This window comes from Chenopodium quinoa, unplaced genomic scaffold (genome assembly GCF_001683475.1).
Source record: "Chenopodium quinoa cultivar QQ74 unplaced genomic scaffold, ASM168347v1, whole genome shotgun sequence".
Classification (NCBI taxonomy): domain Eukaryota; kingdom Viridiplantae; phylum Streptophyta; class Magnoliopsida; order Caryophyllales; family Amaranthaceae; genus Chenopodium; species Chenopodium quinoa.
Window position 1 is genome coordinate 2,281,348 of NW_018743144.1, and position 72,089 is coordinate 2,353,436.

The 72,089-nt window shown below is 37.3% G+C and overlaps 2 protein-coding genes and 1 long non-coding RNA gene across 3 annotated transcripts; 1 reads left to right on the top strand and 2 right to left on the bottom strand.

Moving 5' to 3' along the window:
• Positions 1-13,751: 13,751 nt before the first annotated feature.
• LOC110732158 lies at positions 13,752-17,130 on the bottom strand. The gene is made up of 3 exons (XR_002513451.1): positions 16,778-17,130; positions 16,476-16,634; positions 13,752-14,096 (listed from the first exon to the last, which is right to left on the bottom strand). It is a non-coding gene; the product is annotated as an uncharacterized LOC110732158 (long non-coding RNA).
• A 7,053-nt stretch (positions 17,131-24,183) lies between these two features.
• LOC110732129 lies at positions 24,184-24,492 on the top strand. The gene has a single exon (XM_021912047.1). It carries the CDS (start codon positions 24,184-24,186, stop codon positions 24,490-24,492), a length of 309 nt encoding a protein of 102 aa, XP_021767739.1.
• A 12,620-nt stretch (positions 24,493-37,112) lies between these two features.
• Positions 37,113-37,541, bottom strand: LOC110732130. The gene has a single exon (XM_021912048.1). The coding sequence runs from the start codon at positions 37,539-37,541 to the stop codon at positions 37,113-37,115; it is 429 nt and encodes a 142-aa protein (XP_021767740.1).
• Positions 37,542-72,089: the final 34,548 nt, after the last annotated feature.

The following is a 72,089-nucleotide window of genomic DNA, read 5'->3' on the forward strand; positions in this document are numbered from 1 at the left end:
CCATTGGATCTTTCGAGTAATTCACGTGGGGAACCTCTTTGAACAACGTTTTAAAAATTTCCCCTACTTTGATTACTCCAATTACCCCTACCATGATTTTAGCCGACATTTTGATTATAACATTGGTTATGATCCCCATATCCTTGGCTGTGACTTTAATCATTATAATCATAGTTGTTATGGTTACCACAAAACCCTTGGGTTACTTGGTTCCTATAACCACTATATTGGTTATAACTATCATAGCTCCATGGTTTTGATAATTCCTATTCCCAACATTCTTTTCAACATTAAATCTAGGTCAAAAATCATTATTATAACCATAATTCACATGCTCATTCTCATTTCCATCATATTCATCATATCCATGATAAGGAACATTGGGGCAATTCGAAGCATCGTGATCATTAATTCCACATAAATCGCAAACAAAACATTCTCTAATCATGCAACAAGAAGCGAAAAGAGGGTTAGAGTAAGAAGATGTACCTCTCCCCTTAAATTGGGAGGGAAGAGTTTGTGCTTGTGAAGAAGTGATGAGTGACATTTATGTCACTCTTAGTGATAGTTTTAGGTTCTTTTAGTGTTTATTTTATCCTTTTTTCCCTTTAATTCTCTTGTTTTCTTTTTAATAAAGTTTCTAGCTTATTTCTTAGTTTTAGTATGTGTAAGTGTAATTTCTTTATTTAATTAGTTTCTAGTTTATTTTCGTATTTTATTTGCTTTGGATTTTTTTTTCGTTCTTTTCCTTTTAACTTTCATAGTTTTATTTAGTTTGTAGTGTATTTTTTATTTTATTTGATTTTATTTACTTGTATAGTTTAATTTATTTTTTATTAGTTTTGTGTAATTTCTTTTATTTTCTATTTTATTTTATTTATTTCCATTTTATTTATTTTATTTCATGTGTCTCAATTCCTTTCCTCGATTTTGTGTGTAGGTGTTCGGGTTTCATGTTAAGTGAGTTCAGTTTCCGGGTTCGTGTCAATTGTCATTCACCAAACACCTAAACCAACTCCCCAGCTGCCCCACTCACACCAAACTCCCTTACTCCCTGCCACCACAACCAAATCAGTCCACCAATTCACACCTAACCTGCAATTCCAACCACCAATCACCACCGCAACAATCAACCTCCAACTGCATCTCCACCTCCCATTAATCACCACCCAACCGCATCCACTCAATTCCTTACTCCCCTACCCCAATTCGAAGAGCACCAACCCAGCTTCGCCCTGCAGCCCTACACCATCGCAGCTACATACCTCTAATCACCACTTGACCACCGAGCTACAGAATTACCAGCAGCCCTGCTCACATAAACAACCAATCCAAACCGCACCCACTCTTTTCATTACAGAAAACCGCAATTCGCCACCACACAATGTCGTCGCTTTCTTTAGCCGCTTCCGCACTCGCAACACCACTAAAAACCAGAGCAGCCCGCATCTCCACTTCAGCCACCCAAACATACCACCTGCACAATATCTCACCCTCAATCTCCCGCCACCATTTCCGCCAATGCAAAGCAGCGGATTTCGGCCACCACTTTTCAACAATTCCCTCTCCGAGCAACCACAATCGAACCTCAATTCAGCCCCAATTTGATTAGGGTTGTTCACGGGCTCGCATCCCTATAGGAAGACGTACAAATGGATTCCAAATCCAGATTGTAGGAAGTAAGCTATGCGCGACCAATGCACGACATCTTCGTTGGCGCGCAAATGTCGGTTCAATCACAAGCTTCACACGTGATTTTAATGAAAATCGAACGGCCTTGATTGATGCTTGATTGCGAACGATGTGGATTAACGGTGGTGGATCTTCGTTGATGATTGATGATGGAATTTGGTGAAATGGAAAATAGGGGATTATTCCCCCATTTTTAGAGCAACCAATTCGAAAATAAGAGAATAGGAGGTCTGATTTTTTTGGGTGGGACTTTTGGGTTTTATTATTTTTATTTATTTTTGTTTTTATTTTTCTTTATTAAGTTTTCTTTGAATTATGTTATTCTCCTTTTTTTTAGTTTACTTATTTTATTTCCCTTTTTTTACTAGTCTATTTTCCTAGCTTTGTATAAATACCCATTTTTTGGGTTAGATAAAAAAATGATTTATTCTATTTTCTTAATTACTTTTAGGAGAGTTTCTCTCTCTAGGTTTAGCTTAGAATTAGAGTAGTTTAGAGAGAGAAAGTGTGGGTTTCACCATTATTGAGCTTGGATTTTCGAGAAGAAGATTGATCATATTGTTTGTAGACTTTCATCTTCAATAAATGAGAATCTCTAACCCTCTCTCCTGTATTTTATTTGCTTTCTTTTGATTATTATTGTTTTAGTTGTTAGTGTTTCTTGTTAATCATGTTTACTCTTGGTTATTTGTTAATTAATCTTGTTATTATCATGATTAGTGAGTAGTTTCCCCATTTAGGGGATGTTGTGGTGTAGTTTGATCTTGAGCATATTCTAGGTTTTTGGAATTGTTTTATTTGTGATTAAAGTCTTTACATGCTTGATATTTCTTCAACCTTCTTGAAAAATGCATGTTGTTAGTTGATTGGGAGTGAATAATTGTTAGAAGATGCGATAGCGGACGTAGACAGATTAATTTGTAACGATCGTTATTTGATAGCACCTCCTAGTATATGGTTCTAATCTAGAAACATATAGGCTATGTTAGGAGAAGCCAATGAACTCCAAAAGGTGGCTAGATTGGACCTTACTTTGAATTTCAAGAATGTTTAGTTAATGATTAATTCAACTTTTATGCCTTTTCTATGCTTGAGTGATTACTATTCCTAAACCATTCCCCTTAGTGTTGTATTTCTTGTCTTAGCGTTTTTAGATTTTGTTTACTTACCTCCTATTCCGGACTAGCTTAGTTGTTTATAATATTTGGTGGTGTTTATTCGTTCCCTGTGGTTCGACCCCTATGCTTGCGTTATACTCGTATTAGATTTATTTAGGTTGTATAAATTGTATTTGATCTAGGGATAGGCATTTGACGACGCGTTTATTTGGCGCCATTACCGGGGAACAGCTTACATAACTGTTGTGTTATCTTATTGAGACTAATCCATTGTATATAATTTTTCTTTTGATTTGTTTTTTTTTTGTTTTGTTTTATTTTGCGTTGCTAAAAAATTGGCTTATATTTCTATTCATCAATTTGATAATGAACCGTTTTCGGTATATTTCAATAGACTTGAGGATTTCCTAGACGGTGTTGAAGTTTTTACCAAGGGTGATTATTATGAAATCATTAATTTGGGATTAAATGAGCATTTTAGAGGACTGGTTGACAATATGTTAAATTGTGGATTCCAAACTATATCTTCGGATGAAGCTTGGGATTTCTATTCTTGGTTAGCTAGGGATAATTATGATTGGGAGAGGGCCAATCACGAGACTTATATTCGGGATTCTCATGCTTTTAATGTTGATGCTAATTGTGATGATTTGTCTAATATGAATTCCCATGATGTGCTTTATGTACCCCATATTGACCATGTAGTGCATGTTCTTTCTCATATAGCATCCGATTTTTGTATGAATTCTAAAGGTGTGCCCCATAGTCCCCTAGATGATTCAAATGAGCAAGCTTTTGACTCGTCTATCCATATGATTTGCACTTATTTGATATTATGGCACAAATATTTCATGAGTTTTAAACGAAAGCCCGTAACCTTTTAAGTGAGTTCTTAGATAAGGCTTCGTGTGGGGAACCTCTTTGAACATCGTTTTGAAAATTTCCCCTACTTTGATTACTCCAATTACCCCTACCATGATTTTGGCCGAAATTTCGATTATGGTTACCATAACCTTTGTTATGATCCCCATATCCTTGGCTGTGACTTTGATCATTATAACCATAGTTTTTATGGTTACCACGAAACCCTTGGGTTACTTGGTTCCTATAACCACTATTTTGGTTTTAACTATCATATCTCCCATGGTTGTGATAATTCCTATTCCCAACATTCTTTTCAACATTAAATCTAGGTCAAAATCGTTATTATCAACATAATTCACATGCTCATTCTCATTTCCATCATATTCATCACATCCATGACAAGGAACATTGGGGCAATAAGAAGCATCGTGATCATTCATTCCACATAAATCGCAAACAAAACATTCTCTAATCATTCAACAAGAAGCGAAAAGAGGGTTAGAGTAAGAAGATGTACCTCTCCCCTTAAATTGGGAGGGAAGAGTTTGTGCTTGTGAAGAAGTGATGAGTGACATTTATGTCACTCTTAGTGATAGTTTTAGGTTCTTTTTAGTGTTTATTTTATCTTTTTTTCCCTTTTATTCTCTTGTTTTCTTTTTAATAAAGTTTCTAGTTTATTTCTTAGTTTTAGTATGTGTCAGTGTAATTTCTTTATTTAATTAGTTTGTAGTTTATTTTTGTATTTTATTTCCTTTAGATTTCTTTTCGTTCTTTTCCTTGTCACTTTCATAGTTTTATTTAGTTTGTGGTTTATTTCTTATTTTATTTGATTTTCTTTACTTGTATAGTTTTATTTAATTTTTATTAGTTTAGTGTTATTTCTTTTATTTTCTTTAATTTTTTATTTCCAATTTATTTATTTTATTTTATGTTTATCAATTCCTTTCCCCGGTTTTGTGTGTAGGTGTTCGGGTTTCAAGTTAAGTGAGTTCGGTTTCCGGGTTCGTGTCAATTGTCATTCGCCAAACACCTAAACCAACTCCCCAGCTGCCCCACTCACACCAAACTCCGTTACTCCCTGCCACCACAACCAAATTAGTCCACCAATTCACACCTGGCCTGCAATTCCAACCACCAATCACCACCGCATCAATCAACCTCCAACCGCATCTCCACCTCCCATCAATCACTACCAAACCGCAACCACTCAATTCCTTACTCCCCTACTCCAATTCGAACAACACCAACCCAGCTTCGCCCTGCAGCCCTAACCATCGCAGCTACATACCTCCAATCACCACCTGACCACCGAGCTACAGAACCACTAGCTATAGGAAATAATCCCCCTTTTTGTATTCCATTATTGGAAAGTGTATAAATACAAAGATTACACAAAACACTAAGCTATGATTAAGGGGTGTGAACATAAACATAATAAATATAAAGGGTAAAAGGGGAGTGAACCTAGAGAATACACATCTAGAAAATACAAAAGTATTTACATAGTCTAATATAGCCCCGTAGTCGAAGCGGGAGATTCACGAATGCTAAGACTGTTTTGAAAGTCTTCGAAGAGGAGTTGCGGAAGACGTTTGGTGAAGATGTCCGCAATTTTATATCGTGAGGGAACATGGAGAACACAAACTTGACCAAGAGCAACCTTTTCACGCACAAAGTGGATGTCCATCTCGATGTGCTTTGTTCTTTGATGTTGAACCGGGTTGCCCGAAAGATAAACGGCACTAACATTGTCAAAATAAACAATTGTGGCTTTCTTAAAAGGACAGTGAAGCTCGAGAAGGAGATTACGAAGCCAACAAGATTCGGCGACGACATTAGCAACACCACGGTATTCGGCTTCCGCACTTGACTTGGAGAGAGTGGGCTACCGTTTTGCAGACCATGAGATTAAATTTTCCCCGAGATAGACGCAATAACCAGAGGTTGATCGGCGCGTATCTAGGCACCCACCCCAGTCCGCGTCCGAGTAAGAAATAAGGTCGGTTGTAGGTGAGGCGTAAAGGTGCAGCCCGTAGGAGAGAGTGCCTTGAATATACCGTAAGATGCGGCGAATGGCAGCCATGTGTTCTTTCCTAGGGTCGTGCATGTATAGGCGGATTTGTTGAACTGCGTATGAGATATCCGGGCGGGTGAAAGTCAAGTACTGAAGCGCTCCGGCAAGACTCCGGTATAGAGTCGGGTCGTCGGTGGGAGGGCCGGATGAGGAGCTTAATTTTGCCTTGGTGTCTACCGGTGTTGCCGATGGTTTACATGAAGACATATTAGCCCGAGCTATAATGTCCTCGACATAAGATTTTTGGGACAAAAACATACCACCCGAATGTCGAGACACCGAGATACCGAGGAAGGAGCTTAAGGGCCCGAGATCAGTCATAGAAAATTCGGAGCACAAACGGGCCATAATAGAAAGTCGGAGATCATCGGAAGAGGAGGTGAGAACAATATCGTCGACAAAGAGGAGAATGTATGCCAAATCCTTGCCATGAGAGTAAATGAAGAGAGAGTTATCAGATTTACTATGAGAGAAGCCAATTGTAGCAACATAGGAGGCAAAGCGGTGGTACCAAGCCCGAGGAGCTTGTTTGAGCCCATAAAGGGCCCTCTTAAGAAGGCAAACATGACCCGGTTTGTTTTTGTCACGGAGGCCCGGTGGTTGATGCATGTAGACAGTTTCAGAAATATCACCATTCAAGAAAGCATTTTTAACGTCCATTTGATGAATGGGCCAGGACTTAGAAAGAGCAATGCTAAGAACCGTCCGAATCGTCGCCGGTTTGACCACCGGGCTAAAAGTTTAATCACAATCGACCCCCACCTGTTGATTCCTGCCATTAACCACAAGACGGGCTTTGTGCCTCTCAAAAACACCATTAGCATCCTTTTTATGTTTATAAAGCCACATGCAAGGAATAACATTAACATTCGGTGGTCGGGGCACCAACTCCCATGTCTTAGTTTTAATAAGAGCATCGAATTCAACCATCATGGCATTTTCCAATTCGGGTCAGAAAGGGCAGCAATGGGATTTTTTGGTAAAGGGGAAGGAGTAGTCTGACAATTTAGATCAAAAATATTTTTTGGTTTATAAATCCCATGAGAGCTCCTGGTCCGTACAGCCAAAGGGGAGGGGGGCTTGCTTGGACGCCGACCCAACTGAGTGTGGGCCGAATTAGTTGGTGGGGGAGCAGGGTGGGCCTGATTAGTTGGGCTGAGAGGAGTGGAGAGAGGTAAAGACCCAAAATGGGATGGGGTGGGGTGAGCTAGACTGGGCCGTGAGGATGGAGAGCCCATAGAAGGAGAAGGGGTTGGGCGGTTTGGTGAACCGAAAGTAAGAGGATTGTGGGCTAAATTTTGTTGGGCCGAGAAGAGAGAGGGGGGAGGCACGTGGGCCTTTGTAGGAGTGTTGGGCTGATGTTGCATTTGTTGGACTAGAAAAGGGGAAAGACCATCATCAAGGAAGTCATAGTCCGTATGTGAGGGGGTGTGAATTTTGGCAAAAGGGAATTGTGTTTCGTCAAAAATCACATGACGAGATATGAAGATTTTTTGAGTTGACATGTCATAGCACTTATAGCCACGATGATTAGGAGGGTAACCTAAGAAAACACAAGGTGTGGAACGGGGTTGGAGTTTGTTGATGGTGGGAGAGGGAAAGAGAGGGTAACAAAGACATCCAAAAACCCTTAAGTAAGAGTAGGAGGGGTTTTGTTGAAATAGGATAGATGTTGGTGAATCGTAGGCAAGAATTTTTGTGGGAAGAATATTATGGAGATAAGTGGTCATTTGAAGAGCATGATGCCAAAAAGAAGGTGGCATGGAAGAGTGTGCAAGAAGGGTACGGATGGTATTATTAAGAGAACAAATTTTGGCGGCACCCAAACAATCAATCCAAATGGCACCCACTCTTTTCATTGCAGAAAACCACAATTCGCCACCACACAATGTCGTTGCTTCCTTTAGCCGTTGTCGCACTCGCAACACCACTAAAAACAAGAGCATCCCGCATCTCCACTTTAGACACCCAAACACACCACCTGCACAATATCTCACCCTCAATCTCCAGCCACCATTTACTTCCACGCAAAGCAGCGAATTTCAGCCACCACTTTTCAACAATTCCCTCTCCGAGCAATCACAATCGAACCTCAATTCAGCCCCAATTTGATTAGGATTGTTCGCGGGCGCGCAGCCCTGTCGGAAGGCGCACAAATGGAGTCCAAATTCAGATTGTAGGCAGTAAGCTATGCGCGACCAATGCGCGACATCTTCGCAGGCGCGCAAATGTAGGTTCAATCACGAGCTTCACACGTGATTTTAATGAAAATCAAACGGCCTTGATTGATGCTTGATTGCGGACGATGTGGATTAACGGTGGTGATTCTTCGGTAATGATTGATGATGGAATTTGGTGAAATGGGAAGTAGGGGATTATTCCCCCATTTTTAGAGCAGCCAATTCGAAAAGAAGATAATAGGAGGTTTGGTTTTTTTGGGTGGGACTTTTGGGTTTTTTTTATTTTTATTTATTTTTGTTTTTATTTTTGTTTATTTATTTTTCTTTTATTTATTTTATTCTCCTTTTTTTTAATTTACATATTTTATTTCCCTTTTTTTACTAGTCTATTTTCCTAGCTTTGTATAAATACCATTTTTGGGGTAAGAGGAAAAAATGATTTATTCTATTTTCTTAATTACTTTTAGGAGAGCTTCTCTATCTAGGTTTAGCTTAGGATTAGAGTAGTATAGAGAGAGAAAGTGTGGGTTTCACCGTTGTTGAGCTTGGATTTTCGAGAAGAAGATTGATCATCTTGTTTGTAGACTTTCATCTTCGATCAATGAGAATCTCTGACTCTCTCTCCTCTATTTTATTTGATTTCTTTTGATTATTATTGTTTTAGTTGTTAGTGTTTCTTGTTAATCATGTTGACTCTTGGTTATTTGTTAATTAATCTTGTTATTATCATGATTAGTGAGTAGTTTCCCCATTAAGGGAATGGTTGTGGTGTAGTTTGATCTTGAGCATGTTCTAGGGTTTTGGAATTGTTTTATTTGTTATTAAAGTCTTTATATGCTTGATATTCTTCAATCTGCTTGCAAAATGCGTGTTGTTAGTTGATTGGGAGTGAATAATTGTTAGAAGATGCGATAGCGGACCTAGACAGATTCATTTGTATCGATTGTTATTTGATAGCACCTACTAGTATATGGTTCTAATGTAGAAGCATATAGGATATGTTAGGAGAAGCCAATGAACCCCTAAAGCTGGCTAGATTGGACCTTACTAATTTCGAGCATGTTTAATTCATGATTAATTCAACTTCTATGCCTTTTCTATGCTTGAGTGATTGTTATTCCTAAACAATTCCCCTTAGTGTTTTATTTCTTGTCTTAGCGTTATTAGATTTAGTTTACTTACCTCCTTTTCTGGACTAGCTTAGTTGTTTATAATATTTGGTGGTGTTTATTTGTTCCCTGTGGTTCGACCCTTATGCTTGCCTTATACTCGTATTAGATTTATTTAGGTTGTATAATTTGTATTTGATCTAGGGATAGGCATTTGATGACGCGTTTATTTCCCTTGTCAAATTGGCGCCGTCGCCAAGGAACAGCTTCCATAACCGTTGTGTTATCTTATTGAGACTAATCCATTGTGTATAATTTTCTTTTGATTTGTTTTTGTTATTTTTGTTTTGTTTTATTTTGCGTTGCTGAAAAAATGGCTTATATTTCTATTCCTCAATTTGATAATGAACCGTTTTGGGTATATTTCAATAGACTTGAGGATTTCCTAGACGGTGTTAAAGTTTTTACCAAGGGTGATTATTATGAAATCAATAATTTGGGATTAAATGAGTATTTTAGAGGAGTGGTTGACAATATGTTAAATGGTGCATTCCAAACTATATCTTCAGATGAAGCTTGGGATTTCTATTCATGGTTAGCAAGGGATAATTATGATTGGTAGAGGGCCAATCACGAGACTTATATTCGGGATTCTCATGCTTTTAATGTTGATGTTAATTGTCATGATTTGTCTAATATGAATTCCCATGATGTGCTTGGTGCACCCCATATTGATCATGTAATGCATGATTTCAACTCCCCTCCCTTTATAGCTCCATCTAATGAGGTAAATTCTAATGATGATGAAGTGCATGTTCTTTCTCATATTGCATCCGATTTTTGTATGGATTCTAAAGGTGTGCCCCATAATCCCCTAGATGGTTCCAATGAGCAAGCTTTTGACTCGTCTATCCATGATGATTTGGACTTATTTGAGATTATGGCCAAAATATTTCTTGAGTTTTAAACGAAAGCTCGTAACCTTTTAAGTGAGTACATTGATAAGGCTTCATTAGAAAGAGATGAGTTTGAGAGAAATTTTCCCCCATTTACTCTTGATTTTGAGATGGTATGCTTTGAGAAATTTATGGGAGATGTTGTTCAAGGTTGTGAAGATGAGGTTCAGGTTGAATCCTTTGGAGTTTTTGAGCTTGAGGGGAGATATAGACCGTGAGGGTTCTTCATTTGAAGATTCCATGATTGATTTCCATTCCCTCATTTGTGATGTGAGACCTTGTGGTGAGAGAGTATCTACCCCTTTTCCTTTTGTCATACACCTTTCTCCCAAAGGTTTAACCATATCCCCTACTATCCTATGTTCCTCCCTTCTTTTCTCAAAGAGCCTCTTAGGGATCCTCTTCCTATTCATGCTTTCAATGCCCCCAACTCTTTCGTTGTTGATGAGGAAAAGAGTTACTATGTCAACCATAAAGATTTCTGTGAGGAGAGTTTGCACCCTATCTTTCTCTTTCTTCTTCTACTTTTAATTCTTATTTTCTTGATTTTTCTTTTGATTGTTTTAGTTTTTCTTTTCCTCCTTTTCTTAAGCATAAAGTCTTCTTGTACTTTATTCTTGCTTGTCATATGAGCATCGCATATGCTCTATTTCTTGATATGTTTTCCGGTGCATATGACAATCTTTTGTGTTCCTTGTCGGGTGATTTACTAGATTGGTCATGCTTGGACATTAAGAAAGCCTTTCTCGGGAAGTAACTCGTGTTTTAATGCTTTATTTCTTTTCTTTTTTTATTGTTTCTTATTTTTGTTTATTTCCTTGTCTATGTGTATAGGTGCTTGATGCATATACTCATGTGCAAGAATTTTTTATTGAGAACCTTGTGAAGAACCACACCAATGATTGCTTGGAATTGGAAAAGCACAAAGACGAGGAATTAGATGAAAATGTGGACAATGTGCTTATTTGCGGGCTTTAACACCCACCTCACATTTGGTTTACTTTTTCCTCCTTCCCTTATCTTTGATTTTCTTTCTTATATGCATGTGGATTGAATGAATATGATTTGGTGTGTAGTTGTGGTTTCTTTCTTCCCCTGCCTTCCACCCTTTGTGCCTTTATTTTGAGCATTAAGGACAATGCTCTCTTCTAGCTTTGGGGAGTAGCTATTCGCTAGCTTGGGGGGTTATCTATATCTCTTGGTGGTTTCTTAATCCATAGTCTCTTGATTTCTTTATTTATTTCTCCCATACTTGCCAAAGTCTGTTATTAGGTTTTTCTATGTTTGGATGGCCATGAGTGCCTTATTGAGTTGACTTTTGGTATATGTAGCTTTGATTGATCATGCTTTCATCTTGCACAATTGTATATGCATTCATGAGTATTGTTAGTTTTTGTGAATACGTGTATGTATAGTGTCTTTCCATGGCATTCATGGTAAGGTTTCAAAATGTTTTGTTTCAAACTTGGACATATTTGGGCTTTAGCACCTAGAATACTCTCCTTCCTAGTTGTTAGAGGTTTTCATGCACTTGGATGTCGAGGTTGGTTCACACATATAACATTGCCAAGGTAGTAGAACTTAAGGGCTATGTGACTTTAGCTCATTTGGTTTGTGGTAAGGTGGTTGTCGCTCTCTAGCTAGATGAAGCTTTAATGGTGACTTTTGCTATTCCACTACCGTCATTCTTGAGAGGATGTGTCTATATTGTTCCAGCCTTCTACATTTCTTGCATGTGTGGCATTTCGATCCTTGGCATTGCTAGCTGTAGGGAACATTTCAAGCGTTATCCCTAGCTTGAACCCCACTGTGATCATACACTAAAGTACGGTGGCGTCCAAAGGGAAAGAAGATAGAGCAAAAAAGTCGCCAACAAGTTTTAGGAACTTCTAAACCGTTCACAAGGTGAAGGTTACACCCCTTAACGATTCAAGATATCGTTAACTCCAATAGATCTGGAACCATGACTGGTAGTTCAGGGATGTACAAATCCAACCTAAAAGAGATTGAACATGTCCTAATAATAGGCCTCTACTTTATTCTGATCGTATTCATGTGCGCTTTCTGACTAACATGCAATCAATAGGATTAACCCTAAACATGTTTATCTATGTCGGTTGAATATTAATGCACAAATATACTATTATTGGCGATCATTTGAATTATAATCAAATTAACCCTAACAAGATTATTAATTATCTTATTAAGCGTGATTACAAGTACCAAAATTCATTTAAACATGCATAAAAGGTGTGATTAAGCAATAACAATAAATATATATCAAGCGACATAATAATAATAAAAAATTAATAATAATAATCATCATTATAATATTATAATCATAATAAAAATAATCATGTTCATGTTAAAATAAAGTACCTAGACATGATTTCTATATCATAATATCAATAAATCAATTAAAGCACTTACTTGGATGTCTCGTATCTCTTTCTAATAACAAAATATTCACGTTAGTAACTTCAAGGAAAATAATAAACAAACAATTATATTAAATATTTGAAATAGAAATTTGGGACCAAACCCTCAAAAATATGAAACCTTTCACGTCTAGGGCGAAGGCAACTTCGAATTTGGCTAGGTGTGTCTAGTGCTAATGTATGAGGAATTGTGCTTGTAAAAAGCTAAGCTTAGAAAGAGAAAGAGAATCAAGAATTTCTTGATGAGAGTTGATTGTTGTTGATGATTCAAAACGGAGGTTTTATGAGGCTATTTATAGAGAAAATCAGTCGGACGGATAGAAAAACAAATCAGAGTTTCGAAAAGAATAAAACACTACTGGCGCCAGACGATGAGCATTAGCGCCAGACACTAAGGCTAGCACCAGACGCCAAGCCCTAACGCCAGGCACTAATGCTGTCGTTAGGCGCTAATAATTAGTTTCACACGTTTTCTTAATTTTGATAAAATTTGGCCGTACAGAAGGGAAAAATCATATTTTCCTTAAAAACACTTCTTTTATTCTGATTAATACTCTAAAAACTCAAACAAATTCAATTTATGAATGCTAATTAAATTAGGAATGAAAGAACCTTCTAGAAGAATCTAGAAGACTAAAATCAATTCTAATTGCATGAGGAATAATAAATCAATATTAGGCCCTCCTCTAGATCATTGGGTCGCACATAAATATCAAAGCGGGCCCAGTTTAGTAATTTGGCCATAACTTCCTCATTATTCATCGGAATTAGGCTTATAATATATCGTTGGAAAGCTCTTTTCGAACCTGACCCAACTACACTATTATTGGATCCTTGCCATGGACCAAACCAAACTAGATTGGCTGTTTTCTTAAAATATGTTTTCAAAAACAAAGAGAAAGAAAAGAATTAAAAGCTATCCGCAACACTAGACGCTACTACATTTTTACCTATTGCAACCCCCAAATCCGTTGCATTAGGCGTCAAAATCCGTGACATTAGGCCTAATGCAACGGCCATGTACCGTGGCATCTGCTGGCGTTGCAGTAGGTCAAATGCAACGGCGTATGACACCTAATGCCACGGTATCGATGATCCGTTGCGTTAGATCAATATCTGATGCAACGACAACATTATTGCCGTGGCATTAGCTATAACACCTAATGCCACGGTTTTCAATACCTAATGTCACGGTTCTCTACATCTAATGCCACGCAATGCATATAACTAATGCCAATAATAATGTAATAATAATAATAATAATATAATTAAAATCTGAATTTTTTTTAAAAAAATAAATTAGAATTTATATTTGTATAACTTAAAATAAAGTTTGTACATTCTTGTCCTTTAAGGAAAATTACAAAATCGAATAACACTAATTAACCTAGAAAAAAAAATCATAGCTAATCAATGTTTCCTAAAAACATTTTCAATCTGTTTAGACTACCATATACCGCAAAAACCAAGGTTTTAATGTCGGGAAAATTTGCCATCATCTTGAATCGATCAACAATTAGAGACAACAACAATAATATACAGGGGCAGCAGTGGCAATATCCGCAACACTGTACAGGAGCGAGCAGGCCAGGAGGAGCAGCAACAACAAAAATTGAAATCACCCATGCTTGGTGCTGGTACTCCAAATTCACCTCAATTTTTTATCTAACAATAAGCCAAAACATATGTTATTGTTCTTTTTTTGCATAAATTAATAGGAAACAAAACCCAAATTAGCAAAACAAAATCCCTAAGCATAAGCATAAACTAAAGGCATAATATTTCCCATTTATTCATTGATACAAGTAAATGCAATGAATAAGGAGATAATGACTTATCAGAGTGAAGCCCAATCTTATTTAAAAAATTCACAAACTGAAATTTTAACTCAATTCAATATTATGAACTTTAGCAAAGTTCAATTAAATAATTGAACTAATTAGAGATATTCAAAAAAGGAAAAAAACAATCGGATTCTAGAATGATAATTTTTCAGAGAGAAATCACAAAGATTTTGGGGTTATAGGGGTACAAAGAACCTGCAAAATAGAAATGGTTAAGGTCTATCTTAAATATCAGCAGTCCCATGGTTTTGCTGTGATGAAAAACGAGCTTTAACATTGGCTCTGCAATGACAACCCCTGCGTTGGGCTAGATAAAAAATAACATATATACGAAGCATATGTGGCAAGAGTTACTAAGTTTAAGTTGAAATTTTTATAGCTTTAGTGCTTGATATGAGAGGAAAAACTCCACGTACACCAAGCAATTGTTTTGACCATTTAGTATGTATAAATAGAGGATTAGGGAGAAAGAAAGGAAAAATATGACTAATAGTTCTTAAAATTTCATAAATAAATGTCTGGCTTGTCAACTTTCAATAAAGTTATGGATAATTATGAAAAAATTCACAAACCTTGCTGTTTTGTAGTACAAAATGTTACACTGACCTTGTTCTAGAGTTCTAGTTCTAGTTCTAGTACTAAATACCAACATTACAATTAAAATTTGTAGCTCACAAGAATATACATGTAAAATTAAGTTATGTATTTAGAAAAAGAGGAGTTTGCAAAGATTAATTAACCATAACAAAATCTGCTAAAATATTTAGAAAACTACTAACATCAATGGCCCAAACGAAGTGACAAAGCATAAAATACGAAGGGCATCTCATTCAAAAATGGTGGTAATGAGGTATAGTCTATGCATACAATTTGGTTAATATATGACAATTTCATTTATTATCAAGCATCATACAGTCACACTTGTACAACGTGAATTTCGTGTAAATTTGCTCCAGCTTTAAATTTAAGGAAGATGGATATCTGTGGAGAACCGAGCTAATTGAGCAAAAAGTTAAACTTAATAAAACTTGTATTCTCAAGCATTCATTTTTATAATAAAAATAAACCAAGCTATCATTCTATAGTGGGAACTACAATTCTACTAGTTTAGCACAAATAAGTTTATACAATTCTAATAGGGGTGTTTCAGCAGCCAAGTACGGTGACATGGATTAAGAGCAAACATCCACAACAGGTTTCCACCATTACTCAATGAATGCACAACAAGGCAAACTCTAATACTTTACTAAGGAGCTCAAAAAAGTAAAAAATTTACATAAGCACACAGAAGTTCAAAATATACTAGACCTACGACTGAGAAACTCATACATTTGCCACAACAATGGCAATGAACACAAGTATGTACCTCTATTTTTACATACTCTGCACGAACACTTGACTGGACATACAGTCATAACTAATGAAAACTATTGTATTTAGAACTATAGTGATTAAACTAATTAATTAAAAAAAAATAAGAAATTAAGTTAAAGATCCTCAAAACAACATTAACAAAAAGAATATAGAGGAAAGAAGGGGATACAACCTTGCTGACAGGGAAGTTAACTTTCACATACAGAATATGCAATAATTTCCAAAAGAAATTCAATACTGTTATTTAGCCCATTGCAACTACTTAAATTAAGCATTAAATACTGGAATAATCTTTGTTATTTAGCTAATTGCATCGACTCAAATGGCCTTAACTCCATCATCAAACAAAAAGCACAAAACTAAAATTTAGCAATCCCAAAAATTGGGAATTGAAAAATCCCATGTTGATTATGTTTTCCTAAACACTAATTAAACTCAAATAATCAAAATTATACAATATAAACCCATTATATTTTAATATCCATAAAATTAAATAGGATGAACCCATTCTATTTTTCTTTTTCTAGCGGTTACCCAAAACCCCCAAATTGTCTAATATCTGAATAAATACAATCAATTATAGCCAAAAATTCTCAAAATCGTCATCACCAGCTACAAATTAACAATTTCCGTTCATGGCAACTCTAATTATTCATACTAAACTGAAAAAAAAACCCAGAAAATTAAACTGGAACTTAGAAATTAAACCTCCACAAAACAGTAACATAAAAACAAAGAACAATAACAACAAACGATAAGAAGAGATAAAATACGAAATTGAGATTATATACGCATAATTTGTAAATTGGACGATTTCTCAACTTACAAATTGTGGGTTGGCGAGACGACAATGTAAATTCCGCAACATAGAAATGAATGCAGCGAGAAAGGACTTTTAGCCAGCAACATGGAATTCAGAGCATCAGAAGATTGAAGGGGTCTTTCTTCATCGCCACATCGCCTTATCGTCGCAGTTAAAAATTAACTGCAAAAAATCAAACAACTTAAGGTTAATTTTTGGAGCTATTAAGTAGAGATTCAAGAACAATTGGAAATTGGAAATAATTATGAAAATGGAGAAGATTAAGTAATTATATGAAGCAATTGGGAATAATAATATAAAAAAACCTTTAGCCGCCATTCCTTCGTATTTATCATTCTCATCTATCAGTATAATGAGCAGGAATTGGTTTTGTTTTTTGTTTTTTACTTTTTTTTTTTTTTTGTTAGTTTTGTTTTTTCTTAGATTGGGCGGTCTTTCAAAATTTTCAGGGAAATGGTGAGGCGGACAAACCCTACAACTTTAAGCGCCAGATTATATCATTATATAGCTTTTGTACCGTGGTATTAGGCTTAATTGTCGTTGCATTAGCCTATCTAACGCCACGGCACATTAAATTCGTTGCATTAGCCCTTGCATTAGCTGGATATCAGTATAAGTTGTTGCAATAGCTTATCTAAAGTGACGGAATTGAAATTGCCGTTGCATTAGATCTTTTCTCACCATGGCATTTGATAAAAAATGTAGTAGTGAGACTTTTCACACTTTCACTTCATTCGATTATGATTCGACATGAAACTCATCACTAGGTTTGGTTTTCGGGAGACACAAATGGGTGTCTACACTAGCTCATGTCGAGGATTTGGCTTGATTCTACCCGAGATCGAGACTGCAATTAGGATTTTTGTTTTGTTTTATTATTTTCTATTCTTTCATTTTTCTTTTGCATTTGCTCATTTAGTAACCCAATTTGAGCCTTTTTCCCTTCTTTGGCATAACCACACTACAAACCAACGACCTTTGCTTTATTTTCAGCTTTATTAGTTTTTGTGAAGCATTGTTGGATTTCTTTTGTATGTTTGGTTAATGAAAGTGAGAAAAAAAATGAAAAAGAAGTGAGAAACTCAAATTTTTGTACTTGTGATTATCTTTATTATGATGAATAGTTAGAGCAAATGAGAAAAAAAAAAAGAGAGAGAAAGCCAAGGCAAGAGCAAAGAATAAAAAGAAATGAAAAAAAGGAAGAAAAAAAAAGTGAAAAAATACAAAAATATTTGTTGTTTGGTTGAAAGAGGATAAGCTTGAGGGAGGAGTTACTTTGTGATCCATTGTTAGAAGCCTAAATGTTTCAACCATTTTTTTTAAAGACCTTTTGACCTTAGTGAGATTTAGTTATTACCGGTGGAGGGTAATCAAACCAAGCCTATTTAGCGAGCTATCGATGCCAAGATGTCGGGTAGCCAAAAAAAATTTCTTTGTTTATTTCTTTCGGTTCCTTCGAGGAATCTTGAGATATCACCTTAAAAGTGGATGCAAAACTAGTGAGGACGCGGAAGTTTATTTGGAGTTAAGGAAGAGTGTAAGTCACTCTAAGTTCTCTACCCTTTGCATGCTTTTATGTGTGTACCAACCTTAGCTATTCTTTTACTTGGCTACCTTTAATGACTAGAAAGTATTGTATTATTGTGCACTTAGCCCGTCGTTTGTGTTTGGTTTTAAATATCAAAACTTGAGTTTTCTTAATTTCACCTTTAACTTGAATGTTGTGTATTGCTAGAGTTATGGGTTAAACTCTTAGGAAACCCTTACGAGACCTCACTCGTCCTCATAGGCAACTTTGGGGTTTTAAGGGCTTGTTGTAGCTAAAAAAAACGGTGATTCCTAAGACAGTGAGTTAGTGTACATTCTTTCTCTTTTCTTCTATTTTGTTTTCAATAATTTCATCTTGTTCTCTTTAGCTCTAGCTTTGCTCTAGGACGAGCAAAGGTTTTGGTTGGGGGAATTCGATAAATGACATTTATGTCAGTCTTAGTTATAATGTGTAGGTTCTTTTTTGTGTTTATTTTATCTTATTTTCCCTTTTATTCTCTTGTTTTCTTTTTAATAAAGTTTCTAATTTATTTCTTAGTTTTAGTATGTGTTAGTTTAATTTATTTATTTTATTGGTTTCTAGTTTATTTTTGTATTTTATTTGCATTGAATTTATTTTTTTTTGTTCTTTTTCTTTTCACTTTTATAGTTTTATTTATTTTGTGGTTTATTTAATTTCTTTTTAGACATGAGGAAAGTATTAGTAGCATGGCTACAAATGTAGCCTAAAAGAGAAAAATCTTTTTGTATTTTTGGGATAAGGTGAAATAGACTCATTAATAATAGCAAACAACTACGCCATTCCTCGGCAACGACGCCATTTTGATGAGGAGTTGAGACTAGGTCGTTGGACTAATCTTCCCTAAGCCAAACAAAATTTATATCACTCAACACACCCTTATAACTAGTATAAAAGTAAGTCAAGGGTCGAACCACTAGGAATGGGAGATGGTTAGTATTGCTAGAGTTAAGTTATTTCGAAAAAGGGTGAAATAGAGGTGTGTGTATTATAAGGAAACTAAATAAACTTGATGAATTCAAATATGTCAAACACTATGGTTTAGGATCCACATATAATTGCAATGGATACAAGAAATTGATATTGGAATAGACTAAGTCGAGTATTGCGAGGAAAAATCAATAATGCAATCAAAAGAGTATGATAAGCTATTCTCCTAGACGTTAAACTAGCGTCAACTATGAGAGACTCTATCTAGGAACTTCACAAACCAACTCAATCAACAAATGCAAGCCACAAATCAATTGTCCGTATCAATGTGAACTTACAATGCAATCTAGTGAACCAATCAAAGTTAACTACTCTTCAATTAATCACACACATGCACAAAATTAATTAACCAATTTAATCCCAACATCAACTCCATCAATTTCCCCCAATTAGCATTAATCCATTACTCATATATGCTTCACCATCACCCTAGAAAGTAAACTACTCACAATCCATGGAAATCAAGATCAATACTAAGCTAAACAATAAATTCATCATCATCATATTAATCAAACTACATCAATCACAAATCATTCAAACTTGAACAATCAACAAAACAATTGAAATCAAAAGCTAAAGATTGCATTAAAGTAAAATAAATCGTTACAAACTTTGGTGAAATCAATAGAAATTGTACTTAGAATCATCAATCATCAACTACGAACTTCTCTCTCTACAACCTAAAGTTTCTCTCTCTAAAACTATCTCCAATTTTCTCTAATTGAATTCTCTCTCTAAAAATAGAAGGAAAGTCTATATATAGTAAAACTAAAAAAGGGAAATTAGTTAGATCGTCCAAAATAGACCCGTACAGGCGCGACCATCTTCAAGAAAGAGTGCGGCCGCGCAAAAATGGGTACGGAACAGGGAGATCAGGAGGCGCGCCCGCGTAACCAGTCCGCGCGGCCACGCCATAGCCGCGAGTGCCTTAGAACAGGGCAGCCCTCCTTCAGTCTCACTTTGATGCTCCTCGTGCGCTCCCCTCGATTCTCTTGATAAACACGGGACATGGAAGATCAAAATCACCACGATGGTGGGTTCAACACGAGAATTCATGCCCCTACGACTTGAATGCACATCCTATAGTCAAATGAAACTTGCACTTCTCCATGCTTGAGCTTCAAATAGAGAACACTAGGCATCCTAATCAATGCCACACTCGGAAAGGGGTCTCGGGAATCATTAGATAACGACCTTAACTTCTAAAATTAAAGAAAACAAACAAATAAAAGGGAAAAAGAACAGAAAAACCAATAAATGCATGAAAATAGAAAATCAACTAAGAAAATGCAAACTATGGAAATAAAGAGTATAACTAAGGAAAAAATAATGTAAAGAGCTATAAAATATCATTAATTTCATCCTAAAAGGATCAAATGAGTGTCATAAATTACACTCATCATGTACACTCCCCTCTCAGATTAACACACACACACGGATATATATTCTTTTTTCAAATTTTAATGGAATTTAATTGATTATATGTACGACAGTATGCCATATCCATCATCTTAATGGAAAGACATTTATTTCAACAATTCATTATTGACATGTTTGTAAAAATTGAGGCAAATAAACTAAGGTGGATTCGAGATAATCAAGATACAATTAGAGCTGAATTGTATCAAGGACTTGAATATTGTTAAGATGTAAGAGAACTCAATCCAAGTTCATTTCTATAGTATGTTGTTTGCATTTAATTTTAACTCTACTATTATTATTATGTACATATATAATTAGCACTACATTGTGACTATAGTAAATGCTCGAAAATCAACCATTCTACCTTCTTCATTTGTGGGGTGTCCAAGAGACATGAATTAAATATTTCAAAATACAACGACGTTAGTTACTCATTATCGAAAACTAGACCTATTTTTGACAATGACATGCAACCCATCGTGGAAAGAAATTGTAGACGATTTATTGCCCGATCAAACAACACAAGATCGTCTCGACTTAATCACCAAAATATTCCATGCAAAATTTGAGGAATTTAAGACGGACGTTGTAGAAAAAGGCGCTCTCGAGAAAGTTATTGCCTATGTCTATGTCATTAAGTTTCAAAAAAGAGGCTTGCCACATGTTCACACGCTGCTCATTTTGGATGAAAAAGACAAACAAAAATCCTCGGATGAGTATGACACATTTGTGAGAGCCCGGATACCTAATAGAGACGAGGAACCACGATTATACAATGTTGTTTTGAAGCATATAATCCATAATCCGTGTGGTGAAGTTAGTCAAAATTCTTCTTGCATGGAAAATGGGGTTTGTAGACGTAAATTTCCTAAACCCTTTGTAGCAAGCACAATCCAAGGTAAGAAATCATATCATATTTATCGTCGTCGTGGTGATCATCCGCCAGTGCTTTACATGAGAATAGTGCAACCTTCGTTGATAATGGTTGGGTTGTTCCATCTAATTCATGGTTGCTACTAAAATATGATTTTCATATCAATGTAGACACCTGTAGTAGCATCAAGAGTGTCAAATATTTGTACAAGTACGTGCATAAGGGTGTAAATCGCGTTTCAATGGAAGTTTGAGCAGGGGCTGAATACAATGAGATTAAAAAATATGTGGGTGCTAGGTTGGTATGTGCACCTGAAGCACCATGGAGGATATATCAGTTTCCCATTACTCTAATGTGCCTATCTGTTGATCGTTTACAATTACATTTGGAAGATAGGAAAATGGTTAGATTCAATACAAATCAATCTATTGAAGACATCCTTCAAATGCCACAAAACTCTCGAACGATGATCACAGAGTTATTCAAGATGAATGCCTGTGATCTGGAGGCGAGAACATACCTATATAGAGAATTTCCTCAACGTTATCAATGGCTAACAGCTACAAAAAACACGGAGAAAAAGGAGGAGTGCACAAAGAGTATAGATAGGATCTACACAACCTCACCAATGGAAAGAGAAAAAATTTTCATGCGTTTATTGTTGGATCATGTTAAAGGCCCCGAATCATTTGAGAATATAAAAACTGTGAATGGAATTGTTTATTCAAATTTTAGAGAAGCAGCTGAAAAACTAGCACTACTACAAAATTATCCAAAGAGACCATCTCAAAATAGCTTAAGAGACCATTTTAGGTGCGGTCTCTAACTAAGAGGTGTCTTTGGCCTAAGAGACCACTTCATCAAAAGTGGTCTCTTGTTTTTAAACCAGATACCACATATTAAAAATAGTTGGTCTGAATTTTTCAAAAATTAAGACCACCTATTTAAAATAGGTGGTCTCAATTTTTAAAAAAGTGAGACAACCTATTTTTAATAAGTGGTCTCAATTTCTAAATAAGTAAGACCATATATTTCAAATAAACGGTCTTTTTTCATTTATTTTTTTTGAAATTTTTTTTTTGTATTTTTAATTTACGTATAATTTTAATTACAAAATAATACAATTCATCTGTAACAATTACAACGGAAATACAAATTGCTTATACAAAACTCATAACGAAAATATACTCATTATTGCAAAATATATATAAACCCATAATAGAAATATACTAATTAACGCTACAATCAATATTAAAAAAAGGGAAAAAAAATAAGAAATTCCAAAATAATATCAAATTTAGAACCCTTATTCTCCTCGCAATTCAGCTGCTCTCATAGGGCTTTAATCCCCTATACATCACACCTCAACAAGCCATCACCATCTTTCAATCGCAACCATTAATTCTTTCTGCGCTTTAATCTTGGCCGCACGATTCCATTAAACTTGAACAAGGCTCATCCGTGAATGGGTGAGTTCGCCTAAACTTTGAAACGTTCAAATTCGTTTAACGTCACCGACTTTTTACGAGGGCAAACATTGTCGAGGTTCGCTTGAACATTTTAAATGCAATGAATTGCTTTGATTTATTATGTTCTATAGCTAAATGGAGGTTGCGAGTCGTTATTGATTGATGTGTGTGGTGGCGCCATTCAGGTTGCGGCTTGCACAAATTGACGGTTTGATGGTGGATGAAAATTTGCTTCTAGTGACTTGTAGTTTTTGCTGGGTTTAATCGCAAAAAACTTTGTTGTTTTAATCATGAAAAATAAGGAAGATAGATAATGTGTGTACTATAGAGGAAGAGATGTAAAGTGGGTACGACAAAGTAATAGAGGTGAAAGAAAAAAAAGGGGAAATCAGATCGAGGGAGGATGATGGAAAAAGAAGGAGAAGGGAAATGATATGAGGAAAAATGGTAGAAGAGAGAACAAAGAGGAGAGCTGAGAAAGGGGGTGGGGAGCAGCGGATTAAAGAGGACAAGAATAAGGGAAGAGAGAAGAATAAGGGGATCAATGGTTTTACACATTGGCAATCCGTGTAATACGATTTTATTTTTTTTTATTTTTTATTTTTTATTTTTAAAAAAAAAAAAAAAAAAAAAACAAGAGACCATTTATACAAGTGTTTTAACTATATAAATAAATAAAAGTAGAGACCATGTATATAAGAGATTTGTTCTCTCGTTTTTTAATAAATTAAACAAATTAAAAGTGAGACAATTTGTCTAAGAGAAGTGGTCTCTCCCTTTATTTTATTGAATAAAAAAAAAAAAAACAAGAGACCACTTATTTCTAATAAATGGTCTCTAGTAGAATTCTATCTCTTAAGATAGTACCTAAGAGACCATTTATTTGAAATATTGGGTCTCTTGAAACCAATAGACCACATATTTTATTATTGGTTCTCTTGCTTATGGTCTCTTTGATCATTTTTGTAGTAGTGTAGGTCTTATGGAGAATGATGCAAGTATTTGTGATAGTTTGCATGAAGCATCAAACTCTAAAACGCCATCATCATTAAGAAGATTATTTGTCACGTTGTTGGTTAATTGTCAACCAACTTGGGTTCGATCTCTATGGGATGAATTTTATCATTACATGGCTGAAGACTACTTATATTCAACTTCAACAAATCTAGAACTGGTACGTGATTCAGTTCTCTAGGACATAAATCGCATGTTAAAACAATTAGGAAAGAGTGTCAATGACTTCGACTTTCCTATGATAAACATGCGATTGGATGGAACACAGAAGTAGCTAGAGCCATACATGATGAATTATTAGCATCAGTGCCCCTTGAAGATGTGCATTGTGTTGAACATCTTAATAACAACCAACGGTCATAATTTGATATCATGATGGAAGCTATTGATGCAGATAATGGTCGAATTTTCTTTATAGATGGTCTAGGTGGGACAGGTATGACTTATCTATATCGAGCCATACTTACAATAGTCAAGCTTAGAGGGAAATTTGGATTACCAGTAGGCAGCTCATGTATTGCTACCACACTATTGCATCGAGGAAAAGCCGCTTATAAAACTCTTGGTATTCCGGTTACGGTGCATGCCTCGTCAACTTGGAAGTTTAGTAAACAAGATGTAAAGGCGCAATTGGTCAAGTATGCTGCTGTCATAGTATGGGATGAAGCAACAATGACTCATTGACATGCATATAAAGCAATTGATTGTAGTTTAAGAGATATAATAGGGGTTGATGTTCCATTTGGCAGCAAGTTCATATTGTTTAATGGAGATTTTAGACAAATTTTACCTGTTATACCAAAAAGGATCAAAGGCTCAAACTATAGATGCGTGTTTGGTCAGGTCAACACTATGGAGACATGTTCAGCTACTCCATCTCACTCAAAATATGAGATCAATACATGATCCACAATTTGCATCGGTTTTTTTAAGAGTTGGCGATGGATGTGAGCCTACAGTTGAAGACATGATAAAGTTACCAGCTTCAATATGTGTAGGAAATGGTGATCAAATTTTTCAGTTGATAATCTAATCCATCAAATATTCCCAAACCTAACTGAGCTCTTGGGTGATGTTTCATACATGGTACAAAGAGCTATAATAACTTCAACAAATGACAAAGTTGACATGGTGAATGAGAAGTTACTTAAAGAGTGTGTCGGAGAAGGAAAAATCTACTACTCATGTGACTCCGTTCCATAAGATCGTCAAAATCTCTATGAGCAAGAGTTCTTGAATTCATTATCCTTTGGTGGTTTGCCACCACGTATTCTAAGGTTGAAAGTTGGTTCACCAATCATGCTTCTAAAAAATATTGACACAAGTAGCGGATTGTGTAATAGGACAAGGTTATTATGCTATCGGTTAAGGGATCATGTGATTGATGCTGAAATTTTGACCCGAAGTCACAAAGGGACAGAGTATTCATTCCACGTATTCCTTTAAAAATGGCAGAAGATGTGAATTTTCCATTTGAAATGATCAAAAAACAATTTCTTATCAAATTGTGTTTTACTTTGACCATAAATAAATCGCAGGGGAAAACCATTCCTCATGTTGGTATACATCTTCCCAACATGTTTTCAGCCATGGACAATTATACGTTACACTATCGAGAGAGACCTTACAAGAAACAACCAAAGTTTTTGTTAGCAAATGAGATATTCGAGGTAGATGTGGTGTGTTTACAAAATATGTTGTTTTCAAAGAAGTCCTCCTGCCTCATTTGCCACAACCCTAATTATTAGATATTATCATTTAAACTATACATGCATACATAGCTTCCATTGTCATAATCATCTAAGAAATTAATTAACTTTTTCGTCTTCATATCAGAGACCAAGCTAAGCGTAATTAAAGACAACGACTGATCATCAAAATTGTATATATAGTAGGAAATACATCTCATGATACTCTTGATGATGTTTGTATTCATGGTTTTGATTTTATAATTTTATTATTACATTATCTCTAAATATGTACATTATCTCTAAACAATTTCAACTCTTGATATCCAAATAATAAGTGTTATATATGTATTTCTTATTTTATGCACGCATGGCAAGCATATCTTAGCTTGTGTAAATAACGTAAAGTGAAAGAGATTACGCACCAAAACTCTTGGAACGTATATACCTTGAGTATGAACATATGGGGGGTTATGGGGTTTTATATTTAACCATAACTTCTATTGGAGTATAGGACGATGTACATTCCTTTTATTATTATTATACGCAGGAATTCCACAACTTACGACTAGTTATTGGTGTTGGCACGGATAGTTCCAGTGTTAGTAACCTCAATTTATTGGGGGAGGTTAGTGGGAAAACACGTTTGATGCTTAGTCAATGCTAAAAAAATTATGTATTTATCTAGTTGAGAAGTTTTGTTGAATATTTTATGATTGAAAAACAAGTGCAACAAGGTAAGTTGTGTGTTGATAGGTAAATGCATGTTAGTGTGTTAATTACGCTTATGTACTTAGCTTTGTTGATTGTGTGTTTTGTGTGATTGTCGGCTTTGTCTTTACCTTGGCCCTATGATGACCCAATTTTAATGTAGAGTAGTAGAAACAAGTAGAGAGAAGCTTTTCAGGTGATCAAGCATATTCATGAATCGACATGAGTGAAGAGCGAATCAAGCTAGTTTCCATAAGTATATGATGTGTTTAATGCTTTAATTATTTATGATATTATTATTCATGAGACTAACGCAAAGTTTTGAAGTTAATTTTAATAAGGACCTTCAGTGGTTGCAACTTGTAGCTTGATTTTAATTTACTTTGTTTGACTTTGGTTTGAGTTTACTTTTGTTGGTTGACTTTTAAAGTTGACTAGTTTTGAATGGTTTTGAAATTAGTCTTCCGATGTGTGTCTTTGATAGTTGCCTTAGCCATTTTCATGGTGGCGGTAATATCTTAGATATTCCTATTTAAAGCTTTACACAGGGAAAAATAGGTATATTAAAAGAAAGGAATTTCTAGGGTGTTACAAGTGAATTGCCTGAGGTAAGTGGTTTGTGTGGATGGGGGTGAGTTGCGTGATTTGAGTGGCTAGAGTGGGTTTTTGGGGACAGAAGGGGGTGGAGAAGGGTTTTTTAGTTCCTTTTTGAGGAGGATTGGTCTGGAGAAAGGGGATTTTTGAGGTGGGGGTACTTTAGGCGGTAGGGGTGGGAGTGGCGGCAAGAAATAGGGGTGGTGCTATGGTGGTGGATGATCTAGGGCGAGACTAGGTCGTTGAAAACTAATCTACCCTTGGTTGAAACACAATTTATAATCTCTCAACACACCCCTATACCAAGCATAGAGTAAGTCGAGGGTTGAACCACTAGGAATGGGAGGTGAATGCTAAAGTCAAAGTTAAGCTATTTCGAAGCAATGAGGTAAGGTTTGTCTATTCTACCAATCAAACAATCAAAATGAAAATCAAACTTATCATGTACTAGGGTATGGATACACATAAAATCGTAATTAATTCAACTAATTGGGATTAGAGATGACTAAGTCAAGTATTGCGAGGGGAAATCGATTAAGCAATCAAGAGAATATGGTAGACTAATATCCTAGAGGTTAAACTAGCGCCAACTACGAGAGACTCTAACTAGGAAACTTGCAAACCTACTCAATCGACAAATGTAAGCCACAAATCAATTTTCCGTATAAATGTGAACCTATAATGCAATCTAGTATGAGAAACTTAGGTTGATCACTCCTAAATTAAACACACACATGCACATAATCAATCAACCAATTTAATCAGAACATCAACTCCATCAATTTCCCCCAATTAGCATATATCAATTACTCATATCTGCTTCACCATTTCCCTAGCAAGAAAATTACTCACTATTAATGGAAATCATCATCAAAAATAAACTAAGCAACAAATTCATCTTCATCATATTAATAAAAAATGTACCAATACAAAAATAAATCAACTTGAACAATTAACAACGAAATTGAGATCAAAACTAAGATTGCATTAAAGTAAAGTAATCCTTACAAACTTGCTTCAATTCAATGGATAAAAACACTTGGAATCAACAATCTTCAATCATCAATCAAGAACTTCTCTCTCTACAAACTAGAGTTTCTCTCTCTAAAAATCTAACCTAATTTTGTTCTAATTTTTTAAAAATTCAACTCTCTCTAAAAATAGAAAGAAAATCTATATATAGTAAAACTAACTAAGAGAAATTAGTTAGATCGTCCTCAAATAAACCCGAACAAGCGCGGCCAACTACAAGACAGAGAGCGGCCACAAAAAATTGGGTACGGAACAGGGACCTGAACAGGTGCGCCCGCGCCCGAGAGAAGCACGCTCGCTCCCGAGAGAGGCGCGACCGAGCCACCAAGCCGCCCGGCCGCGCCACAGCCGCGCGCGCCCGCGCCTAGTAACATGGCAGCCATCTTCCCTATTATTCCGATGCTCCTCGTGCGTTCCACTTAATGCTCTTGATAAACACGGGACCTTGCAGTTTCTAAACTCCATGTTTGCGGGTTCAAGACTAGAAATCATGCCCCCACGGCTTGAATGCACAGCTCAAGAACTTTAGGAACTTGCACTTCTCCATGCTTGAGCTTCAAATGGAGAACACTAGACATCCTAAACAATGCCAAACTAGCGAAGAGGCCTTGGGAAACTTGGATACCGACCTTAACCTGAAAAATAAAGGAAAACAAGCAAATAAAAGGGAAAATGACAAAATAAACCAGGAAATGCATAAAGAAAGAAATCTAACTAAGAAAATGCAAACTAAAAGAAATAAAGAGTAAAATTAAGGAAAAGCTAAGTAAAAGAGCTATAGAATAGCATGAATTCACCCTAAAAAGAACCAAATGAGTGCCATAAATGACACTCATCAAATTCCCCCAATCTAAACTTTTGCTCGTCCTCGAGCAAAACAAAGCAAGAAAAAATAAGGATGAAAGACTTGTTCAAAAAGAAAAAGAAAGACATAAGATGGGAATATACACTAAGACTCACTTTCGTAGGAATAACGATTGTTTTTAGCTACAACAAACCCTTTAAACCCCAAATTCGCCTATGAGGACGAGTGAGGTCTCGTAAAGGTTTCCTAAGAGCTTAACCTATAACTCTCCACCAACATACATAAGGCAAACCACAAAAAGAGAAGTAAAAGAAAGAAAAACAAAAATTGAAACCTTTACGAATTGGACTTTACAAAATGACCACATTGCAAATGAATAAATATCTTTCTTAAGCAAATAGGGGTATGCACGTTTCAAGATATCCGAGGTTGATTGATACATAGAGTATGCTAAGCATAGATAACTAGCTATCACAATTCACCTTTATCCCGTTCGATCTTACCGCGTTCTTCCTATAATATCAAATCTCCCTCTAATGAGCATCTCAATAGCTCCTCAAAGGAGTCGGAAAAGAAATACTTTTAGGCTACACGACGTCTTGACTATGCATCCCCTCTCTTTAGGTTTTAACTCTTAATGCCCTCCCTCGAAATTTGACTCAACCTCTAGGTCAAAAGGTCTTTTCCTAAGGTTGTAACATAAAGGCAAAAGGTTAGGGGTAGGCTAAAATTTTAAATTTTGGTGGTACACCTAAGTGATGAAGCAAAGATTGGCCAAATCTCAACACCAAAACCGAGAAGTCACCAAACAAAAATAAACTAACACTCCCAATCTTATTCAAATATATAACCAATAGCATATATACAAAAAGCGTAAACACTTCTCCCTCAAGCTAAAAGGAAGCATTGTCCTCAATGCTTGAAAAGGGGAAAAGAATCACATTAAATTTTTTTGATTTTTCTCATTTTCAACTATTTTATTCTTTCCGTTTTTTCATAGTATATATTCAAAAGTTTCAAAGCAAATGTCCACGCCTTTTTAACTTAGGAGGGCTTTTACAATTTTGCATTTATTAAGTCCTTGCCTTTTGTACTTGTAGAACGGCTTTTTCCATCAATCATTTGCCATTATTCACGAAATAATCACAAAACACAAGCTTGCTTACAAAAGGAACCAATATCCATACTTATAAACTACAAACTCCAAAAACATGACCATTTGCTTCACGAAAACAAAAAATGGAACAAAAAGAAACAAAAGGCTCAAAATTCTAAAGTTGTAGCTTAAAAAGAAGGGAAGGCTCAAATGGTTAGCAAGAAGGCAAATGTAAACCCAAAGAACTAAAAGAAGAAAGAAAAATTACCACCCTGAAAAGATGCCTTTGTCCTCCCTAGACAGTTAGGTCTCGTGTTTGAGAATTATGAGTCAAGATTCAATATTAGGTCCGCAATAGTCAAGAATCCATGCCACTCATGCAAAATTTGTAGAAAGCTTGAAAAACGATAAACCTCACATGGATGTAGCAAAAACTCATTATAGGTGTATAATAGACCATAGGAAGCAACTACCAACATGCCACAAACAAGTAGAATCCGGTTTCATGATCCTCCTAGTTCTAGAACATGCTACCTTAGCATACACCTATCCTACAGTCAACCAAGCATATTCTCAAACCATGCATACCCATACCATTTAGGAAGATATTAATTCAAAAGCAAAAATCGGTTGTATATAGTCCAATTCAAAAGAAAAACAAAATGTGACAAATAAAGCTTCAAAACATACAAAAAACCAAAAATAAAAAGAAAGAAAAAAAAGATAAGAAAAGAGAAAAGGAAAAACATATTTAAAGGAAAATAAGGAAAATAAAGAATGGAACGAATATGCAAGTAAAACATGTAATACCCAATAGACAAATAAGTAGTCAAATGACAACATCGTCAATGATCCCAAACACTCTAGGTGTTAAAAGCATCCATCCTCGAACCATTCAACTTTTCCTAAAACTAATCCCTAAACTATGCATCCAAGAAAATAAAAGAGAAATAGAGAAGAATAATAAAGGTCTCGCCGGGTATTCTAAGCAATGCGAAAGAGTAAGAAAGAAAGGAAACGCAAACCGTTAAGATACTCCAAGGGCAATTGCAAGGATAACAAACCAAGAGAGAAAAATAAAGCTATCTACATATTCAAAATTGTTAGTAACTTCTACACAAAATCAAACAGCATCATAGGTGACAGAAAACGATCAGAGCAGCAGAGACAGAGAATCAGAGAGCAGAGAGAGAAATCAGCCAATCAGAGAGCAATCAATCATTTGGAAGACAGAAATCAAGAACCAGATCATCAATATATCATCATCAGCAGAAATCAACAGACAGATAACAGAATCAAGAAGCTTCAGCAGAATACTATTGCAGAGAACATACAGCAACATAAATCGTCAGCAGAGAAAAACACTAGGTGTGAGATAAAGCCAAAGTGAACCAAAGAAGCAAGGGGGAGACAAAAGAAGCGCAGTAGAAATAAGAATATTCCCCCAAGCTAAAAATAAGCTACACCCCAAAGCTAAAACAAAGCTACAAACTGACAAAGAAACAAAAGAAAAGCACACAAGCATAAATGGGAGGGTTAGCAAATATGGTATCACTCGGCACTATGGTAAGGGGTAGAATGAGCACTCCCCTCACCAACATCACTAGAAACCTGGCTAGAAACATCATCCATGAGCATAAGGGCCCTTACCCTTCAACCTCCTTGACTTCTCGGCTCTATCTTTAGAAAAATAGTGGGACCAATCATCAAGGACCGGCTCGCCCGATAACCCCCAACGACCAAAAGTCTCAGGTACATTAGGCCCTTTTAATAAGGGTAACACAACCTGGGGCTTACGATCTCATCAAATGGCTCCCACTGAGGTATGCGTCCCTGTTGGACCGGTAGGTATGGGTAGTTAAGATATGGTTGGATATCCCCTCTCATGATATGAAAATCATAGACTTGTCTAGCATGAAAGTCATAGCCTAATAAAAAATCGTACCCCAAAGGTGAACAATTTAGAACATTCGCTATGGAATCAATTGTCGCATGCAACAGAGACAAGTCAATAGTAGAAGAAGAGGGAGGAGTTGAGAATGTACCTCCCCGGGAAGATTTACCTCCCCAGGATGAAGATGGAGTAAGAGGAAGATAAGGATTATGCCGGAGGTTAGGCAACGAAGGTCTCTTGAGGGCTTGATCAATCGACACCTTGTTAGGTCTCCATGGAAGAGGGGTGTCCACACATCTAACCATAGTCTCGGGGTGAGAAATGAGGCACCAATCCGTAGTCCTTCTAACCTTCCAAATGTACAAGTTTGCTTTGGTGGTGCGCTCCAAAAAACGTTGATTAATCATGGCATAGATGCTTAAGAAGTAATAAGGAGCTTTCTCCCTTTTATCATGGATTGGGACAAGCGACTCGAGCATTGCTTCATACTTCTTGTTAAGAGAAAGGATCAAAATGGTAATCATACCCCCCAATTGGATACTACCGGAGAGATAGACACCATCTCTTATATCAATGAAACGGTCGAGCAAATGCGAAGCGAAGCAAAGTCGATGACCGCTACCCCCTCTTCAAATGGATTATCTGCTAGTAATAACCTACTCAACTCCTCTCGAAAAATAGCACCAAGGGATTCCTTGGAGAAGAAAGCATATGTGAGGAGTCGGCTAAAATACCTCAGGGCCGCATGAATAATTGACGCCGCCTTAGAATATTGAGGACTATGTGAGTCCTCGATAGAAATATGCCTCCAACACTTGAATTCACTATAATTGTTATCATGTTGCACAACATCAAATACCGCATACACAAGTGGAACATCCCCACTAGGAGTTGGAAACTTGAAGACCTCATTAACATAGGAAAGAGGCACCGAATGATCATTGTTGAAAACTTGAAAAGAAATTCTTCGAGAAGTTTCACCTTCCAAATCCTCCTCAAGGACCTCAAGAGAAGAAAGGAATTCAAAAGTAATCCGAGAATAAGTAGGAGCATGAAGGCTTAGGAATTCCTCTAACCCCAAGTTTCGAGCCAAAAATCTCACATCATCGTCGATACCCAACAAAGTAGTCGCCAACGAATCATAGAATCTAGTAGAAAAGAGTGTCCGAGTTGAAAGCTTGGCAAATCTCTTACAATACTCTTCCTTTGTGAACTCTATTCCATAAGTATTTGAAATATGGGAAGGAGGAGGAACCACCTCCCTATAGATAGAGAATCTAGCTCTTAGATCGACAGAGAGGAACCATTCTACACACATAATTGAAAAATGCTTTAGTGAGTATAGACTATGAATCACAAGTATGCATTCATGACCAACAACACTCCAAACCATCATAAAAAACAAACTATGCACATTAACATTTCCAAATCAATATAATCAAACTATAATTCCAACAAAGGTTGTGCCAAAATTATAGTATGGTCAAGCAAAAACATCAAATACAAGTTCATATAATCACCAAAATTTCATCATTAACACAACAAATGAAGGAGATAATAGGCAATATGCATACAAATATGAGGCTATAACCAAATCAATATAAACACTCATGAAAAACCAAGGTAGAAAATTTATCATAAGTATAAAAAGAAATGAAGAAATCATACCTTAGATTGATGAGAGTTTACAAAGAAAAGGAACACAAAGCACTAGCAAACACAATTATACCAAATTTCAAGCAACAAACCCAAACCAAAGGGGTACCCAAAAATCCCAACTTTAGGAAAGAGAAAATCACAATTAAAGTGTTAAGAGTAGGGATGAAGAGTAATAAACAACTAGATGAAGTGAAAAATGGTGAAATTTTAGTAGTAAAATAATGAAGGAAAATGGTGATGAAGCTTGAACAATAACCAAGTAAAAATGAAATGAAAATAAGAGAAAGAAAAAGAGAGAAGGTCGGTTAGTTTAAGGGGCATCAGCAAGGGGTGTGCGGCCGCACCACAGGGCTATGCCCCGCTCCTAAGTCACGGGTGCCCACGCCCTTCTGGGTATGCCATCTTCCGAATCCCTTCTCGTGAGCACATCGGTGAGTACAAGGGAAATGATCATGATAAAGGTTGAGGCAAACAGTTTCTAAACCCCAAGAATGTGGGTTCAACACAAGATTTTAATGAGCCAACCATTTGAACCCACCAAACTTCAACATTTAAGCATACTTCCAATTTATCAACTTGAGCACTCAATCTTCAAAATAGGCACCAAAATTGTTGGAAATCTAATCAAAACCACCTAAAAACACTATCAAGAAAAGAAATCAAATAAGAATAGAAATAACCAAAAGAAAACAAAAATCAAGAAAAACAGAGAAAATGGTTAGAAACTTGGGTTGCCTCCCGAAAAGCGCTTGTTTAAAGTCATTAGCTTGACGTTCTCCACCCTTCAAGGTGGATAAAAAAGATTCATATCATGAACAACCCCCACAAAAACTCCATCATAGTAGCACTTGAGCCTATGACCATTGACTTTGAAAGTTCTTGTAAAATCCAAAGGAGATATTTCAACCGCACCATTAGGAATAACCTCTTGAACAGTAAAAGGACCACTCCAACGAGACATTAGCTTCCCGAGAAATAATCTCATCATAGATTTGTAAAGAAGGACCTTGTCTTTAACATTGAACTCCTTCTTTTACAATGAGTTTATCATGCACTTCCTTAGTGCAAGTTTTGTACATGCTTGAACAATCATAAGCATCCAACCGAAGTTCTTCCAACTCATGGAGATCAAGCCAACGTTGCTCACCCGCACTTACCAAATCAAAATTGATTTTCTTTATAGCCCAATGAGTATGATGCTCAAGTTCAACCGGAAGATGACAAGACTTCCCATAAACCAAGCGGTAAGGAGTAGTGCAAATAGGAGTTTTAAAAGCCGTTCTATATGCCCACAAGGCATCATCTAGCTTATCCGACCAATCCTTCCTATTTCTTGCTACCGTTTTCTCAAGAATCAATTTGATTTGACGGTTAGACACTTCGACTTACCCAATAGTTTGAGGGTTATAAGGGAGCCAAAAGCGTTTATTAATTCCATGTTTCTTCAACATCTTGCGGAAGGCGCTATGCACAAAATGAAATCCATTATCACTAATAATTGCCTTTGGGATGCCTAACCATGGGAAGATTATCTTCTTAAACATCTTCATTGCTACCTTATGGTCTTTTTTAAGTGAGGCAATAACTTCCACCCATTTTGACACATAATCGACGGCAACAAGGATATATTGATTCCCATGTGAAGTAGGAAAATGACCCATGAAGTCTATTCCCCATACATAAAAAATCTCCAACTCTAGAATGGGTTTTTAGGGTATTTCGTTTCTCTTTTAAATGTTTCCGGTCCTTTGGAATCGGTCACAACTCTTGACAAACTCCCAAACATTGTTGAAGAGATTTGGCCACCATATTCCGCATTGAAACACCTTTGAAGCCGTTTTTGAGACACCCATGTGACCCCCACTCGGATCCGAGTGACACATCTTCAACACACTAGGAAACTCCTCATTTGGAACACATCTCCTCAACAACCCTTCAACACCCCTTTTGTACAAAATCGGTTCATCCCAAACATGATTCCTAGGCTTCCTTTTGAGCTTCTTTCTTCGTGTCATGGAAAATAAAGGAGGAAATTCCCCATAAGCAAGATAGTTCACCAAATCGGCAAACCATGGGAGTTCCTTCACATCTATATCATACAAAGAATCATCTAAAATTCTATCTTCACATTCTCCGCTCCTTTCTTATCTCTAATCACAAGGTCAAAATTTAAAGCTCTAACACCTAACGAATTAGTCTAAGCTTTGATTCCTTCCTCCCAAAAAGGTATTTTAGGGTCGTACAATCGGCGAACACAATTGTTTTGGATCCCAACAAATAACAACGAAATTTTTCAAAGGAATGCACAATAGCCAAGAAATCCTTCTCTATTATAGTGTAATTCCGTTGAGCTCCATTTAGAGTCTTGGACATATAATAAATCACATGAAGTTTCTTATCAACTCTTTGACCTAAAACTCCTCCAATAGTCGTATCACTTGCATCACACATTAACTCAAACGGCAGATTCAATCTTGGAGCTTGAACAATTGGAGTGAAGATTAGAGCTTTCTTCAACTTATTAAATGCCTCCAAACACTTGTCATCGAATACAAACTCGGCATCCTTTTGAAGAAGATCATTGAGGGGCTTTGCAATGAGTGAAAGTTTTTTAATAAATCTTCTATAGAACCCGACATGGCCTATAAATGATCTCACACCTTTCACATTGACCAAAGGTGGCAACTTTTTGATAACCTCAATCTTCGCCTTATCAACCTCTATGCCCTTGTGGGAAATTTTTTGCCCAAGGAATATTCCTTCTTAAACCATAAAATGGCATTTTTCCCAATTCAACACCAAATTCACTTTCTCACATCTTGCCAAACACTTTTCAAGATTTTCGAGGCATGGTTCAAAGGAAACTCCACCTACGGAAAAATCATCCATAAAAACCTCCATCTCCTCCTCAAACATATCTCCAAAGATACTCATCATACACCGTTGGAAAGTGGCGGGAGCATTGGATAGGCCGAATGGAATTCTTCTATAGGCAAAGGTACATAGGACAAGTAAAAGTAGTTTTCTCTTGGTCATCGGGATGAATTGGAATTTGGAAAAATCCCGAGTAATCGTCAAGGAAACAATAGTACTTGTGCCTCGTTAGTCTTTCAAGCATTTGATTAAATAAAGGAAGGGGGAAGTGATCTTTCTTAGTGGATGTGTTTAGACGTCTATAGTCTATACACATCCGCCAACCAGTGACCGTCCTTGTTGGAATAAGCTCACCTTTTTCATTCTTGACGATGGTCATGGCTCCCTTCTTTGGAATGACATGAATGGGTGAGACCCATCTAGAGCTTGAGATGGGGAATATGATTCCCTCATATAAAATCTTAGTAATCTTTTTCTTCACTACCTCCCCCATTTGGAGGTATAATCTCCGTTGTCGTTCAATAGAATGAAGACCACCCTCCTCAAGGGTTATGTGGTGTGTACATAAAGCGGGGCTTATACCTTTGAGGTCATCAATGGTATAACTTAAAGCACCTTGGTGCTTTCTCAAAACACCGCATAACGCTTGAGCTTGGCTTTTACTCAAAGATGCGCTAACAATCACGGGGTAAGTAGAATTTAGGCCTAAGAATTCATACCTTAGGTGTGATGGTAAAGGTTTGAGCTCTACCATAGGAACACCTTTACCTTCCTTGATCGAAGCCGCTTTCAAAGCCTCTTGGCTTGAGATTTTCATGCAAATTTGCTCACCACTTCCCTCAACGCTTCCATCCAACAAGCTCTCATACAAGCCATGTCCTTGCTAGGAGCACCTATCTTTTCCTTGTTCAATAAAACACACTCAAGAGGATCATTAGTTGTGAGCAAGTGCTAATGCATTAAATGTATAAGATAGTCTAAGATTTCAACTCTCATGCATTTCTCAAGAGATGAAGAAGAATATTTCATACTTTCATTCAAATCAAATTCAACTCCCTTATCTCCAATTTTAAGTGAAATCTTAGCACTTTTGACATCAATCAAAGCACCCGAAGTAGCAAGAAATGGTCTACCAAGAATAATAGGAATTGTAGAATCCTCATCTATTTCAAGGACCACAAAATCTACTGGAATGATGAACTTTCCTACCCTCAAGGGAACATCCTCTACCTTTCCCCTTGGGATCCTAATTGATCTATCGGCTAATTGCAAGGTAATGTTGGTAGGTAAAAGTTCTCCCTTCTCTAGTCTTTGATATACCGAGTATGGCATAATGCTAACACTAGATCCTAAATCACACAAGGCATTACCAATTTGCATTTTATAATTTGAACAAGGGATAGAAAAGTTTCCGGGATCCTTGAACTTGGGTGGGACTTTGTTCATTATGATTGCACTCTAATTCTCGGTCAAATTAACCGTTTCCGCCACATCACATGTTCTTTTTCCACTCAATATCTCCTTAAGGAACTTTGCATAATTTGGCATTTGTTCTATCACATCGGTGAAAGGAAGAGTAAGATAAAGTTGTCTACGCATCTCTATAAATTTCCCAAATTGCTCGTCTAGCTTGTGCCTATTAAACTTTTGGGGGTAAGGGAGCTTAGGTTTGTAAACTTCTCTTTCTCTCTCTTTCCCTTCTCAACTTGTTCCTAATTGACTTCCTCAACTAAATTATTCTCAACTCTCTCATTTTCAATTTGGCCATTGCTAGGACTATCTTTAACATCACTCTTCTTAGAGATTTCACTCTTAAGGACCTTATCACTTCTAGTCACAATAGTATTCATAGGGGTCTTAAGATCTAAGCTTTGTGAAGACAAAAAAGAAAGATTTGTAAATTCATTAAACTCATTAGCCAATTGAGAAATTTGGTTCTCCAATCCCTTATGGCAAGTTAACATGTCATTGAATTTTTCATTGCTTAGGGTCATGTAGGTGTCCAAAAATTTGGCTTTCTTCTCTATGACACTTTCCAAGAAACTCCTAGAGGATAATGATTGATCATACAAATTATCACTATGCTTGGGTATTCGGAACAAATCCAAGTGGGGCATCTCTTTGACCATTCAATTGTAAATTTCCCCTACATTGATTGTTCTAATTACCTCTACATTGATTTTGGCCACTATCGTGATTATGGTTACCATAACCTTAGTTATAGTCCCCATATCCTTGGCCATGACCTTGACCATTAAAACTATGGTTGTTATAGCTACCACAATGCCCTTGGATTCCATGGTTTCTATAACCATCATTTTAGTTATAAATGTCATAGTTCATTTGATTTTGATAATTCCTATTTCCAACATTCCTTTGAGCATCAAATCTAGGTCCAACATTTCTATTAGCAACAAAGTTCACATGTTCATTCTCACTCCCAACATATTCATTACAAGGAATATTAGGGCAAAAGGAAGCATCATGGTCATTCATTCCACATAAACAAACTAAAATTCTCTAATCATGCAACAAGAAGAAGAAAGAGAGTTAGAGGAAGGAGTACCTCTCCCCTTAATTTGGGAGGGAAGAATTGGTGCTTGTGAGGTCGCACTCTCGATCTTATACTTGATAGAAACTACCTCATTTCCTAAATCCGAAATTTGAGTCGACAAATTATTGATAGCATTGAGTTGTTCCATTGAGCATCCCATTTTACTACTCTTGTTTATCGACTCCTTCTGACCATCTTTCCATTCCATGTAGTTTCTAACTACATCCTTAATGATACCTACAACCTCTTCCTCGGTCTTATTCATGATTGGGATTCCGGCTCCGCCATCTAAACTTGCTCTCCCTTGAGGACTCAAACCGCCATAAAAAAATTTGAATGATTAGGTAAGTGGGGATCCCATGGTGAGGACAATCACGTTGGTACTCTTTGTATCTCTCCCATGCTTCATAAAGGATTTCACTAGACTTTTGCTTGAAACCTTGAATCAATTCTCTTGCCTCTGCCGTTTTCTTTTGAGGGAAGAAACGGGAAAGGAATTCCTTGGTGACTTCATCCCAAGTTCTCAAAGAATTAGGCTTCACTTCCTTATCTAGCCACTTTTGAGCCCTTCCAATTAAAGAAAAAAGAAATAGCCTTACCCTTATGAATTCTTGAGCTACCCTGCTCACCTTAATTGTGTTGCAATATTTCTCGAATTCCTTAAGATGATTTAGGGGGCTCTCATCAACTCCTCCACTATATTGCCTCCTTTAGATCAAAGTTATCATTGCCGGCTTGATTTCAAAGTCACTAACCGGGATTAATAATGAAGCAATCTCGCTCTCATACTTGTATGCACCCGGAGTACCAAATTCCTTCAATGTAACCCTTTGAGCTTCTCCCATGTTCACTTGCAGACATAAACTCAAAGGAAATTATTAGTATCACTGCTACAAATGTAGCCTAAAGAAGAAAATCTTTTTGTAATTTCAAATTTGTATTTGTGAAAATAGACTCTACAACAATAGCAATCATCTACGCCATTCCCCGGCAACGGCGCCATTTTTTATCTAAGGTGAGACTAGGTCGATGAAAACTAATCTACCCTTGGTCAAAACACAATTTATAATCTCTCAACACACCCCTATACCAAACAATGAGTAAGTCGAGGGTCAAACCACTAGGAATGGGAGGTGAATGCTAAAGTCAAAGTTTAGCTATTTCGAAGCAATGAGGTGAGGTGTGTGTATTCTACCAATCAAACAATCAAAATGAAAATCAAACTTATCAAGTACTAGGGTATGGATCCACATAAACCCGTAATTAATTCAACTAATTGGGATTGGAGATGACTAAGTTAAGTGTTGTGAGGGAAAATCGATTAAGCAATCAAGAGAATATGGTAGACTAATGTCCTAGAGGTCACAGTAGCGCCAACTACAAGAGACTCCAACTACAAGAGAGAGAGCGGCTGCACAAATCTGGGTACGGAACAGGGACCTGAACAGGTGCACCCGCGCCCGAGAGAAGCGCGCCCGCTCCCGAGAGAGGCGCGCTCGCGCCACCAAGCCGTGCGGCCGCGCCGTAGCCGCGCGCGCCCCCGCCTGGGAATAAAGAAGCCATCTTCCCTATCATTCCAATGCTCCTCGTGCGTTCCACTTAATGCTCTTGATAAACACGGGACCTTGTAGTTTCTAAAATCCATGTTTATGGGTTCAAGACTAGAAAACATGCCCCCACGGCTTAAATGCACAGCTTAAGGACTTTAGGAACTTGCACTTCTCCATGCTTGAGCTTCAAATGGAGAACACTATACATCCTAAACATTGACAAACTTGGGAAGAGGCCTCGGGAAACTTGGATACCGACCTTAACCTGAAAAATAAAGGAAAACAAGCAAATAAAAGATAAAATAACAAAATAAACCAAGAAATGCATAAAGAAAGAAATCCATCTAAGAAAATGCAAACAAAAAGAAATAAAGAGTAAAATTAAGGAAAAGGTAAGTAAAAGATCTATAAAATAGCATGAAATTCACCATAAAAAGAACCAAATGAGTTCCATAAATGCCACTCATTAGTGGACAAAGGTGGGATTATTTTGGGAATATGGAACAATGGTAGGATAGATTATTACCTTCCATTTTTCCTTAAATATATTACAAAATGGAAATTATTTTTATAGAAATTTGTAAAACGAATTTAATGATGGAAATAGAACAGAGTTATAGGATATTTATTAAAAGTTATAATTAATTTTGTATATATGAAATATTAGAATTCTATCAGTAAAAAAACGTACTCTATAAAACAATTTTATATTAAAAATTGACGTAAGGAAAATGTATGTCATTTTCTACCCTTCCCTAGAGCCAAACTAAATTTATTAACACTCGACCAACCTAATATTAGTATATGGTAAAGTCAAGGGTCGAACCCAAAGGAATGTGTAGATGAAAACTATAGCCTAGGTCAAGCTACTTCGAAGATTATAGAAAGATATGGTTGGTAACTAAAGTATCAAAAAGCTAGATCAATCGAGAAATTCAATATGCTAAACCCTAGGAATATAGGTTCCACATGTAAGCTCAATGATTATAATACCTAGTTGGTCACTCAATAAATTCAAACGTTACAAAGGACAAACAATAGTTGCAATCAATGGAATCCAAAAGCTATCACCTATAAGCCAAGCTAGGGTTCACTATAAATGGATAACAAGGAAAATCACAATCAAATTAAAGCAATTCTCAAATCAATGGTTCATGTCATTGAAATTTGCAATGCAATCTAGATTAATCTTATTGGTTGATCACTCCTAGTCTAATAAATCACATGCACAACTATGCCAACCAATTTAATTGTAACAATTCTATCAATCAAGGATCATCAACTAGCAAAAATCATCAATCGATATTGGCGCGAATCGCTTGCCAATATATATAATGACAAGCGGTTTGGGGTTGAACCGCTTGCCATTAGATATATTGGCAAGCGGTTCAACCCCAAACCACTTTCCATTTAAAAAAACCCTTAACCCACGCTTCTTTTAATTTTTTTCTCCTCTTTCTTTACTCAGCTCTCTCTCTCCTCTTTCATTTTGACTGCTCTCTCTCTCTCTCCTCTTTCTACTCCCGTTTTCCCTCGCTCTCCTCTTCCCTCTAATTTGCCCCTTTCTTCTTTCATTTTCTCTTTTTCTTTGTTCTATCTCATCTCATCAAATTCGAACCATTACTGGGTAATTTTGAGCAAATTTCAAGGATTATTTCAACCAAATTTAAAAAAATTTCGAGCAAATACGTGCATGCGTGTGGGTGTATAAGGTTTTTAACTCAAATTCGACCATGAAAACTCTAGATCTAGAGGTTTTATGGTCGAATTTAATCTTTAAAACCATAAATTGAAGCTAAAACCGATGGGTTAGATGGTCGTGGTGGGTTAGATCAATGGTTTTTTTTATTTTTATTTCGATTTTAGTTTTATTTTTTATTTTAATTTGATTTTTGGTGGGGGGTCTGGTTGGTGGGGGCCTAGTTTTAGTGGGTGGGGGTCGTTGAGGGGTTTTTTGGTGGGACGGGATCTGATTTTGGGTGGGGGTCGTGGTGGGTTGGTGGCTGGGGGTTGTAGTTTCGGTGAGGGGTTTTTTTGGTGGGTTGGGGTCGTGGTGGTTGAGTGGCTGGGGGTCGTGGTGCTGGTGGTGTAGGGTGGTGTCTGATGGCTATTCATTGATGGTGTAGGGTTGTGACTGGTGGTTGGTGGTGTGTGGTGATGGCTGGTGGTTGGTGGTGTTGGGGTGTAGTAAGTCCAACTTACCGTGGAAACGACCCTAACCCAAAGAACCACTCGCAATTAATAAAACCATAAAGCATAAAATAAACATAAAAGGATAAAATCGGAATTAACCTTTGATGCGTGCTTCGCCCGACCTAATGGGCTCTTACTTGAAAGCTTTAGCTCCGAAAATATCGAGCCTCCAACGGTATCCACCTACAAAGGACGAACATCGAATTTTTAGGTCCGCTACCTTGGAGTTAGAAAGGTCTAACCAAAGCCCGAGTAATTAAATGAGTTCAAAGATTTTCACAATGGTGATGCCTTTTTCAACTCTCACTCAAGTGATTTTCCCAAAACCCCAAATTGGGTATTTATAGGGAAAAAAAAGAGAGTGAAAAAGCTCTCCCATCAATGTGGGAGAATTTGATTTTTCCATTTTATTTTAAAGCTAAAATAAAATTAATAATCAAACTAGTAATAAATCAATAAGTAGCAAGCTCATGAGAGAGGTTAGGTGAGGACCATTTGGAGGAGAGGGGACCAAACTTGCTCCCCACTCCCTCTCCAAAAGCCGGCCAACACACCCCCTTAACCTCCACTAAGATCGCGCCACATGGCACCACACTTGGGCACCAAGGCACCAAAGGTGGGCTGCCATGCGCGGCTGCCAGTAGGCCCAACACAAGCTTGCGGGCTGCTAGCGCTGCTGGCCAGTAATGCTAGCATTGGTGCGCTAGCATGCACCAGCCAGCCTAGGCTCGGCTTGGTATGGATGCTAGCCACCATGCTATATCAAATGCCCCTAGCACTCGGTTAGCTCAGGGCATTCCGATGCTAGGGGTATTTTGGTCTTGTTGATTTATTATTATTTTCATGTCTCTTCTTTTACTATTTTGACTCGAATTCCAACGCTCGGTTTCGACACTCTAAGCTCGAATTTTCGATGTCTAAATATTTAACACTCGGTCTACGAATTAATTTCTTCCGAATTAATTCGTCGAGTCGGTTCATATATTTGCTAGGGTGTGACCCGAAGGGTTCAGTCAAGATTAAGTTATAATATTAATTATACATTAATATTACTGATCGGAAGCGGCCTCCACCCAGGCATTCCGACCACTTGACCTTACTGAATATATTAGCTTTCTAATAATTCTAAACCCGCTATCAGAATAATACACTTGTTCGAAGGACACCATTCCTTTCAATCTCCCACTTGTCCTTCCGGATAAGTGAGCATTTAGTGTATGGCCCCTTTCCTATGTCTCTTCATTAACTATAAGGTAATATTATTTCGTCATCCTTATTACGTCCAAAAGTGTTTCTCGATTCCGAGTCCGATTGTCAAAAACAGATGATATCTAAAATCCATCCGAGCACGGCCATGCATTTTTACAGTCTCGCTCTACGAGAGGCCTTGTATACAACAAATACATCTTTCCCATTTTAGTAGGGGGACATTCCCAGTCTTGTAATATAGCTCCTCTTACTAAGAGGACCTAGCCGCCCGAGTGTTGCCGTTATAATCCCCTATTACGGCAGACGTTTGACAACATCAAAGCGGACTTGTATTCAAAAAAGAGAACTCACAATACTCATGGACAAGGAAATAGGTTCCAATAGCCATAATGAGAAGTATACTTATGACGATTTTTAATCTCTTCAAGTATTCTCATAGGTCGATCCAGTATGGTTCTAAACCAATACCTGTGCAAATGATTTATGACAATCATTACCTCGTAGCACAAGAAACAGTGCTAACTACACACCAATCTCAATTGATCATTAATCGTCCATCGTTTAAATAACCTCGATTAGGGATAATTTTTTATTATAATATTCAATGTTAACTTAATAGGTGTTTCCTTACCAAGACTGGTCTTGATACCCTATTTTGAATATTCCAAGAATCGAATGGACTCATTATTTAATCCTAAACCGCAATTAAATAGCAAACGGAGTAATAAAATATTGCATGAAATTTATATAACTCCAAAACTTGAATGATTTTTCTTAGTGTCTTACATTAATGTTCAAAATTTAAATAAAACACTAAACAGGGAAATCAAAGCCAGTCTCCTACATGCCTGATTTCCATTGCCTCAACGTGCTTGTTGTGCTTCACTTGAGGCAAAGGTTTAGTAAGTGGATCGGCTACATTTTCATCCGTTTCAACTTTGCAAATTCTGATTTCACCTTCTGATTTCCATTCTCGAATCATGTGAAACCGTCGTTTAACATGTTTGACTTTCTGATGTTCCCTTGGCTCTCTGGCCTGAGCAATAGCTCCATTGTTGTCACAATAGAGGGCTATTGGACCCTTTATGGAGGGTACAACATTAAGTTCACCAATGAACTAACGAATCCAAACAGCCTCCTTAGCCGCTTCAGCGGCTACTAAGTACTCGGCTTCAGTTATAGAATCTGCAATTGTACTCTGCTTGGCACTCTTCCAACTGAATGCTCCTTCATTTAGACAGAACACATATCCAGATTGCGATTTGAAATCGTCTCTGTCTGTGTGGAAGCTCGCGTCGGTATAACCTTCAACAACTAATTCCTCCGAACCACCATACACAAGGAATTTATCCTTGTTCCTTTTAAGGTACTTTAGGATATTCTTGGCCGCAGTCCAATGGGCCTTTCCTGGATCTGATTGGTAACGGCTTGTAGCACTCAAGGCATATGATACATCTGGCCTAGTACATATCATGACATACATGATTGATCCAATAAGCGAAGCATATGGAATCAGATTCATTCTTTCCCGCTCATCAGGTGTCTGTGTACACTACTTCTTGCTTAGGGTTATGCCATGTAACATTGGCAGGTGGCCTCTCTTGGCCCCCTCCATGCTAAATCAAGCAAGTACCTTATCAATATAAGTACTTTGACTCAATCCAATCATCCTTTTTGATCTATCCCTATAGATCTTGATGCATAGTATGTACTGAGCCTCTCCTAAGTCTTTCATTGAGAAACGTTTTCCAAGCTAGGCCTTTACAGACTCTAACAACGAAATGCTGTTTCCAATGAGCAATATGTCATCGACATATAAGACTAAAAAGGCGTTGTCACTCCCACTGACCTTCTTGTAAACACAAGATTCATTTGGATTCTTGATAAAGCCAAACTTACCGATGGCTTCATCGAATCGCAGATTCTAACTTCTGCTAGCTTGTTTTAGTCCATAAATGGACTTCTTAAGCTTACAAACCTTCCCAGCATTGATTTGGTCGACAAAACCTTCAGGCTGTGTCATGTAAACAGTTTCATCCAAAATACCAATTAAAAAGGCGGTTTTGACGTCCATTTGCCATATTTCATAGTTATAATATGCAGCAATCGTTAGGAGGATCCGAACGGATTTAAGCATTGTGACTAGTGAAAAGGTTTCATCGTAATCAATACCATGTCATTGTCTATAACCTTTTGCCACCAACCTAGCTTTGTAAATGAATACATTTCAATATTTGTCGGTTTTCATCTTGAAAATTGACTTACATCCGATAGGTGTAAAACCTTCGGGTAAGTCAACCAAGTCCCAGACTTGATTTTCAAACATGGAATCCATTTCAGATCTCATGGCCTCCTGCCATGCATTTAGCAGAGTCGGTGCTTGCCGTCGCTTGCTTATAGGTTGCCTGTTCATCTCCATCCATAATCAGGATGTCCTCTGATATCTCGGTTAATACTAAACCAAGATATCTATCAGGTTGAGATCTCGGCCTCTAAGACCTACGTAGGGTAATGGATTGAGCATTTGCATTGTCGGTTTGACTTTGCACATTTTGATCATTTTGACTTGCGTCAACAGATGCTGTTTGAGCACTTTGACTATCAATCTGATTTTATTTCTCATCCTCACGAACTTCATCGAGTTCGATTTTTCCTCCCACTTGTCATTTTGTTCCTTCTCCAAAAAGACACCATTGCGAGCAACAAACACTTTGTTCTCCGATTTGTTGTAGAAGTAATACCCTTTGGTTTCTTTTGGATAGCCCACAAAGTAAACCTTGTCAGATTTGGGATGAAGTTTGTAAGAAATCAATTTCTTGACATATTCTTCGCATCCCCATATCTTTAGAAAAGACAACCTAGGAGGTTTCTTTGTCCATAATTCATATGGAGTCTTTTCTACAGCTCATTGGTCCACATACATCAGTGTGTATTAGACCTAATAAGTCTCCTGCCCTTTCTCCTAACTTCGAGAATGGCTGTTTAATCATCTTCCCTAATAAATAACCCTCGCAATTCTCAAACGATTCTAAATCGAAAGAGTCAAGAACACCTTCATGTAGAAGTCTCTTGATGCGTTTGATGTTAATATGGCCAAGATGGCAAATGCCACAAGTAAGTTTGGTTTGACTCCATGGTCTTAGCTCTTTTGGTATAAACTATTTTGTCTAAACACACAAAAGGTGTAAGTTCCATAAATATAAACAAGACATTTAAACAAAATGTCTTGTGATCAAGATTTAAAATAACGTCCAACGTTGCAAGATCAAAGTATGGTAGGTAAAACTTAACAAGTTTTAGAATATAGACAAAATACATGATATTACAAGCTTTCTTTGGATAGATTTTCTTCATCTACCACTTGTGTACTCATGACCACTTGAAAAACATCGCTCATTTCGTTCCAGAAATAAGAGCATAAAATGAGTCAATTTTCCGGTATCTAATACCTTATAAATTTCTTATTTTCAAGTGTGTGGATGATACCTGAGATTGAGGCTATCTTTCCTCTTGCCTCATCTTCCAGATACTCGCTACATTCTCTAATGTAGTGGCCTTGCTTACTACAATAGAAGCAGCGCATCTTTGCCTTGTTTTTGAACTCCTTTTTCTTGAGCCTCAGAGCAAACGTAGCCGCCTTGCAAGAATAGGTTTTCTGGAGCTTTTGGAGAACTTCCTTATAGGATAGTTTGTTCCGATTTTTGATAAGTCGCATCTTAATTGCAACATACCCCGAGTGGAGTGAGCTTAAAAGCATATGAGCCGCTTGATCATCCTCCACCGGTTTACCAATCAGTTCCAGATGGATAAATAACCTTGTCATCTTTTGCACATGGGCTTGAAGTGGCATCCCGGGTCTAAGTCTTGCACTATAGACCCTAGCCCATACTTCTTGCCTTTCTTTTCTAAGACAACCATCTTGCGGTGGCTTGATTCTCATGTTAGAAAATGATCTAGTCACTTCTTCCACGAGTCCATCATAGTTGCCCTTGTCGCTCTTGCTTACCCTCAAATTGACCACATCTTCGACAGCCTTGAAGTACATCCGGAAGGTAGTTAGAGAATTTCTTCCTCCACTGTTCCAAAATGGAGTTTACCATGAGTCGAGAGACTCTCTTGCAATCATAACTCCACTCCTCATGAGCCATATCGCTCATAATCCCTTTTGAGTAGAAACTCGGGATGGGAGTATCCAAGATATGCTCTAAGTAGCAATTGCAGAGGGTCAAACGGAGTTCCTCTTCCCACTCCTTGAATTTTACCAAATTCAAGCTAAATGATAACTTCTCGGGAAGTTATGGGAACATAAGATTGTTGTCGATAGTTGAAGAAATGATTCTACATTTGAAAGAATTTTGAAATGAAAAACCATTCATAAAATTTAAATAAGATTGAATTCATGCATTTTAATCAAACTTATTTAAAACGTCTTATTCACACATTTAAAGTTGCCCCCAATTTGGTGAATATAAGTCGATTCCAAGATCCGAAGAAACAAAAGCATGCTTTGGCTTGTCTTAACACTCAATCGCCCAATGTAAGAAACACTTTGCTAATGGCTCCAAGCCACTCTTGGTTGAATAAATCGTCGCATCTAATGCTCTCTTATCAATTTATTCACTTTTCCACGACATGTTAGGACTCCATCACTCATATCGTTGAGTACAACCTAAACCAACTTGCATACCCGGTATGCTTTACTTCCTAGAAGAGGTAGTGATGCCTCGCTTTGGCATAGCCCACCACTACCCTCGTTCGGCCGGTAAGTTTTGTTTTGGAATGGCTTTTTACTCAATATTTAGGGACCTAGGGTTTCTATGTTGGTTGATTTCAGTGAACTTAATTAATCATAACAACATTCAAAATCCTAAACATGCATTTAAAATATAATTCATATACATAAATATATATATATATCGAAAACATAAATATAGATGCATTTAGCAACTAGCATGACCCCTTGAGATCTTCAAATCTTCAAAAGGTCTTCATTTGCAACTTCATGGCTACATCCTCCAAGAACCTCTATCTTCAAGACTTGACCATAATTAAATGCAACTACTAGTATCTACGATTAGGACTAATCGAAATATTAAGGTACAAAAATACTCAACGGTACGCAGACCATATTTAGATTTACAAAAAATACATCACGGATCGCGGTCCGTATCTTCTATCCTAATCGGGCCCCACTAGTTTCCATTTCATAAAACTTGTGAGAGAATATACATTCCATTCATCCATTCACTAGTTATGAACGACCCATGCATTTTACAACGATAAGCAAGTAACAATGCAAAAAACACGCGTGAACTAGTAACTAATCTAGGTGGTTAATCCAATTAACACGCCTAATTAAAACTAGTCAAAGTTGTTTTAACCAGTTATGTAAATAAGCGCAATTAACATTTGAAGCTCCCACTAAATTCTGCATCCAACTTAATTAATCCAATTAATTAAGTCGGTAATTCCCGAAATTTGTTAAAATAAATTTTTACCAATGCCGCTCAAAAACGAGGCCTAGCCTCCAAAATTTATTAAAATAATTAAAACAAATTAGATTAATAAAATAATTAAAACGACAATTTTTAAGCAAAAATACGTAGTCCAAAGTGTCTAAGTGCCTAGCACTAAGACATGGAGTGCTCACATTTCGCACAACCGTTTGTTGCTCAATGAACGTGAGAGTGGGCCTGATGTCACTAAGCAATTATGTGAAAAAATAAAACAAAGCATTCAAGCATAAATTAATACCAAGTAATCATGCCTATAGAGGTTTAAAATGGCATATAAAATATGTATTGAACCAATTACATAACCACCTTAAATATGCAATTAATTTTCAAGGTTAGAAAGACTTAAAATTTTTCGTAAAAACGAAAAAACCCTCGAAAATATCATTTCTGGTCGTTTTTTGCCTAAAAATCGGGGCTTGAAGGGTAAATCCATTTCCAAAATACATTTTCCACCCAAAATTCACTATTTTTTGGTCGAAATCTGGGTTTGGGGCTGATGATAGCTTTAATATGAAAGAACCACTCGCAATTAATAAAACCATAAAACATAACAAATAAACATAAAAGGATAAAATCGGAATTTACCTTTGACGCGTGCTTTGCCCGACCTAATGGGCTCTTTCTTGAAAGCTTTATCTCCAAAAATACCGAGCCTCCAATGGTATCCACCCACAAAGGAAGAACCCCGACTTTTTAGGTCCGCTACCTTGGAGATAGCAAGGTTCGACCAAAACCCGAGTGGTTAAATGAGTTCAAAGGTTTTCACAATGGTGATGCCTTTTTCAACTCTCACTCAAGTGATTTTCCCAATACCCCAACTTGGGTATTTATAGGGAAAACAAGAGAGTGAAAAAGCTCTCCCATCAATGTGGGAGAATTTGATTTTTCCATTTTATTTTAAAGCTAAAATAAAATTAATAATCAAACTAGTAATAAATCAACAAGTGACAAGCTCATGAGAGAGGTTAGGCGAGGACCATTTGGAGGAGGGGGGACCAAAATTGTTCCCCACTCCCTCTCCAAAAACCGGCCAACACACCCCCTTAAACTCCACTAAGATCGCGCCGCAAGGCACCACACTTGGGCACCAAGGCACCCAAGGTGACCTGCCATGCGCGGCTGCCAGCAAGCCAAGCACAAGCGTGCGGGCTGCTAGCGCTGCTAGCTAACAATGCTAGCATTGGTGCGCTAGCACGCACCAGCCAGCCTAGGCTCGGCTTAGTGCGCATGATAGCCACCATGCTATATCAAATGCCCCTAGCACTCGGTTTTCTCGGGGCATTCCGATGCTAGGGGTATTTTGGTCTTGTTGATTTATTATCATTTTCATGTCTCGTCTTTTACTATTTTTGACTCGACTTCCGACGCTCGGTTTCGACGCTTTAAGCTTGAATTTCCGACGTCTAAATATTTAACACTCGGGCGATGAAGTAATTTCTTTCGAATTAATTCGTCGAATCGGTTCATATATTTGCTAGGGTGTGACCCGAAGGGTTCAGTCAAGATTAAGCTATAATATTAATTATACATTAATATTACTGATCGGAAGCGGCCTCCACCCAGGCATTCTGATCACTTGACCTTACTAAATATATTAGCTTTCTAATAATTCTAAACCCGCTATCAGAATAATACACTTGTTCGAAGGACACCATTCCTTTTAGGTGGTTGAAAACCAAAAGTTGTAATTATTATTAATTTTTTTGTTATTAATTTTATTTTTATTTTTATTTTATAAATTGTAATATTATAAAAATTAATTTATAAAAATATTAATATTTTTACATATGGTTTGATTATATATTAATTTAATTGAAAAAACCAAAAAAAAAATATTTTTAATACCCCTAATGGGTAACGGTTTGGCGCCAAAACCGCTGCCCCTTCACTACAATTGGCAAGCGGTTCTGAACCGCTTGCCATTTTTAAGGCCAATTGGCAAGCCCTCTAAAAGCATGCGGTTCAGAACCGCTTCCCATTAGGGGGTTTAAACCGCTTGTCGTTACGTATTTTCTACTAGTGGGATGCTTCCCAAAAGGCTTAGCCCATCTCGGATGTCTATGAACCGATTGATTAAGTGTTGTGTGAAATCTACAAGCTCCATCTCATGAGACTCTTGGTCGGCTATCCGTAGCCAACAAAGCTCCTCTTATGAGATGGCTCTTAAAGAATCCTTTGATCGAAGGGCGTATGTGAGAATAAGGGTAAAGTGTCTTATAGCCGGATGTACAATCGATGCGGATTTAGAAATTTAAGGCTCATATTTCCCTTCATCGGAGATACGTTGCCACCACCGGAGTTTGTCATACCCATGGTATCTTGTCATTTGACCATTAGCCGAATAGACAAGATGGTCTTCATCAACGGCCCATGGAAACCGGAAGTAAGAACAAAGTTGTTACTCCAACAACTGATGATCATTGTTGAATAGTTGAAAGGTCAAAGTTCTTGAGGTGTCCCCACTTGTCTCTCGGACCACTTCTAGGGATGATAGAAACTCATAGGTCACCCTAGCATAGGTAGGGGCACTCAAATCCAAGAACTCTAAAAGTCCGAGGATCTTGGCTAGGTGGCGGACGTCGTCATCAATTCCAAGTAGCTTGGTTGTTGTTTGATCATAGAATCTTGTCGACTTAAGCTTCCTCGTGGTAAGTTGCTTGAACCGATCCCAATGCAATTCCTTGGAGAATTCAATGACGTACATTTCTAGCACCTCAGGAGGAGGTGGAACAACATGTTGGGCTTTGCTTGAACTTGATCTAGCACGCTTCTTTTGACAAATAGGGGCCATCTACAAGAAGCAAAGCAATTCATGAGAAATTCATTTACAATTATCATAGTTCAAGAATATTCATAAGAAATTGCTCAAAAATCAAGCATAAATATAATTCAATAAAAAATGAAACAAGAAATGGTTACACAAGAACTATGCCATGAATATAGAAACAAAAGTTTGAAGCAACTAGTCATGAATTAAAGGCAAAATTGGACACAAGAGACCAAATCATGAATAATTACGAGCAAATTAATCCCAAAACATTGAATTATCAAAGAAATGAAGCTATCATATAAAATACCCATGAGAGAGAAAATAACCAACAATGTTGACTCAAGGACTCAGCAAGGTATACAAATTCATCATGTAAAAGCTTCAATATAACATCCAATAACATCATTCAACACAAAATACAAGCAAAAAGAAACAACAATAAAGTTCTACCATGAAAGTAAAAACAAGAGTTTCAAGCTTCAAAAATGAGGAAGAAGATGATTAAAGAGTGAGAAATTTTAACTCGATGAAGCTTTAAATCACTTGCAAATTGCATAATATATTGAAGAATATAAACCAATGAGAACACCTTTTATCAAGTTCCAAGCACTAAATCAAAACCCACAAAATTCGAATTTATGCCAAAATTTTCAAAATTTAAATTTGAAATTTATGATTTTTTTGTTGTTTTTGAAAGGATTTGATTATGTTTTTATGTAATTTATGAAGAAATGAGGTTAAGAGTGTATTTGGATTAATTTTCAAAAGTTTGGAAGGAGTTGAAGAGAGAAGAGTGAATGGGGGAATAAGGGGGAAAATCAGGAAAAGAGAAAAAGGGTTGGAATGGGGTTTGTGAGAAAGGGGCACGAAAAATGTGAGAGGTGTACTACCATGGCTGGTGCGTGCGCGTAGCCTGTGGTGCATGCGCACCAGACATGGTGAATGAGGGGGCTAATTTTTTCTTTGAAACGCACAAGAACAAGGCCTATTCTCTGAGTAACCTGGTACGTGCGAGCAACCAGGTGGTGCGTGGGCACCTAATGGGTCATGGGGGGCTCCAAATTTCTCAAAATTTGCACCAAAATGAGCCAAATTTTCTTACCCCTTGGTTTGCGCGCGCAACCTATGGTTCGTGCGCACCAATCAAAGCCTTGGGAAGGAAATGTTTTCCCTTGAACACACTCTCGTGATTGAGTGCTTAAATATCACACAAAAATATTTCAAAAATCACTCGGTCATGAATAAAAATTCATGAAAACGCAAACACGAGAGTGCATATTTTTAACAAACTCCTTCACCTATGTTTAACCAAACCTCTTAAAACCTTAAATATACACCGAAACTTTTTGAAATCATCATCGATTCAATCTCGTGGTACCTAAAATAGAGAAAGCAAAAAAAATAAAAAAAAGTTCTCAAAAATAAAAGAAATGGAAAGAATTGAAAAATCAAAAGAAAGGATTAGAAAACCGAATTGCCTTCCAGGAAGCGCTTTTTTAACGTCATAGCTCGACTTTCTCTACCTATTAAGGTGGTTGTCAGAGAAGCAATATGTGAATAAGGCCAACAAAAGCACCATTGAAATACTTCTTGAGTCGATGGCTATTGTCCTTAAACGAAGACGAAGAATCCATCATTAAATTTTTTACAACACCACTAGGAAAGACATTTTGAACCAAGTAAGGACCGCTCCATCTTGACTTGAGCTTTCCGGGAAACAAATTAATCTTGGAATTGTAGAGAAGAACTTTGTCACTAACACAAAATTCTTTCTTCTCGATAAGCTTATCATGAGTTTCCTTGGAACAAGCTTTGTAATTACTAGCACAATCGTACGCATCAAGTCGAAGCTCCTCTAGCTCATGAAGATCTAACCACCTTTTCTCCCCCGCACTTGCCAAATAAAATTTTATCTTCTTGATTGCCTACAAAGCACGGTGTTCAAGTTCTACCGGGTGATGGCATGATATGCCATAAACTAGGCGGTATGGAGTGGTACCTATAGATGTCTTGAAAGCCGTTCTATAGGCCCAAAGAGCATCATCTAACTTGTTCGACCAATCCTTCATATTCCTTGAAACCGTCTCTTCAAGAATCAACTTAATTTGACGATTGAAATCCTCAACTTGGCCGCTTATTTGAGGATGATTTGGAAGACCAAATCATTGGTGAATTTCATGCTTTCACAACATCTTTTGAAAGGCATTATGAATAAAATGAAAACCATTATCGCTTGTCACCACCTTAGGTACACCAAACCTTGGAAAAATGATCTTTTTGAACGATTTCATTACTACCTTATTGTTATTTGTTGGGGAAGAAATGGCCTCAACCCCTTTAGACACATAATCCACCACCATAAGTATATATTGATTTCCAAAAGACGAGGGAAATGATCCCATGAAATCAATTCCCCACACATCAAATACTTTTAACTCTAGAATAGGTTGTTGAGGCATCTCATTTTTCTTGGAGATATTCCCAACTCGTTGACAACGGCAACATGACTTAACAACACCCTATGAATCCTTGAAGAGATGTGGCCACCATAAACCACTTTGAAGAATCTTAGTGGCAGCACCCATATGGCCACCACTAAGATCCGAGTGGCATATCTTCATAACACTAGGCACCTCTTCATTTGGAACACAACGCCTAAGTAAGCCATCAACTCCTCATTTGTACAAGATGAGATCATCCTACACATAGTATGTTTCCTCTCTCTTGAGCTTCTTTTGTTGATTCTTAGAAAAGGAAGGTGAAAACTCCCCACATGCAAGAAAGTTCACTAAGTCGGAAAACCATGGGAGCACTTTTACCTCAATATTATATAAGAAGTCATCAAGCATTCTATCTACAATTGGAGAACCATCATCGTGAATTTGAGAATCCTCAAGGGGAGAGAGATGGTCTGCCATAACATTTTCTGATCCTTTCTTATCCCTAATCTCAATATCAAAAGTTTGAAGTTCAAGAACCCACCGGATCAAACTAGGCTTGGACTCCTTATTGGCAAAATGGTACTTGAGAGCCGCATGATTCGTGAAGACAATGGTCTTGGAACCTAACAAATAACAATAGAACATCTCAAAGCATGAAAAATAGAAAAGAATTCCTTTTCCGTTGTGATGTAGTTCCTTTGAGCACCATTTATAGTCTTGGACATATAATAGATCACATGGAGATTCTTTTCCACTCTTTGACCCAAGACACCTCCAATTACCGAATCGCTTGCATCACACATCAACTTAAAAGGGAAATCCCATCTAGGGGCTTGAACAATAGAAGTGGAGATAAGAGCCTTCTTCAACTTATTGAATGCTTCCAAACACTTATCACCAAATACAAACTCGACATCTTTTTGAAGAAGGTTAATAAAGGGCTTTGCAATGAGCGAGAAATCCTTAATGAATCTTCTATAAAACCCGGAATGTACTAAGAAAGATCTAACTCATTTCACATTGACCGCAGGGGGAAGCTTCTCAATAACATCAATTTTAGCTTTGTCCACCTCTATCCCCTTGTGAAAAATCTTATGGCCAATGACTATGCCTTCCTCTACCATGAAATTTCACTTCTCCCAATTCAAAAACAATTCACCTTTTCACACCTTGCTAGACATTTCTCAAGGTATTCAAGGTGACAAGCTAAAGTCGTAATCACCCAATAAAAAATAAAACCTAAATCTACTAACTATGCAGATAGGGAAGAAGGGTCGAACCATAAGGAAATGAGTTGATTTATTCCTAATTAATCAATATAATCTAAATTATCAAGTAACCAAATTGTTATTATAAAAGGGAACTAAACTACTAAGAGTAAAAGTGGGAAGGAATAAAAGTAGGAGGAAAATCAATGAAATAAAAGCCTAGGGCATAGATTCACCAATAAACAATATTCTAGGGTAAAATATAACAACCAATCATCAATGCATCAATTAATCAGATCATAAAGGGCCTTTGCTACGTATTACAATCATAGAGTTAATTTACCGGTATTAAATCTCATCTCTCGAATCTCGACTTAACCATTTATAAATTAGTGCCCCTATTAAAACTAAGCCTAAACATCAATTCTCATCTCGAATCAATATTGCTAAAGTTATACAATTAAACCAGGACTAATCTAATTGCATAGCATTAAATCAATCAATAGGAAATTAATCAACCATTGATAATAAAAAATAATAAATTATCCCTTCATATTATTTATGGATCCCCATAAACCCTAGAAAGAAAACTACTCAGACATAAATGAATATAAACTAAACAAAGAAATTAAAGGAAACAAGATGAAAGAAATAAAGTAAATAAATGAGATTAAAGTAGAAGAAATCGTTACCAAAGTAATCAGAATTAAGGAGTTGAATTAAGAACAAAAATAAAGAACAATGTTGTAGGGAAAGAAACTAATCTAAAGCTAAGTAGAGAGAGAAAGTCTAAGAGAAGAGAGGTACTAAGCAAAAGCCTTAAAATCGTATTTATATAATAACCCAAAATTACTACAAATTAGAACTAAAGATTCGCTCGAAATAGCTCCCCAGAAACAGGAGCCCGATCGGGCCCGCCTTTTTCTTTGTCCTCTTGTTCTGGGCATCCGCCTGATTGGGCTAAAGCCCGCCCGATCGGGCACGGCTATATGCTGGACTTAGATTGGGCTCCATTCTTTGCCAAATTCGAATCTCCACTTCGGGTCTTGATCACTCGGTGTCCAAATGAAATTGGTTATCCCTGAAATGCTTGTAGTTGTACCGCAATAATCCCGGGAAAAATCTCTAAAGATGCAATTCCCTACAAAACTTAATCAAAACTACAAAACACACTAGAAAACACCAATTAGTAATAAAAATGGCTCTAACGAGGCAAAAACACTACTAATTACGACCAAGGGACGGGGGTAAAACACCATATAAAATAGACATATCAAACTCCTCCAAGCCGAACCTTTGCTTGTCCCTAAGCAAAGAGCTCATCAATGAATACATAAAACATGCCTCACCCCAAATAATCAAAATCAAGAACAAAAAATTCAAGGCAAATCTAATAAACATGCTTCAATGTCAATCAATCTCATTCATCTAATCACTCATCCTCCCCAACAATTGTCAAGTAGAGCAAACCACATGAGCATAAAGAATACAAGACTAGTGCTCACACACTCAACTCTCATTTATGTGGCGAGTAAAATATGTACTCGATCGCTCTCCATCCCAACCCCTTTAATGTGAACAATGCCCTCCAACCTCACACTCTCGTGTGTTTAAAAAGACATACACTCAACCTACTAGTCGACTCGAAATATGTCAAATCATAACTTGCATTGATAAGCAACACTTTCACATTCACATAACTTTATGCACAAGGTCAGAAGGTCTTTTAATCTTGTAATGTAAGGGTAGGGAAAGGGTAGGAAATATTTAGGAAAATGTGGGATAAAAGCCATGCTAAAAGGGAGCCAAATCATAATAAAACCCAAGGTTAAAAATAAATAATGACCAAACATCTCCAACAAACTTAATTCCAACAAAAGTTCGCCAAATATACACCAAACATAACAAACATTTCCAAAACTTACAAAACCACTCACAAAAGTATAATAATATAGAACTTGAGTGAATAAATAAACTTTATTTTCCAAACTCTGATTTTTATTGAAACTCACTTTTTTTCTTTCTTTCAATCAACCTTCACTAAGAACACTTGAACATCAAACTTTTTTTTTTCTTTTTGCTCTTTTTTTCTATTGAAGTTCACTTATTTTTTCACTTTTTTTTCTTGAAATTCTCTCTTTTTTTTCATAACATCATACTTCTCAAAACTACGATCAAGAACAAAATAACTTCTCAAAACCCACCCAAATTGTGCAAATAATAAGCACACTACAAACTCCCTCACCTCACTCACTAATAGCTTCCCCAAGCCAAGCTTGAGACTAGTAACCAATGAGGAAAAATAGGCTTGTAATGTGGCTAATAAACAACAAAAAAGTCAAGGCAACAACATGGGTCAAGAAGAGAACAAATGTATCTAAACCATCTGAAGGCTAATTAAAAGAAATGAACGCCTTCGTCCTCCTCAATGTGCATAATAATGAGTCATACAAACATTACTCATAGTTGCAAACCAATACTCAAATTCATTGACATACCAGGAACTATCACACAATTCCTAACCAAATAACCTAGTCAAGCACTATATTCACAAGTAGTTGGGAAAAATTAACGCATGTTTAGGAATCCGAGCAGTCAAACTTCAAATCATGATCAACAAATTCACAATGCTCATCATCATATAGCAAGAATCAAAACAATATTTTTCAAGTATGGGGCACACGAAAGCATGATTTACAATTCATTAGAACATATTTTTAGATTTTTTTTATTATTATTTTTTTTGTATATTTTCATATAGGAAAGCAATAAAACTACACTAGAATGCATTAAATAGAGAAAAGAGAGAGAGTTACATATGTACAAGATCATCTCCCCCAATCCAAATCAAGCAATGTCCTCATTGACTTGGGAGTGTAGCTAGAAGTATCTACTCCTCATCATCATCCCCATCCATCCTAGAATAGCCACCTCCATTACTAGAGTCGACACCTCCATCGCTCGAACCAATGCCACAATAACCCGAACTGCTTACAAAATAGTTAGGGTCCACATTCCCCCCAAACCCACAAAAAGGAGCATCGGCCCCATAACCATGAACCGAAGAATAGTCCACATAACTACCATAGGCACCGGGGGTCGAATACCCTCCTTGGGGGTATTGAAACCAATTGGGAACAAGAGCCTCGGGGTGAATAGCCCCTCGGCAGGCATAGTCATCATACATGGGATATAAACCCCTCCCTAGGTTTCCCTCCACATACCTAACCCATCTATCTAGAGAACCTACTCCAGTGTCAAGGTTTTGCACAAAACCCTATACTCTTCCTTGTCTCCTCTCAATCCTATCGAGTTGGCTCATAAAAGCCGAGAAGTCATATGGGGAATTAGGACCAATGTTATAATCAACGGAAGAGGTAGAGATGTCATGTGTGTAGAGTTGGGTTGGTGGTTGGAATTGAGGTTGTGGGTGGGGTGATGTATGGTGAGCCGCTTTAGCCTCCCCTTGGCCATCTAACTCGAAGGTATAGGAAGGCTTAACCTTCTCAAACTTAGTCAAGGGGAGGTTAGGTAGCTTAAAGGCTTGGTCCCTCCTACCCGACTCTCGGCGGAGTATCCACCACGTCTCGCAACCAATGGGTTGGATCCAATTAAGGCCTCCTAGGTGTGCAAGGTCGATAAGGGTAGAACCTTTTACTTTATTATGGTCTGTAGGGGTGAAACCTAAATGTTTGAACGCAATGTGGGTAACCAACCCACCAAAATAAATAGGTGCCCTAAACCTACAACCCTCGGCCGCATTGGCTGCCCGTTGGAAGTCTTGGGCTGTCATATGCGGGATGTTCAACACCTATAGGGATCACATAGGAGGCCAACAACTCTAACTTATCCCTCCTTACATTGGCCGGTTCATGCCTCCCAAAGATGGTGAGGCCAACTAACCGTTGCCAAAATTTTGGTACGGGATGTTGAATCCTAGTTCCCTTGGCATGTTGGAGATTAATTAAACCCTCCCCAGTGAGAGCTTTATAGATCACGACAATATGGTCTTGGGATGATTAAATGGTTTTATCCGATTTTAACTCAAAAATTTACCAAATTCCTTCAAGGTCATTCTCACATCAGTGTTAAGTAATCGAAATTGAACATGAGTAATAATAGCATTAGATTTAATCACATTAAAGCTAGAAATAAATTCCACGGTCAAATAATCATATGTATCATAATGCATTTGAAAGAAACCACTTATGCCAATACCCTTAAACAATTTTTTCACAGGTTTATCAATTCCTAATCTAGATAAAGTGGGATGATGAACAAAATGGGTAGAAATTACCTACCTCATAATAAGGTTGAGCATCCTAGCCTTTTGTTCGGTGGAAGTTACCACCACCTCGCTCCACCCCGAAATTTGGATGAACTCTCACCCCTTTGTGTTCTTGATCGCTTGAGAGCCATTAAAGATGAATTGACAAACCTTGAAGCATTCTCTCTCTTAGGGTTTTCAAAAATTATGAGAGAAAGTAGTGGAAAATATATGGAGAATGTGGAGGAAGGTGAGAGGGTTAAGAATATGTAAAAATATTTGAGTTTGGATGGAAGAATTTGAGGATATCTTGAAGAGAAGGAGAGTTTGGAGGTTTTGTTAATGGAGTTTAGAGAGAGAAAGAGTGTTTAAAGGAGAAGAAATAAGGAAGAAAGTGAAAAGAAAAAGGGGAAAAGGGGGTTTGTAAACCCGTGTAAAAGGCGAGTTTAGAGGTTTTGTTAATAGAGTTTAGAGAGATAAAGAGTTTTTGAAGGAGGAGAAATAAGGAAGAAATAAGCATTATGTTTCTTAGCTAACGCGGTCGATCGGGCGAGCTCTGCCCAATCGGGCGCGAGACGGGGTCGAATGTTACTCGATTCCCTCGTCCGATCAAGTGAGCTTCGCCAAGGATTTCTTTTTTGTGCACTCGATTTCTTCGATTTTGCGCCCGATCGGTCAAAATTTCACTCGATTTCTCCTTCACTTGCGCGCCCGATCAGGCAGGGGTCGCCCGATCGGGCGATTTTTCACTCGATTTTTTGCTCACTCTCGCGCCCGATCGGGCGAGAATAAGGCTCGATCTGAACCTCACTCTCGCGCCCTATCGAGCGAGGTCCGCCCGATCGGGCCCCTTCCCAGCTCGGGACACTCAATATTCTTCAACTTTTTCTCTTGAAGACTCTTCACTTGTTCAAAACCTGTGCAAAAAACACTTTGAAAAGGTAAAATTTTCACTATCCTTACCTCTCAAAATAAAAAAATAAAAAACAAAAGAAAGGAAAAATTAATCTAGAAAGCAAGAAATACGGGTTGCCTCCGCAAAGCGCTGGTTTATCTAGGTCCCGCACAACCCACTTACCATAATGTAACTCAAGATGAACTGGAACCAGTTAGGTGAACTAGTTTAACCGCACCGATCGTAGCCCCTTCATGGTATAGCTTGAGTCTTTGACCATTTACCGTGAACTTGTTACCTTGCTCATTAAACAATTCCACATATGCAAACTTATTAGCCCTTTTTACAGTAATGGGACCCCGAGCACCTTGACTTCAACTTTCCTGGGAAAAGTTTAAGTCTAGAGTTAAACAACAACACCTTGTCACCCTCTTTGAACTCTCTTGGAAGGATCATCTTGTCGTTCCATCTCTTGGTCTTCTCCTTGTAGACTCGTGCACTATCATAGGCCATCAACCTAAACTCATCGAGTTGGTTAAGTTGAAGTAACCTCTTTTCTCCCGCTAGCTTAGCGTCCAAATTGAGCTCCTTAATAGCCCAATATGCCTTGTATTCTAATTCCACCGGAAGATGACATGCTACTGTATAAAAGTCTATAGGGGGTAGTACCTATTGGGGTCTTAAATGAAGTTCTTTATGACCAAAGGGTGTCATCCAACTTATCGCTCCAATCTTTCCTTGATTTGGCTACCACCTTCTCTAGTATGACCTTGATTTCCAAGTTGGAAATTTTAACTTGGCCACTAGTTTGGGGATGATAGGCTAGACCTATCCTGTGGTATACACCATACTTCTTGTGAAGGGTGTCTAACTTCCGCTTATGAAAGTGAGATCCTCCATCACTAATTATAGCTCTAGGTACTCCAAATCATGGAAAGATGGTCTTCTTGAAAATCTATGGACCACCTTGGCATCATTGGTAGGAGTGGCAATGGCCTCAACCCACTTGGATACATAGTCAACGACGACAAGTATATAGCGATTCCCATTTGAAGTAGGGAACGGTCCCATATAATCAACCCCCTAAACATAAAAAACTTCTACTTCCAAAATCCCGGTTTGAGTCATCTCATGCCGCCGCTAAATGTTACCAGTCCTCTAGCAAGAGTTATAAGCCTGAACAAAAAGTGTTAGCATCCTTGAAAATGGTGGGCCAGTAGAATCCTTACTCATTTATCTTGGCCACCGTTTTGGTGGGACCATGATTTCCATCATAAGGTGAAGTGTGGCAGCTAGTATGAATGTCGTGGACTTCCTATTCGGGAACACACCTGTGAAATAATCCATCTGCACACTCACGAAACAAAAAAGGATCATCCCAAAAATAATGTTTAACATCATAAAGTAATTTCTTTTTCTATTGGTAGGATACTTCGGGAGGTAGAGTACCACCCACTAAATAATTAGCAAAATCGGCATACCATGGGTGCTGCTCTACAACTGCATACAAGTGATCATTAGTGAAAGATTCATCTACAGGAAGAGAATCCTTACCCTCATCATACCTGATACGTGACAAGTGATCTGCCACAACGTTCTCTGCACCTTTCTTATCTTTTATTTCAACATCAAAGTCGTGGAGCAGAAGAACCTAACGGAGTAGCCTAGGCTTTTATTCTGCCTTTGCTATCAGATACTTCAGAGCTGCATGGCTAGTAAAAACAATAACTTTAGAACCAAATAGATATTATCTAAATTTTTCTAAAGCATAAATCACAATAATAAACTCTTTCTCCGTAGTGGCATAGTTGACTTGTGATTCATCGAAAGTTTTACTTGCATAATAAATAGCATGCAAAACTTTGTTCTTTCGCTGTCCTAGCACGGAACCTAATGCAAAGTCGCTTGCATCACACATGATTTTAAAAGGAAGAGTTCAATCTGGTGCACATATGATGGGTGCTGATATCAATGCCTGCTTTAACCTGTGAAAAGCCTGAACACACTCGTCAGTAAAATCAAAAGGGGCATCCTTGAGTAAAAGTTGGGTTAGTGGTTTAGCAATTTTAGAAAAGTCTTTGATAAAGAAACGATAAAACCCCGCATGACCTTAGAAACTTCTAACCCCCTTAATATTAACCGGAGGAGGCTATTGCTCAATCATAGAAATCTTAGCTTTATTTACCTGTATACCCTTATCTGATACAATGTGACCAAGAACTACTCTCTCTGTCATCATAGAGTGACACTTCTCCCAATTTAGAACCAAATTGCATTCTTCACATCTTTTCAAGATTTTAGCGAGATTTATTAAATATGCATCGAATGAAGACCCATACACACTAAAATCATCAATAAAGACTTCCGTAATGGACTCTATGAAATCAGAAAAAATACTCATCATGCAATGTTGAAAAGTAGCAAGTACATTACATAAACCAAAGGACATTCTACGGTATGCAAAAGTACCATAAAGGCATGTAAATGTAGTCTTTTCTTGATCTTCAGGGTGAATTGGAATTTGGAAAAATCCCGAGTACACATCCAAGTAACAAAAGAACTTATGATTATCTAATCTCTCAAGCATTTGATCAATAAAGGGGAGAGGGAAGTGGTCCTTTTTAATAGCGATATTTAATCTACGATAGTCAATGCACATACGCCACCCTGTAACAGTTCCAGTGGAGATCAATACATTTTTATCATTTTTAATTAAAGTCATCCCACCCTTCTTAGGAACCACCTGATAAGGACTTACCCACTTTGAGTCAGAAATAGGATAGATAATACCTGCATCAAGTAATTTCATAACCTCTTTCTTTACTACTTCTTGCATATAAGGATTCAACTTTCTCTGGGTTGAATACAGGGCTTATGGTTGTCTTCTAGATGTATCCTTTGCATACAAAAGTCAGGGCTAATACCCTTAAGAACCTCTTTGATAAGGACTTACCCACTTTGAGTCAGAAATAGGATAGATAATACCTGCATCAAGTAATTTCATAACCTCTTTCTTTACTACTTCTTGCATATAAGGATTCAACTTTCTCTGGGTTGAATACAGGGCTTATGGTTGTCTTCTAGATGTATCCTTTGCATACAAAAGTCAGGGCTAATACCCTTAAGAACCTCTAGAAGTTGGGAAGTTTGTGGGTCATCAAGTGCAGTACTGATGATCACAGGGTATAGTTCCTACTCATCAAGAAAAACATATTTTAAATGAGAAGGGAGAGGTTTTATTTCAGGTTTCTTAACCTCTGCAGGTTTTGATTCCTGAAATAATTTCACTACCTTCATGGTCTCTTTTGGGTCTAGCTATTCTAGGTAAAAATCTTTTTAAATGACATCCACCTCATTACCCCAGACGCTTGCATTATCTACAGATAAATCTCAACAAAGAATTTCCTCCAAGGGATCCGTTGCAAGAACCTGTGGTAAGCTTTCATCACAAATATCATCCATTATATCAATCACATCAATTAAACAATAATTTTCCTCTAGCATAGGTCCTTTCAAAACCTTCCCTAAATTAAATGTGATATTATCATCTCCAACAGAAAGGGTTAGTTTACCATTTTTAACACCAATAATGGCTCCTTCAGTATGGAGAAAAGGCCTACCTAATATAATGGGAACTTGTGTATCCTCACTCATGTCTAAAACAACAAAATCTACAAGGATAAAAAATTTACCAAGGCTGAGGGACATCCACTAAAATACCTAAATGGTACTTAACAGAACGATCTGCCATTTGCAAAGTTATATTAGTAACATTTAAATCACCCATATTAAGTTTAGAACATATAAACGATGGCATAACACTAACATACATTACATATATGACAAGGAATAGAAAAACTACCAGGATCCTTTAACTTAGGAGGGGATTTATTTTGGAATAAAGCACTACATTCCTCTGTAAAAGATATAGTTTCTACCTCATTAAAGGCCATTTTCCTAGTCAAAATATCTTTCATAAATTTAGCAAACGTAGGAACCTGAGTGACTAAATTAGTGAAAGGAACCGTTACCTGCAAGTTTTTCACAACCTCCAAAAATTTACCGAATTTTTTATCAAACTTACTCTTCAAATGTCTATTAGGGAATGGTAGTTTGATAACTGGGCTCTGCACATCTCCTCCCTTATCCTGAGATTTACCCTGCAAAGAAACATTAGAAGGGTTAGTATCTTTTTGTAGCCCCAAAGGGTTAATAGGATTAGCATTTGGTATAAAGGATTCAGGATCATGAACAAGTCCATCTTCCTTTGGAATAGGAGATCCATCATAATGTGAACCACTCCTTAGAGTGATTGCATTGGCATGATCTGTGGGATGAATTGGTTGCGATGGCAGAGCTCCTTGTTGACGGGTTTGTAGGGTAGATAAAATCTGCGCAATTTGATAATCCATGATTTTATTGTGGTCTATAATTGAATCAATTTGTGCATCCCTACTCTCCATGTGCTTTTGCATGCTTGAAAGCATTGCTCTAATTTCTTTCATAGCAGGGTCAGAAGATGAGGAGAATTGTGATGGGTTTTTCTGGCAAGAATTAGGATGGTAATATTTTTGTTGTGGTGGGGGTTGATGTTGTGTTTGTTGGGGAGGTGGAAGGTTTTGTACATTGGTACTAAAGTAGGAAAGATATGGGTGGTTCCAGAGGCCAGGATTATAAGAGTTGAAGTATGGGTTATTTTGCCTATAGGTTTGAAAGGCATTAACTTGCTCTATGGAACTCTTACAATCTTGCTCCCAATGCCCAACAATTCCATAATTTTCACAAAAAGCTTCATCATTAGCAACAGTAGAGACATTAGCTACAGAGTTAGGAACAACAGTAAAATTATCTAGTTTCCGACAAATAGATGTTAACTGAGCTTGCAAAAAGGATACAAAATCGACATTATGTTTTCCTTTGTTAGCAAACCCTCTCGGATTCCCATATTAGGAATTGTGTATTTCCATATCTTTGATAACCCGACCTGCATCTTCCACATTAAGATTCATGAATCTCCCACTAGATGCAGAATCTAGAATTGATCTAGATGAATTTCCAAGTCCATTGTAAAAGGCTTGGATCAACGGCCATTGTGCTAGATTATGGTGGGGGCATTCTCTCTGTAGATTCTTGAACCTCTGCCAAGCCTCATATTGAGTTTCATTTGGCTCTTACGCAAATTTTTGAATAGCATTCCTTAGTAAAGCTGTTCACTCTACAGGGTAATATTTATTATAAAAATTCAAGGCAAGAGTTTCCCAGTCAGTAATACCAAGTGAAGTTATATACAAACCATTAAACAATAATTTAGCTTTTCCACATAATCAAAAGGTAAAAAGAATCTCCATGATTTGGTCTTGCGTGACCCCAGCTTGTCTAATGGTGTTGCAATACTGGCAGAAATCTGCAATGTGAAGATTAGGATCTTCACCCTTAGCTCCACTGAATTGCTTCCTCTCTATCATTGTGATAAATTGGGGTTTGATTTCTAATTGCACTACATCAAGGGCCGGAGTAGGAGTAAGGTGTGGAAAATCTGACAAGGATGGCTGCGAATAATCGGTGAGCCTCTTAGGTGCTGTCATCTCTGATTCTAAATCTGAAGGGATTTATGAATTACTGGAATTAGTTGGAGGGTCTCTTCGATTATTGTTGTACTCGGAGCCCTCCAGGATTTGTTTGTAAAGATTCTTTTATCTATGGAAAGAGCGCTCGATCTCAGGATCGAATGGAATATAACCTGATCTGGAACACCTGGGCATAAACAAAGAACTAAAAGAAAAATATGAGAATTTCCTCAAAGAACTAACGTTCTCTGAGACAAGAGAGGATAATCTAGACTACAAAAAAATTAGAAAAAAAAAAACCGTTCCCCCGGCAACGGCGCCAAATTTTGATAGGCTAAAGTCGTAATCACCCAATAAAAAATAATACCTAAAACCACTAACTATGAAGATAGGGAAGTAGGGTTGAACCATAGGGAAACGAGTTGATTTATTCCTAATTAATCAATATAATCTAAATTATCAAGTAACCAAATTGTTATTATAAAAGGGAACTAAACTACTAAGAGTAAAAGTGGGAAGGAATAAAAGAAGAAGGAAAATCAATGAAATAAAAGCCTTGGGCATAGGTTCACCAATTAACAATATTCCGGGGTAAAACATAACAATCAATCATCAATTAATCAGATCATAAAGGGCTTTCGCTACGTATTAAAATCATAGAGTAAATTTACCGGTATTAAACCTCATCTCTCGAATCTCGACTTAACAATTTATAAATTAGTCCGCCTATTGAAACTAAGACTAAACATCAATTCTCACATCTCAAATCTCAAATCAATATTGCTAAACTCATACAATTAAACCAGGCCTAATCTAATTGCATACCATTAAATCAACCAATAGGAGATTAATCAAGCATTGATAATGAACAATAATAAATTACCCCTTCATATTATTTATGGATCCCCATAAACCCTAGAAAGAAAACTACTCAGACATAATTGAATATAAACTAAAAAAACCAATTAAAGGAAACATGATGAAACAAATAAAATAAATAAATGAGATTAAAGTAGAATAAATCGTTACCAAAGTAATCGGAATTAAGGAGATGAATTAAGAACAAAAATAGAGAACAATGTTGTAGAGAAAGAAACTAATCTAAAGCTAAGTAGAGAGAGAAAGTCTAAGAGAAGAGAGGTACTAAGAAAAAGTATTAAAATCGTATTTATACAATAACCCAAAGTTACTCCTAATTATAACTAAAGAATCGCTAAAAATAGCTCCCCAAAAACGAGCGCCGGATCAGGCCCGCCTTTATCTTCGCCCACTTGTTCTAGGCATCCGCCTGATCAGGCTAAAGCTCGCCTGATTGGGCCCGGCTATATGCTGGACTTGGATTGGGCTCCATTCTTGGCCCAATTTGAATCTCCACTTTGGGTCATGAATACTCGGTGTGCAAATGCAATCAGTCATTCCTTCAAATGCTCGTAGTTGTACCGCAATAATCCCGAGAAAAAGCTCCAAACATGCAATTCCCTGCAAAACTCAACCAAAACTACGACCAAGAGACGGGGGTAAAACACCATATAAAATAGACATATCACAAGGCATGCCTTAAATGATACACCACCTATGGAGAAAACATCCATAAATACTTACATCTCCTCCTCCAATATGTCCCCAAAGATACTCATCATACATCGTTGGAATGTTGCGGGAGCATTACAAAGTCCGAACAACATTCTCCAATAGGAAAATGTACCATACGGACAAGTGAAGGTTGTTTTCTCTTGGTCATCCGAGTGGATAGGGATTTGGAAATATCCCGAATTACCATCAAGAAAATAATAGAACTTGTGCCTCGTTATTCACTCAAGCATTTGATCAATGAAAGGAAGGGGAAAGTGATTCTTCTTTATTAATGTGTTTAGACGTCTATACTCTATACACATCCTCCATCCCGTGACTGTCCTCGTCGAAATGAGCTCACCTCTCTCATTCTCGACGACGGTCATGCCACCCTTCTTTGGGACAACATGAACGGAGGAGACCCACCTAGAACTCGAGATGGGGAATATAATTCCTGCATCCAAACGTTTTGTGATCTCCTTCTTCACTACCTCTACCATTTGGGGATGTAGCTTCCGTTGCCTTTCAATAGAAGGGAGAGCACCCTCCTCAAGGGTTATGTGGTGTGTACATAAAGCGAGGCTTATACCTTTAAGTCATCAATGGTATAACCCAAAGCACTTTAGATCTTTCTCAAAACACCACACAACTCTTGAGATGGCGCTAACTTAAAGAAGAGCTAACAATCACGGGAGAGGTGGAGTTGGGTCCCAAGAATTCATACCTAAGGTGTGATGGAAGAGGTTTGAGCTCAACTATTGGAATACCTTTACCTTCCTTTGTGGTGGAAACTTGCAAACTTCTTCACTTGAGATTTTCATTCACATTTTCTCATCCACTTCCTCAATGTTTCCATCTAGGAAATCCTCATACAATGCCATTTCCTTGCTAGGAGCACCTATCTTTTCCTTATTCAACAAAACACTCTCAAGAGAATCGTTAGAGGTGAGCAAGTGCTCATGCATGGAAGACACAACATGATCAAGAGAGTCAATCAACATGCAATTTTATAATGAAGAACTTGGATACTTACCCTAGATCAAGTCTTTGGTACACCAAATATGGCACAAGGCTAACACTAGTTCCTAGGTCACATAAGGAATTCTCGATTTGCATTTTGTAAATGGCACAAAGGATGAAAAAGTTTCCAGGGTCTTTTAGCTTAGGGGCATCTTGTACATTATGATTGCACTACAATTCTCGGTCAAGTTCACCGTATCATCACAAGTCCTCCTAACGCTCAAGTCTTTGGTACACCATCTCTCTCATCTTCGAACAAAACATCTTTTGTGGCCTTCTTGGTCTCACTCTTCTTAGGCAAACTCTCCTCAAGAACCTTACCACTACTTGTAACAATAGCATAGACAGGTCTCTTGGAATCTAGGCCTTGGGAAGGTAAACAAGAAGGACTAGCTTGGTTTTTCAAAGCATTGGCAAGTTAAGAAATTTGGTTTTCTAGCATCTTATAATGAGTCATCATTTCCTTAAATTTCTTGTCATATACGGCCATGTAAGTGTTCAAAAACTTTATTTAATTTTCAATGATTTCTTCCAAATTAGTCCTAGAATAAGAGGAAGAAGAGGATTGAACAAAGGAATTATCATTTTTGGTATTTGGAGAAAATCCGGGTGGGGGACCCCTTTGAGAGCAATTTTGAAAAAATCCCCTATTTTGATTGTTCCAATTACCTCTACCTTAATTATGGTTACCATAACCTTGGTTATGATTACCATAATTTTGTTTTGATTTTGGCTACTATAACCTTGGTTGTTATAGTTACCTAGGGAGTTTTGGTTCCCATGGTTCCTATTACCACCACCTTTGTTGTAGTTGTCAAAATAGCCATGGTTGTTGTAATTCCTATTCCATTGACCACTTTGATTACCAAACCTAGAATCATTATTGTTTGACACATAGTTCACATGGTCATTCACATTTCCATCTTGATCATCACAAACATCCATACATGTAAGAGGGCAATTAGAAGCATAATGATCATACGATCCAAAAACGTCACAAAATAAGAATCCACTAGGCATGTTACTAGAAGAGGTAAAGGGTTGAGAATTAGAAGACGTACCTTTCCCCTTAAATTTGGAGGGAAGACTTGAAACTTGGGAGGTAGTACTTTCCAACTACGCCTTGATAGAGGACATTTCCTTCCCCAAGTTTGTCATTTGTGAGGATATTGTTGATTTCATTTAGATGATCAACCGAGTACACCGAAGAGCTGCTCTTGCTAGTTGACTCCCTTTCTCCATCTTTCCAATCTCTATAGTATCTCACTACGTCTTCAATTATGTCTACAACTTCTTCTTCCGTTTTATTCATGATGGGACCTCCGGCTCCTCCATCTAGACATGACTTCCCTTGAGGACTAAGGCCTCCATAGAATATTGTAATAATTTAGTAATTAGGAATTCCGTTGTAAGGAAATTCTCTTTGATACTCTTTGTATCTCTCCCATGCTTCATAGAGGCTCTCATTAGGCTTTTGTTTGAAACCTTGAATCAAAGCTCTAGCCTCCGCCGTTTTCTTTTGTGGATAGAAACGGGATAGATACTGCTTTGAAACTTCGTCCCATGTCCTTAGAGAATTTGGCTGGACCTCCTTGTCTAGCCATTCCAAGGCACGCCTTATGAGGGAAAAAGGAAAAATCTTAAGGCGGATGAATTCTTGGAAAATTAAATTCACCTTGATAGTATTGAAATATTTTTCGAACTCCTTGAGATGATTTAGTGGGCTTTCATGCTTGGCCCCACTAAATTGTCGCCTCTCTATCAAAGTAATCATTGCCAGCCATATTTCAAAATCATTCCCAGGTGTTGTAGGTGGAGCAATCCCACTCACAAATCTATATGCACCGAGAATCCCCAATTCTTTCAACGCTAACCTTTGATTTTCTCCCATTCTTGTTTGTTCCTCTTGTTGTGGTTCTTCTTCACTTGAAGTGGTAAAACTCAAAGATCGTCTAGCAACCCTTAAGCTTGCAATAGTCCTCTCAATCTCTAGATCAAATGGCACTAATGAATGACCACGTGCTCTATGCATACAATCTCAAAAGAAATGATTAGTAGAACAGATACAAAAGTGTAGCCTAAAAGAAAAATCTTTTTGTATTTTCAATTAAGGATGAAATAGACTGAACAACTATTATAAAGCACCAATATAGTTCCCCGGCTTTAGCGCCTTATTTGTGGTTATGAAAATGTAGGAAAATCATTGATATACCTTGTGCTTAGTTTGACATGGATATTTTTTTTTTTAAAATGCAATGCAATACGATGATCATATGTAAGGAAATAAATAATCATTTTATTAAAAGAGAAAAAGAAAGAACCTACAAAATTAATCTAAGGAAAAATAAAGGTCCCTATGCTAGACTTATTGGGGAAAGGGTAAATAAAAGAAACAGGATAAGAGGAGGTCACGAAATCTTGACGTTGAAGCTTGCCTCTTGCCTTGTGTCGCTTGCTTTATCATCACTAGCTCTTCTTGCTAGCTAGAGGCATGGGAAGATTGTTATTATCGATCAAATATCGGATAGCCTCCTTTAGCTCCCAATAGCTCTCAGTAGTATGACCCCTGCCTTGATGGTAATTGCAGTGTTCATCTGGATTCCAACTAGGAAATCTCTTTTCGGGTGCGGGATCTTGAATAGGTCCAATGGGAGTAATGTGTCCCTTAGCATGGAGTCGATCGAAGGCAGTATCGTAGCTTATCCCAATGGGGGTAAAGTCTTTCCTTAGTTGCTTCTTAGGTCCTTGGTTATCCATGGCTAAAACTTCACTGAGATCATAGGTACTAACATTGTTACTAGAGTGGGAATTTTCGAAAGAAGCAGGATTGTCATTCTTCTTTCCTTTCCAGCCACCGTGGTTACTATTGTTAGTAGCTTTTTGCTTTGAGAGGTTGTCTTCGATCTCGATTCTGATTTCATAAACGGCCTTGAAATTATTCAAATTATGTTGATATTTTAAATGCTTCGGATACTTTTCTAGGAGATTTTTGACAAACATCCTTACAGATTCTTTTTTAGTGGGATCCTCAATCATCTTGGCGGAAGTTTCCCTCCACTTATTAAATAAAGAAGTAAAGACTTCATTCTCTTTTGTCTAAGTATCTCGAGTTGTCTATAATTGGTTTCGACTTGAATGTTACATTTGTTTCTATTAATGAAAGAGT

What these genes read in the sequence shown, in the direction of transcription:
- LOC110732129 (XM_021912047.1), top strand. Translation starts at nt 24,184, where the DNA reads ATGGAAGCTATTGATGCAGATAATGGTCGAATTTTCTTTATAGATGGT.
- LOC110732130 (XM_021912048.1), bottom strand. Translation starts at nt 37,541, where the DNA reads ATGCAAATTGGTAATGCCTTGTGTGATTTAGGATCTAGTGTTAGCATT.